Below are 72,089 nucleotides of genomic sequence, written 5' to 3'. Positions count from 1 at the left end.
AACAGTCCAGAAATCTCCCAAGTACACAGGGTGCAATGACCCTGGTGACAGGCCAGAAGGGGCTTTAAAGAAAGGTTTTAACCTAAGTCGTCTTTCTGAAAGGTGCTAGCTGATTCATTTCCCTTATTTCTGCCCACCCCATCCCCATCATCTCTGGGATGTAATGATTGAATTCAAGACCTATGAGAATTTCTCTTTTATCAAAACAAAACCACTTAATCCTTATAAGTAACGTCAATTTTGCTTAATTTGCAAACTGAAGCAAAAATAAACTTGGGTCATTTTCTGATGAATATGTATGTAAGACAAAAAACAAAACTTGGGGGGTGGGGTTCGGGTGGCAGGCAATTGTGCACAATAGGTTAAGCCCTCTGATTCAGACACCTGTATCCCATAGCAGAGCACCGTTTCAAGTCCTGCTTACCCACTTCTGATCCAGCTCCCTGCTAATGCACCTGAGAAGGCAGCAGATGACAGCCCGACTGCATGGGTCCCCACCACACATTTGGTAGACTCAGATGGAGTTCCAGGCTCCTGGCCTCAACCTTGGCTCAGCCCTAGCTGTTACTGGCTTTGAGAGAGATATTCTGTCTCTCTCTCTCTGTCTCTGTCTCTCTGTCTCTTTCTCTCCTCCCTCCTTCCTTGCTCCTCCCCTCCCTCTCCATCTCTACTCAGCCTTTCAAATAAATTTTTAAAACCATAATTTAAATTCAACCAATCATAACTGCCAACACAAGCATACTTATTTGGATAGAGACTCTCCAACAAGATAGACCAAAATCAACATTCTCATTGTATGTCTTGCCTGTAAGTGCTTGCACGGACACTTTGTCATGGGGGCTTTAAAGCTCTCTTCAGTCTGCTGCCCACAGTTCATGAATTGCTTCTTACTCAAATAAGCTTTAAAATGTTATTGGGCCTTGGTTTATATTTTAACAGAAGAAATATATTTTATATCCTAGCTCAGAACATTCATCTAGATGTGTGACACCACCCATACCTTCGCTGTGTGGGAGATATTCTGATATCCTCTCTCTTTTTCTCCTCTCTCACACCAATCATGACAACTAAGTATCATGCATATTGAAAACCCCCTGCCTGAGACATTGATCAGTGTCCTCCTGTCTGCATTTCCCCTCGTCCACTTCCAGATTCAGACTCTCATTGGCTATCATTCCTTGACCTAGGAAGTTTTTCTTTTACAGTGTGGGGTGCAGAGATGACCTGAAGTCAAAAGTTTTCCTGGACTTCTATTTTTAAAAAAAAGAAGAATCCTTTTGATGAGGTTATACTTGAAATCCTGGAGAAGTAAAGAAAGGATGACTCTGGAGGATGAGAAGAGTTAGAAACTGATTTCCATCAGTCTGGAGATAGAAGCAGTTTGCATCCCAGAGCAGGTAAGCGTCATACCTCGTTGGCTAGGATGGCCTGGGAAATACTACACACACACACACAGACACACAGGCCATCCCACTGCAAAGCATCTTCGTGGGACAATTAAATCACCTTCAAATAAAATTGAGCAAGTGTATTTCTTTCACTCCAAATAAGATCCATATTCATTAGTCATACTTCTACTTCCCTTCCTCCACACTGCCCCACTCTTACTTTACAGATAGCAAGAAAAGGCCCCGGTGGGCGAAGAAGGTGGTATGATGATCATGCAGAGAATCTTGTAGCCAAGCTAATTCCTTCAAATCCACTTCTGCAGTAATATACTGGGATGAGAGGAAAAGTAGAGACCCTGTGGAAGCAGGGACTGGTCAGTACTGCTCAAATCTCACATCAAAATAAACAAATACATAAATAGGAAACATTCCAAGCACTGCCTGGGCATGTCCTTTCTTTCACAGGCTGTACCCTGAGTATTCTGTGTCAGCGCTCTGCCACCTGAGAACCCAGTGGTGAGCTTCACTACCATTCATGCACCTTATTTTCTAATTCCATTTTTTCCACAAGATTTTTGAAATACCTTTATTTACATATGGAGCTATTGCTTTTATTTCTGCCTTTGATTCTGTGGTGAAGTTCTTCCTTACCACTGTCTCACCTATTCCAGTTCTTTTTAGTTCACTTGCTCTAGCACCTTAGTGGATCAGGGTTCTTCACCTGGTACATTAAAGCCAAGCATCGTGTACTCTGGTGTCCTTCCTTCCTGACCTGCTTATATCACCCTGTCAACTTTTATGCCCAGGCATGCATGGCAGCCTATTTTCTGTTCCAGTTCCCTTTGTGGAGCAGAATCCCTGGCTCCCCAGAAAAGCCAGCTTGAGAAACCCTACAAGGGGGCAATCTTGGATTCCAGTCTGATGGAATTTGACTGTGGCCCTTGCTGGAAGCATTTCTCCTTCAGGTGTATCCATCAGCTTTTTTTTTTTTTTTAAACTGTGATGAAATGCCTGAGAGAAGCTAACTTCACAAAGAAAAATGTTTAATTAGCTCATGGCTCTGGAGGGCCAAATCCAAGGCCACTGTCTGGTAAATCTGGTGGATAGTAATGGTGAAGAGTGAGCCAGGATCAGAGAGTATGGCTGGATCCAACTTGATTTTTATAATCAACTCTGTGGTGAGAACTGCCATCCAGGGGCACAACCCTAGGAGGCCTAAGAACCTCCTATAATGTCTGCCTCCTAAACATGAGATTGGAGGAAGCTCCCACCATCCCGGCACCGTTAACTTCTGACTTCAGATGTTAAAAATCTTAGATTGAATTTGCAAGTCAACTCATGTTCCAACTATCACAGTTACTAAATCCTATGAACAGACACCTCACACATGAGGGCACCATTTTCAGCCCTTCTTCAGTCAACTGTCCCAGGATGAAGAATACCCAGCCTAGATGCCAATCTTGTAGCAGAGGTATTTACTGGTAATTAGCAAGTTGCTTGGTTCCCAGGAGTCCCTAATGTGCCTTAAGTGGTTTGGCAGCATATCAAGAGCTAAGCCACTGGCAGAACCACCGCCCCCCCGCCCAAGGCTCCTCATCTGCCTACCCACTCCCTGTCTTCTTAGCCGTTTACCTCATTCCTTTAGCAGGTCACCTCCTTGCCCTTTCCATCCACTGAGACACACGCAGGTGGGTACTCTGCTTTCATCGCCCTTGCCTGAAGTGATCCTGCACAGTCAAGGGTGACTTCCATGGCAAATAAATCCTCAGGTGTAAATTAGCCCCAGCTTCAGGCTGAGCTGTGACCCTGGGCCTTCCCCTCTAGGGCATCTCCTGGGAAAGGCATGGGCTTTACCACACTCTCACTGTCCCGTCAAGGCTGGCCAGTTGAGGGGAGGAAGAAGCAACTCCAGGCGAGGCATAGATGAGCTTTCAGGCAGCCACCTCCTCCCAGGAGAAGCATGTTCTGCCTTCTGATTTTCACGGTCCCCACACACTCTTCAAAGCATCAGAATGCTGTGTTCCATGAAGGCACAAGAGGCAGCACCTGGTACCTCCCCAATGCCGCCCAGTATTATTAGAGTGTTGGTATAATGTTAGTATGTTAGAATGTTAGAATATTAGCATTAGGTAATGTTAGGCCCCTTTGTGCCAAGAAACCACTACTTTGCTAGGTCAGGAGGCACCTGAACTGTGGGAAAACTCCACTTAAGCGATAAATCTGTTCTTTGTTCCTCTGTAATCTTGTGAACAGTGTCACAAACCTTATCTATCAACTAACCCAGGTGCAGAAGGGCAGGGGCACAATTCTCTGGTCCCAGGAACCAGAGGACTTTAGCCACTAGGCCATGTCGCCGGGGCCCCCCAGGAACCAGAGGAACCACAAAGATAAGGATGTGAGAATGGGATGAGCCATAAAAAGATAACAAGTGTGGGAACCAAGTAAAAATGGACATATCTGAAATTTGTTACTTTTTGAGTTAATTTTGATGTATGTTACAGCCAAAAAGGGGCCAATATAATCTCTAGCCTTTTGCTAGTTTCGGGTTCGACCTGTGCTTGGCTGGCCTGTATGCCCCAAGAACAGTCTGACCCTAGCATGCTGGCACAATAAACCCTGCTTGCTTTTGCATTACCAGCAAGACTCTTCGTTGTTTTCAGGGAGTTGGCAAAACCGGACCCCAACAGTATCAGGTGTGGCAAGTGCGAACATCTTCCCAAGCACACGAAGAAAAGGCCACAGGAATGACCCTTGATTGCCTCAGCCCACTCGGGTCTGCTTCCCGACCTGGTTTAGCATCACAGTGAGGATATAGAAGGGGCTGTGCATTTTACATAGTATGAAAAGCATCATTTTACAATACATATGCAGCTCAATGGCACTGAATACGAACATTTGCAATGCTGCCCAACTATTACCTCTATTTAATCCCACAGCATTATCCCCAAGGGAAACTCTGTACCCATGAAGGATTCACTCCCCATTCTCCCTCCAGCAGGCACTACGAATCTATTTTCTGTCTCTGCGGAATTCCCACTCAGGATGTTGAATACATATGTGCGGCAAATACATATTAACACATACATGTGCTGAGCCTCCCCTCCTCACGGTTCTCATGTCACATCTGTGGACTCCGGATATATATTAATAAGAAAAGGCCACCCTATGTGACATCTTTCACTTAGCATCAGGTTTTCACGGTTCCCCCACATTGTGGCTAACTCTTATACACCAAGGTTCATAATGGTGCTGTTCATAGTAGCGTTTGGGAAACAAAACCCCAAAAGCCTAAGCCGGAATGGACAAAAATGCAAAATACGCTTCCTCTATATCATACTACTGGAAGGGAGTTTTATGCAGTCATAACAAGAAGTGAAGTCTCATAGAAACAGAAGAAAATGGGCTGGGAGGAGAGGAGGAGAATGGGGAATTAGTGTTTAATGGGGAAGATGGACAAGTTAGATGGAGATGGACAGTCGAGGAGTGGCAGAATAGTGTGCATGTCCCTGCTGCCGCTGAGTTGCACCCTGAAGAATGCTTTAGAGGGTTAATTATGTTAAATGAGTTTTATAATTAAAAGGGGGAAAAAACGCAGAGGGCAGATGTTTGGCATAACAGCTAAAATGCTGCTCTTGACTTCCTTATTGTCATGATCAAAGTGTCAAGGACCAGTTTCTTCCTCTGCTTCCTGCTAATGCACCTGGGAGGCAACAAAACACGGCCCAAACACTTGGATCCCTGCCATCCACGCAGGAGACCCTGGGGGAGTTCTCAGCTCCTGCTGTTGGTCTGGCTCAGCCCTGTCTGCAATGGGCATTTGGGGAGTAAACCAGTCAAGGAGAGCTCTTTCAACATCTGTCTCTTTACCTTTCACAATTTTAAAAATACTAAATAATAACATAATTATACACATCATAACATTGGTTGGAATGCATTGTTATGTTTAAAACATTTATGCAACATGCTAATAAAGAACATATAACCTTGAAAACATACCGCCCCATTTTTACCCTGCTCTTGGCTCATGTTCTATTAAGTACAGTGAATCTACAAAACAACTTCCTTCAAAGAAACTTCGGGATACTTGGTATGAAAAGTTCATTAGTTCCATAAACTGTATGGCAAACCAACTTAGACTTGCAACAGACATCATCTTCATCACCATTGTTGTCATCACCATAATTATAATCATCATTCAACATTCAGGGACCAGATGAAGAGTATAAATGAGATGGCTTGTGGTGATGGTTGCACAGCACTGTGAGTGGATTTAAGAATTGGACACTTGAAACTGTTAAAATGACACATTTAATATTTTTCCTAAAGATTTATCTATTTGAAAGGCAGAATGAGACAGAGAGAGAGAGAGAGAGCACTTCAGTTTGCTGGTTCACTTCCCAAATGGCTGTAACAACCAGTGATGGGCCAGATGGGGAAGCCCAGGAGCTCATGTAGGTGGAAGCAGTTCAAGCGCTTGAGCCATAATCTACTGCTTCCTAAGTGTTCCAACAGGAAGCTGGATTGGAAGCAGAGTGACTGGGATTTGAACTGGTGCTCCAGTATGGGATGCAATTGTTCCTGGCAGCAGCTTAACCTACTGTGCCACGAAGTTCACCCCCATTTTATATTTGTTTAAGTAGTCCCCCCTTTATCAAAGGATACATTCCAGGACCCCCAGTAGATGCCTGAAAATGCAGATGACAACCAAACATACAGATATCATTATATATACGTACATATGTGTATATATGTATATATATATGCACACACACGTATATATTAAAATTTCAAAGTGGGCAAGTAAGAGACTAGCAATAGGAATGAATACTGAAATGGAACAATTATAACAATATACTATTATAAAAGTTACGTGACTGGAGCTGGTGTTGTGGCACAGCATTTACACCATCCCTTGCAATCCAGCATACTATATAAGCAGGTTGGAGTTCTTCCTGCTCTGCTTGCAGTCCATCTCCCTGTTAGTGTACCAGGGAAAGCAGCAGAAGATGGCCCAAGTACCTGGGCCCCTACATCCACGTAAGAAACCTGGCTGAAGCCCCTGGCTCTAGTCAATGTGGCCTTTTAGGGAGAGAACCAGCAGGTGGAAATGCACATACTCACTCTTAAAGAAGTAAATAAAGTAAAATTTGTATGATTGTAGTCTTTCTCAGCAGAGTTAAGACAGTTACAATATTTGCAGACTGCAATTGGCCTGGGGAACTGAAACTGCAGGCAAAAGAATCCCAGATTGCAGTGCTTAAGTTCTAACGCACAAAATCTTCTGAGTGAATTACATGGCCCCCTCTCCACAGCTCTCAAGCAGGAGGCGTAGATCCTGAAACAGAACAGGGAGGGAGCAAGTTCAGGAGCCCAGGCACAGGGATGTGGTAGAGTCTTTGCATGACACTGCACAAGCTCATTGCATTCACCAGCCCTCGCAGGCTCTGCAACAAACAAAACCCTGCCTGCTCCTGAGTCCATATCTGTGGTCTGAGAGCACTGTGACCAAGGCCATGAGCTGCAAACTTGCTGGCGAGGCAGGAAGCACACCTCCACTGCTGCTGGCCTCACATCAGACAGAGCCAGGTGCCCGGAGGTGCCCCAGGCCCTGCTTGCCAGCAGTGACAATAATGGTTTATGATGCTGAACTCACTGGAAGGTGAGCCAGGTCAAAGAGACCACATCAGCATGTGTTGGAGTATCTGGCCAAGAATCTCTCACCTAGTGTTCGAAGATAATGAGTCCTGAGCCACACCAGACCTGGACGCTCCACGAGCTTGACACCAGCTGCTTTTCTGATGAGAAATCCATGCATATTCATCCCAGAAAAAGGGACAAAGAGCAGAGACCCACCAGCAAGCATTCAGCTGAAACCATTTCACCTCTCCTTGTGTGCAGGGCCCTGTTCTGAACCCGGGCGCTTACGAACAGGTCAACAGGCGAGCCAGGCCCCTGCATCCAAGGGATAAGTCTTGTCCCTGAATGAGCAGGGATCAAATTGTCAGGGAGGAAAAGAATACCAGGAAGGGCATGAAGGGTATCTGGGGTGACGCTTCAGAAAAAGCAGGGATAGGCGTTTAGCCAGGTACTTCACACATCCATGTCCCAAGTTGGAGGCCCGACTTCCTGCAAATACACACCCAGGAGGCAGCAGGTGATGGCTCAAGGACTTGGGTCCTTGTCACTCAGGTGGGAGACCTGAACTGAGTTCCTGGCTCCCGATTTTGGCCTGGGACAAACTGCTGCCAGTATTTAAGGAATGCTCTAAAAAAAATTAAGTTTGAAATTTTTAAAGTGTGATTTTATTTTAGTACATTAAAACTTTTTAAAATCCATGAGTAGATTTTTTCCCATAGCATTCATTTCCCTGCATTGTGAAAACATTTTTGTACCAACATAAACTCATATTTTTAATCCCATTTACCATGAACTTTTAGAACCACCTCATAGCTGGTATGCAATGATTGAGTAATTAGCATACTCACCACCTCATTAATCATTATTTTGATGAGAACATTCTAAATCGTCTCTTCTAGCTATTTTGAAATGTACATAGCATTACTGCTAACTCTAAGTGGATAAAGTAAATATGACACATATACGCCATGCAACATGGCCCAGCCATAAAAGGGTGGGATCCTATCAGTGGCGACAACACAGGTAATAAGAGAAAAAAAGCCAAACACAGAAAGACAATTGCCATACAGCTTTCCTCATAAGTGGAATCTAGAAACATGGTTCTTGTCGAAAGACAGAGCAGGAATGGTTTCCAGAGGGTTGGTGGGGTGAGGGATCAGGGAGCCAAGGGAAGGCCCATCAAGGGGTGCAACCCCCTGACTCCAGAGGAGGAAGGGGTTCTGACATCCTGCTCCACAGCGGAAGGTCTTTCTGGGACTGGAGATGAGGCTAGAGCCAATGGCTGGGTGCCACAGTGGTCAGCATGGGAAGAATGAGGACACTGGCCCCACCAAGCAAAATGGCCTCTGATGTAGACAATGAAAGTCTCTGGAAAATGCCCAAGGTCCTGTGCTGGGTGAGGGTAATTTGGCGGGAATAGGAAAAGAACTCTTCCCAGCACTAGGGCTTAAAGGGAACCATGGTGGGGACACTCTCTGGACACAGGCTCCAGCCATGAAGAGAAGACAGGTGCAGCACTATGCAAGGGGAAACAGCCTTATCTGGGAGGAGCTGAGCAGTGCAAGCCAGGACTCCAGATGGCTGCTGACCATTTGGTGCCCACATCCCCACTGTGTGTCAAGAGCCTCAGAGGCAAGGATGTGCAGGAGCAACTCGAGGGCCATCCTGGAGGAATAGAAGGGACCCTAAGGTGCACAGATTGGAGACCACAGCCTCTGTGAGGTTGGGTGGCCAGCACAAAGCCCTCATGGTGAGCCTGGGGCTTGCCTGTCTCTCTAACTTTATCTAACACCTGAGCACTGGGTCCCTGCCAAATAGGGATTTAGGGAGAAGATAGAGAGAGAGGGAGGAAGGGTCCTGTTCCTGTTCTGAAGGCTCTCACGGACTGTGGAGGGGACAGAGATGCACACAAATAACCACAGACAGTTGAAATATGAGCTGAGACAACAGAATCATTTTGTCAAAGGCAAAGCCAGAGAGGTGGTGTCCTAAGAACCCGTTTTGAAGGATGACTAGGAGCTCTCCAGGGAGACCTACTAAAATGGCATTTTGAGGGAGAGGTAACTCCATTTGGAAAATCCAAAAGCAGTGACATGGCATGGGTTGTTGAGCAAATCCATCTGATGCTTTTCTGGCATACGACAGTCCACTGGGGAGGCCTGACAGAGAACACTTGCCAGGAACAGCAGGCCTGCATCTGAAAGGCCTTCTATAACAAGCCTAGGAGCTCAGACTTGATGCTGTGGATGACCAGGGAGCAACCACCCAGACAGCTTTGTGCAGTGCTCCCATGGGGTCTGATGGGGGTGAACAGGGTGTGGGTGCCTGGCGGAGGGATCCTAGCCCAGTAGGGAGAGCCAAGGCAAGAAACAATTTCTTTGCTAGCGATGGTGGAGGCTTCAGAGAGGATACATGGCCCAGTGATCAAATATGGGGGACTAAGGAGAAAGAGGGTGTTGGAAAATTCCCGTTTCTGGGCCTCTCTGATCACACCCTGGCTTCACAAGCTCTGCGGGTGTGTGTCTCATCTCTCCACCCCCAGGTCCCTGGGATTGCGCCTGTTTCATAGACTTAAGGAGCATCCCAGCCCCAAGCCTAGGGCTGGGCATGGAACAAACTTTGATGAATGACCAACTGCTGACTGAGACAGCAGAAGCACCCAGGAGTCCTGGCCCTTCCTTAAATATTTAACAGGTCTTACAAATCACATGAAATTTATAAATCATCTAAATTATGCCTTGATGAAGCATGCAAATCACCTGTAAGACACACCTGTGGAGACAGGCAGCCTCCAGAGGAACCTCAGCTAATATAAAAGAGATGAATGCTCACACGCCTCACATTGCCCACGCACCTGCATATTTACTTCTCTCCAGAAAAAGACAAGATCCTCATCTTTAGTGAGGGACTGGACTTGCAGAGGACCAACATGGGGTAAAATTCCAGACCCATTCCAACCTGGCTGTATTTTGAACAAGATGTGCAAACTCTTCCAAAATGAAGCATGGGATGCCCAAGTTGGCTGGACTCTTTGAGGGGGGGGGGTTGGAAATTACTCCATCTGTCATAAAGTGCTACATAAATTTTATTATTGGGATTTCACTGATACCCAGTTCTCTGGGGAGCTCCGGACCTAGAATCTGGGTTTATGGCTTGCAGAGTTAATCTCTGATTCTGAGCAAGGCTCCTCCTTGGAGATTTAGTGAAAGGTCAAGGAACAAGCCTGGACTTTGGAGCAGACCATGTGCCAGGTAGGTGGCCTTGGGCAGCTTTTCTGATCTATCCAAGATACTGTGTGATCTATCACAAAACAACGCAGCCCACTCTTGTGTATCGAGTTCCAGCAGGAGTTCTAGTCTTCCAATGATAGACTTTCATCTCAAAAGGTGAACCGCAGAGATTGGAGAAGCTAGCCACAGAGATAGGGCTGTCACCCACAAGTGAGTTCAAATGAGGGTACAGGTGTGAGCATGACTTTTTAATCAAGTGTGCGCTCCTCACCCCGACTTGCTGTCCTGACTGTGCCAGTAGGTTATGAGGGATGACATGTGCAAAGGAAAGAAGAGATGCATGGAGACACCTGGCAGGTGCCACCTCATCCAAGATGTATCAGCTTCAGGTGCCTCTTGACAGGATGCACCAAGAAGGACAAACATCATTTCTGCAGGATTCTTGCAAGAAGGCAACCCTCCCCTTAATTACAAAGAGGCACCAGACAAGTCCAAGTGGAGAGACAGTCTGCAAAACAATTGGCCAGGATTCTTCAAAAGTGTCCAAGGCACAAAAGACAGACTGAGAAATATTTCAGATCAGAGGAGACAAAAATACTACAACTGAACACTACGTGGGTCATTAATAGATAACTGGCAAAATTTGTAGTCAGCTGTTGGTGAGTCAATCCTATTGTATCTATGCTTATTACTGATTTTCATCATGGTACCATGGGCTAGGAAGATGTTAGCATTTGCAGATACTGAATAAAGATATGAGGGAACTTACTACTATTTTTGAAACAGTCTTTTGTAAAGTTACATTTACTTCAAAAATTGTAAAGTATTTACAGTTTTTTAAAAGATAAATATTTCTCTTAAGATGTGTTTACTTATTAATTTGAAAGGCAGAGTAAAAGACAGATCTTCCATCTACTGAGTCACTCCTAAAGTGGCTGAAACAGTCTGGACTGGGCCCGGCTGATGCTAGGAGCCTGGGATTTCATCCAGGTTTTTCATATGAATATCAGGGGGTCCAGTACTTGTCCCATCCTCTGTTGCTTTCCCAAGTGTACTAGGAGAGAGGTGGATTAACTGTAGAGCAGCCAAGACTCGAATCAGCACTCAAATACAGGATGCCAGTGTTGTAAACAATTGGCTTAACCACTGTGCCTCAACTCTGCCCATGCCATAATTATATGTTTAACCTAAAGTACTGATCCTGTCTTACTCCACTCCAGGCATTCTATCAGGTATTAAGGGCACCGTGTGACCAACATGCAGAACCCCCTGACCTCAGGGGATGGCCACCCACCACTGCTGTTCCCAAATCCACCATGGTCAACACTTGGTCCCTGTTTTCTGGAGCCATTCTTCCCGGCCACCCACAAACTGAACAGATCATATTGTGTGACCCTATTTTTGATTCTGTAAGGAAGGCTTTGTGATCGCAATACTTCTACAACAGCCAGCAAATGTCCTTTTTCTTTTGGGGGATTTTCTTTGGGTAAATTCCCAGGGACATGATTGCAGCCCAAAGGATGTGAGTCTTTTAACAACTCTCGAGACTTTTCATCAAACTACTTTCCAAAGAGGCTGCACCCAATTTACATGTCGCCACTGGCAACATGCAGGTTCCATGGTTTGACCATGACTGTATCAGTTCGGAGTGTGATAATTATATTTCATAATGTGTGCTAATTTAATCACATTCTAATTTGGATAGTTATGCAAGTCGAAGGTTTTTCTCTAATTGACATAAAGAGATCCCACACTAACTTTGTACTACACACTGTTCACTTCAAAGGGCCAAATGCCCAGATCAACAGAACACAGTCCCTTCCTCCAAGCATTGTATTTCCAGTGAGGAAAGCACACAGGCAAGCCCACAACCCCAGTGCTTTTGGGTGGAGCATATGCTGGAGAGAGGGCCAAAGAGCCTACTGGGAAGAAGGAGGGTCTGCAACCCAACGTGGCCAGATTCTGTGACCTCCTGCCCATCGGCCCTGCCTGGCCAACCTTAGCTCTAACACCTGTCTACAATAAGGCAGGCAGGGCTGCCCTTGCCTCAATGGGGTAAGTTCTGTCTTCCTAGGTTGACTTAACATCTGCTCTGAGTCTTCAGGGTTTTCTCTGGTAAAAAGTACTTACCGAGCCCAGAACTTCTCCCTTTAACTAGCCCTCCCTGTAATGGAGGATCCCCAGATATGAGTGGATCAAAGAGAGCTCGTCCTTTGCCTTAATCCACTGCTCAGGGAAGGTCCTAAGATCCCCACCCACTCCTGATTACCGGTGCCCAGTAGGAGAAAAGGCATCAGTTTCCTTCTAAGGTGTGTTGCCACCCTGAATCTCTGCTTGCCTGAGAAGCAACAGCCGTTGGCTCCAAGGGAAGAGAAGGTACAAAAGTAACGTACATACTTTGCCGAAGGGTTGCATGCCCAGTATCCCCTCTGCCTGAAAGCCTCCACAGAAAGTCTAGAATCTGTCATGTTTTGTTACCTGAAATAAATCACCAAGACAAAGCAAATATTCCACACACTTCCCTCCCAGCCTAGCACATCCACCTCCTCCCCAGACAGAAGCCCTGTCAGCAGTTTTTAAGGAAACAGTTTTTTTTTTTCCAATATAGGATTCACAGGCCAGATGCTGTGCCCATTGCAGCGCACACAGTGGTTTTCAGCATATTCAGAGCTGTACAACCATCCCTGTGTCTCATGCAACAGCTATCCAGTAAAGGAACTCCATGCCCATCAGCATCGCTCTTCCTTCTGCCTTCTCCTCCAACCCTGGCCCTAAGCAACCCCATTCAAAGCTATGTTGTTATAGATCCATTTTATCTGCACATTTCATATAAACAGAGTTATGTGACATATAAGTTCTGCTGTCGCATGACCCCTGGAGAGGCATGGCCCATGCACTTGTCTCCACGTGGAAAGGAATTATAGATGAGCAGAGATGCCAAGTTTGTTCAAAGGAAGGGTGCACATTGCTTGTAGGCCAGCTCATTAGAGGGAGCTGCCAAAAGCAAGGTTTGGGGCAGATTTTTATGCGGCATGGGAGTGGTGTCTGGAGTGGGGCTCAATGGAACATTCAGAGAGGGCGGGGTTTGGGGTGGGGTTTGAGTGTAGCTCATTTCCTTGACATTTCTGGATATTTCTGAAAGTGGTATGGTGTCTGTTACACGATGGGAGTGGCAGTATCAGGCACACTACTATACAAAAACAAGTGTTTTCTTTTTTTATCATCACATTTTAATGACCTAAAATTCACCACAGGAAGGCAGCCCTGCACATGTGTCTGTGTGCATGTATGTGAGAAACATGAACTTTCTGGAAATGGAACTGCTGAGTCACAAGGATAGAACATTAGAAATTGTGGCAGATCTTGCCAGGATGAGGTTCACGGTACACATCACCAATAATAGTTGTGTAAATATGGATAGCTCCGTTGCACCACACTTTGCATTGTTGGAAAAGACTTTGTCCTGGAGTAGCGCATCCAAAGAAAAGCACTCATCTGGGGTGCTCCAAAGAATCACATTCAAGTGGGGCTGAAGGGACTGACCATGTGTAAGATTCCCACATTTAAGATCTCTCTGGGAGCTCATGAATCTGGAAAGCTCAAAGGGATTTTATAGATCAGAGTCGCAATCATTCCCGTACAACACTGGCTTATCAGTGGATTCCAAATAGAGCTGGTTCCACATGGGTCAGTCTCTATGCGGAACCAATTCAAGGAATCTGTAGTCTAACAGGAACACAGAGCTGCAAGCAATTGCAATTCATGCTCGCCCTTTTTAGAGACCTTGAAAGGGCGGAGACAGGATGCATTCTCAATGCTGAACAAGACAGCTTACACATTCTTTCCCATCTCCATATCAGGCAGCTGTTCTTCAAGATCTTTTCCTTTCCCTGACTCTCAATTCCAGTCCCAAACTTTCCACCACCTTCCTTTCCTACCATCTTTTTCTTCCCAACTCTTCAAGTTGTCCTTGGAACAATGCTCTTCTTTCTAATGCAAATCTCTTCCTCTGCTTTCTTCCCTTGGCAGCCTTTCCCCCACAAGGTCACAGGCCGCATTATAAAAACCAAAGAACTGGGCTGGCCTAGCCTGAGGTCTGCTTGGAAGGCTGAGGGAAGGTTGCTGGGAAACAGAACAGGCCAAGAAGGAATCCACTACAAAGGGAAGGGAAGGAGCATGCGAATGTTCACGCGTCAGTCACTCCACATCTGGGTCGGAGCAGGCTCAACCAAAAACACACAAACCTGTACATGTGTGCTGGGGCAGGAAGGGCTGCAATGAGCCCAAGTTCAATCAAACAGTGAGTGGCATTGAAAACACTCATTGTAGGTTACTGAAAGCGTTTGACCTTGTGTGCATACACGGACAGAGTGGCTACCGGAAAGTCCTTGGAACTTAACTCTTTTCTAAAAAAGAAAATTTTGTTGTTATCTCATTTGAAAGATAGGCAAAGTGGGTTTTCTGCTGGCTCACTCCCCAAATGCCCTCAACAGCCAGGGCTGGGCCAGGGTGAAGTCAGGATCCAAGAACACAACCCAGTTTTCCCACACAGGTTGCAGGGACCCTACTACTTAAGTTAGCACTCACTGCTTCTCGGAGTGCACATTAACAGGAAGCTAAAACTGGAAGCAGAGCTGAGACTCAAGCCCAGAATCTCTAATGTGAAATGCAGGTGTCCCAAGCACCATCTTAACCACCGGGCCCAATGCCCATCCCTGATTTTAGTCTTAAATGGAGAGGAAGAAACTCAGTCACTAGAAATGAATTTCCCAAAGATAACTGCACAGCAAGTCAGCTGTCCAGACAGAAATGGTTCTAGAACCCAGGTTCTCTTCTCCCATGTTTGCAGGGCCCAGTGTAACATGAAAACACAAGACTGGAGCCTTGTAGAAAATAATTCCAAATTTCAAGATAGCTACTACAGGGCACTAAGCAAAGCATGGAGCCTTGAGCAGCTGCCCCAGACTGCACAGCCACGAAGCTGACCCTGGTCTTCTCTCATTCCATCTGCATGGTTCACCTATGTTACAAAAAAAAAAAAAAAAAAAAAAGGAAGGAGGAAGGCTGACCAAGGATGGTGGCTTGTCCAAACTGTCTACAGTCTAAATGCAGACTCATAAATATTGCTGACAATGAATGACATAGGGAGCTTGTTCAAACCCTGAACCCAAGGCTGCTCCCAGGCAAATTAAGCCATAATATCTGCAGGTGGGATACAGCCATCAGGTTTTAAAACTAATCTCCCTGGTGACTCCTGTGTGCATCCAGGTTTGGGAACCGCTGATCCCAGAGGCATAAACTTGAAGGACAAGCAGCACTGTGGATGGGAGACCACAGGTCCTGCCAGCGGGTTCCTAATCCCATCCCTGGGGCAGGGGATCAGCCTGAGTGCAATCTAATTACTGTCTGCTCTTGTCAGTGCCGACAGAACCCACACCCCAGAGAGGACAGAATACATAAATAAATATGACTAAGCCCTTCTTAGCTGCTTCAGGTTGCCTTGATAAATATGTATTCAGGGAAATTTCTAAAAACCATAATATTGTGTCTCTTCAGGATGGTTCGGGTCTGTTGGGAAAATACATATTGAAGAGGATCAGCAAAGAGGATTCTGTCTCTTAGGCAGTCAGGAAACTACTGCCTATCTATGCCCTCTCACCTTGAAGCATATACACACCTCTGCATGGCATAGAAGAGACAGGCACATCCTGGCTGCCAATTCCAGCTGCTGTTTCCTGACCCAAGAAGGAATAGCAGGTAACCCTGAAAAATGCTTCCCCTTTTAAACCAATCTTTCTTGGCAGAGGTGGTGGTGGCTACACATCCTTCCTAGGCAGCCTCTGCTCTGTCTGGGCAGCTCTGACTTCTAGAAAATCCTACGTGACAATAGTGGACTATGTCTCACAGTTCTTTGTGTTGGCCAGGAGGGCCCCTGGCATCTGCTTCCTTCATCCAGGGAGAATCCTGGTGAGTTGCACAGATGGGGCCCTGGACATTGACTTCTGCTGATCGGAGTTCTCCAGTGCCCTCAGCTGTCCCTTCCAAGTGCTGGTTTCCAACCCTCACCGCCACCTGCTGCCTCCAAAGCATCTCTTATCAATGATCAAGGAAAGTTTAAAAGCTCACGTTTAGAGAAAATAACAAATTTAATCCATAGACTCTCTCAGACATAATTATACAAGCTGCATCTATAATCTGCATAAACATCCTAATTTTATTTTTGCCCACAGCATAATAAAATGGAAGGGCTCTTAAACAATCCAGGGAGAATGCTTCAAATAGCACTGTCTGTCCCCACCCCCTTTGAAGTGAATCCTTTGTTGCCATAACCTAATGAGGAACAAGGAGGCAGGGTCTGCTTGGAAGAGAGCTGCACTCTGACATCGCCCAGGTGGCACCATTCCAGATACCACGTGAGGCATCAGGTTGACTTTAGCCCTGGTTCAGCCAGAAAGACTGGCATCATTTATTCTGATGTCACTGAAGCTGTGAGAGAAACGTCACCAACGTAATCACACTCCTCGAGAAGGGGCCATTGTCTCATCCACAGCCCCTCAGCCTCATCCAAGAGAATCCAGAAGAGATGAGATTGGTGGGTTTCGATCTCTTCCCTAGGACCAACACTGTGGTGCAGCTAGGCTGCTGTCTACCACATCAGTGTCAGCCTTGAATCTTGGTGCTCTGCATCCAATGCAGCTTCCTGCTGATGTGCCTAGGAAAGCAGCCCAAGTACTTGGATCCTTACCACCTATGTGGGAGACCAGGCTGGAGTTCCAGGCTCCTCAGCTTTGACCTGGCCCTGATTTTCCTCTTGTGATCATTTGGGGAGTCAACTATCAGATGGAAAATCTCTCTGTGTGTATCTCTCTAGTGCTCTTTATTAAATAAACAAATACATATATTTCTTCCCCTTAAAGATGGAGAAGATGAGGTCCAAAGAGGGCGAACATGCCTATAAACCATGCAGGAGTCAGTGCCAGAAGCCTGATTTAAACTCTGACTCACTGGTTACAACCGGGTTTTCACTTTGTCCAGGCCGTGGGAAGGAGGTGCCTGCTCAGAATCCTAGTATTAGAGAATGCTGCCTACAAGCACCCATCACTCAGTGATATAAAGCAATGGCAGTGGATGCTCTCTGCCCAGTCTAATGCCGTTGGGGTAAGTTGGATCATTCTGTTTCACGTGACTTGGCAGAGGCCACTTGTGTGGCTGCACACAATTGAACGCTTGCATGGGGATGGGACATCCAACATAGTTTGTCCACCTCTCATTGTGTGGCTTCCTACCCAGTGGTCTGAGCTTCTCTACATGGGAACTGGCTTCAAGGCCATCAGACCTCAGGCAGACAGGCCCTGAATTAGCACTGCAAGGAACAGCAAGCTCAAAGACTAACTGATCCCGCCGTTCTGGACCCAGCGTCACTTTGAATTGCTGCTTACCCAGTACTACCACAAATCCCCTAGGTCTCGGTCCCGCTAAAGCCCACTCGCCCTTTAGGTTTAACTGTGCTCTCCACCAATCCACTGTACATCATGACCCTGCACCTGAGAGTCCTGCTCCACCAATCCCCTGAGACGTTTATCCATGGTGTTCACTTACAGCCTCATCTGCCAGTCCCTGACCCTGCACTCTCCATACCCACCTTGAGGCTATAAAGGCACCTCTTCCCTCTGTTTTCTCTCTGTACTTTGTTCTTCTCTTTCTGTCTGCCTCTCTCTACACTCTCTCTACTTTCCATCTCCTTTGTTCTCTCTCTCTCTCTCTCTCTCTCTCTCTCAGTTCCCCTCTCATGCACTCTCTCTCTCTCTCTGCTCCCATATTCTCTTTATCCTGCAGCTGCCCTTCCCGCTGGAATAAAGAACCTCTGGTGTGGCTCACTTACTGTGTCTGGTTCCTTCGGTTTGAGGCAAAAACAGCTAAGAAGCATAGCATCACTCCTGACACATTGTACTGGTTAAAGCAAGTCACATTGTCAAACTTAGAGTACATATGAGAGGAGAACAGACAAAAGCATGAGTACCATGAGGCAGAGGGTACTAAGAGCTAGGAAATTCCCCATTCTGAACCCAACTGCAACCCAAGAATTGCCATGGTCACATACTAACCACAAACAGCCTAGGTCCCAGTCCCAAGCTAAGCCATAGAGCTGGCCAAAGAGATCCATTCTGTCAACCCCCTGGGAGAAGGATGAGGGGACAGCCTTGGGAAGATGAGTTCACATCTGAGGAAGAAGCCTGGCTCAACTTGGAATGGAACCCTTGACTCAGAGGTGTATATTGGACATGTATGAGCAGTTGGCAGGGGATGGTGAGTTTGGGGCTGTAACAAAAAGGAAAACAGCAGGAACTGTAGAACCCTCTCAAATCCTGATCAGGCAGAGAAACCCTCTGCCATCTGCCATGGCTCTAACCCTCCTGCCATTTTTCTGAGCAACAGGCCAGGAAACAACAGGCAGGGAGCCCAGGTTTGTATAGCTGGGACCAGGACAGGACCCCTGGACCATTCCAATCTTGTCCCTGCCCCTGAGTCCCTATGACTCATTGATCTTCCATGCAGTCAGTTCCCCATAGAGCACTAATGAGTTAACAATAATCAATTCCCTTTGCCAGAGCAATCATTTCAAAATACAAATTGCTTGCTTAGATCCTTAATGGCTTCCCATCTTCCTCTGAACAAATCCCAAACCTCAGCGTTCTTCCTGGATTGATGAGACCTTGGTCTTGCTTCCCTTCCCCTGATGCTGCCCTCACTCCCTTGGGCACCGGTCAGAATTAACTGCCCTCAAATCCTACACCTGAGCTACAAGCATCTCCGCATTGCTGATTCCTAGGAGGGTCTTCCTCACTTGCGAAGTAGATGTATGCTTACTCAACCTCTGATGCTCAAGAGGAGTGGACAGAAAGAGACTGGAGCCCAAAGCAGGGGAGCCAAGCTCCCTGGGGGGGTCAAGAAAAGCAGCACAAGATAGTTAACCGTTACACTCATTCAAACTTTCACCAAACCTGCTCTAAGAACTTTACAGTGGTATTTAATGTAATCCACATAGTAACTCTCTGAGGGTGGCACTATTTTATCCCCATTTTATAGGAGGGAAAGCCAGGTCTCAATGAGCTGAAGTAACTTTCCACATATAGAACAAGAACACAGCATATATTCCATCTTTGCTTCACTCAAAGTAAAACTATGATGAACGGACTCTTTCAGTTTCTCCCTTCACACAAAATCTCTCCTCTGTTCAACCACTCACTTACCTGAGTATCTACAGTTTTCTCTCCTCCACTAAGAAAATATTCGTTTTTGGGCCTGGCGCGGTGGCGCAAGTGGTTAAGGTCCTCGCCTTGCACGCCCGGGATCCCATATGGGTGCCGGTTCTAATCCCGGCAGCCCCGCTTCCCTTCCAGCTCCCTGCCTGTGGCCCGGGAAAGCAGTCGAGGACGGCCCAAAGCTTTGGGACCCTGCACCCGTGTGGGAGACCCAGAAGAGGCTCCTGGCTTTGGACCAGCATAGCATCGGCCGTTGTGCTCACTTGGGGAGTGAATCATCGGACGGAAGATCTTCCTCTCTGTCTCTCCTCCTCTCTGTATATCTGACTTTCCAATAAAAATAAATAAATCTTAAAAAAAAGAGAAAATATTCGTTTTTATTCAAAACATTTTTGAGTACCTATTACATTATATTATACACAGGATCATCCCTCACTCCTCTCATACTTACAGCTTCAAGTGTGAAGGCAAAGTGCTAGGAAATAGCCCAACAGAAGTTTGTTGAGTGAATGGAGAGACAGCGGATGAAGGATGGATGAATGAACACTGAAGATAAATGAATGACTAAAGGGTGGACGTAGGAATGGATAGCTGGATGGGTGGAAGATAAGTGGCTTGATAGCTGGTTGAATAGTTGGATGGAGGATGGATGTTTAGTTAGAGGGTAGATAGAAGATAGGTATATGGATACATGATGAATGGGTAAATATACAACTTAGTGGCTGAAGGATGAGTAGAAGGATGGATGGATGGATGGATGGATGGGTAAAAAATAGATAAGCAGAGGGCTGATGGATGGATTGATGATGTACAATATTGGGTAGAGAATGATGAGTGGAGGTTGGATGGAAGGATGGCTCTCATGAAATCCTAATTTGCTCATGCTGATTGTAAAACTAAACTTGAATGCCCAGAGCTACCAGATGAGCCTCACCCAGCCCCTACAGCATCTTCTTCTATTTCAAGAATAGATGGGATTTTCCCTGCCCGTCACCAAGTTCCCACAGCAGCCATTTGGTTTAAGTGTCCAGGGCATCTCTGTGGTGGTACAATTAGTCCTCGTTAGCAGTCGCTGTAACTGGACTATAATTTCCAGGCTGTTGGATGGTAATTGCATAAGAACAGCTCAGTGAGGCTCTGCACCTGTAACGGCAAGCAGAACCTCTTCCAGTCTCCACGTTGCTCCAAATGCCAGCAAGCAGGTAAGCTCCTGATGCCATATTAGCACACGGTGAGTTTCATTACAAAATGACTCCAGGGTTGTCCAAATGAGGAGAGCAATTAGGCCGATCAGGGGAAGACAAAGCATCTCTTGATGAGCATAATGATGACACAGGCGGAATCGCTCTGGCCTGGGGCGAAGTATGAAATCAGAGCCCAGGGTGCTCTGTGGTGCAAATCAGCCCTGCTGAGTGCCTAGGCCCCTCTGCCTACCTCCTGGGCATCTATCGCTTCCCCTGAGCCTTAGCATTCAACAGAGAAGAAACAACCGGAGTTTCTACGTAATTAGAAGAAAATGCATAGCCGATACCCCTCACTGCGATGAGCAGTTTTGGGGTGGACCCTTTCCAAGAAAAATGTTAGTCATTGAAGAGGAATTAAATAACTGGGAATTATTTGCTTAAAAGTCCATAGTTTTTAGCACAGCGGTTAAGATCCTCCTTGATCTCGCTCCTGCCTCACACTGCAGCTTTCAAATCCTACAGTTTTTGCCAACACATAGGTACTATCATGCCTGTAGTTTGCTCATGCTGCTTCTTCTGCCTAGAATGCCCTTCCCCTCTTAGCAAAACTAGGTTCAATGTCACCTACTAACACTTGGCCCAACCCTCCAAGTCCTCCAGGACCCTTCTGGGTTACTGTTGCTCGCTTGTACTTTCTCTAAATCACTTTGCTTCTCACGCAACCCCAGAAGGGGACACATTTGCATCTCTAGCAACCAGAAATCTGAGATGCTCCTGGACAAAGGGCCATATGTTGTGGTCCACATGCAAACTCCAAGCTGCCTTCTGTTTTGGTAATAAAGTTTTGCTGAGACACAGCCACACTGCTTTGTTGTCTTCTTGTCCATGGTGGCTTCCCTGCTCTAGAGGCAAAATTGAGTTGCTGTCACAGAGACCCTGGGGCTGTCAAGCTAAACCACCTGCTGACTTGCCTGCAGACCCCTCTCCAGGCCGAGAGATGCCCAACAAGTCCTCCAGGCCCAACCTGTCACTGAATGGGAAGGGCATCTCCTTGGACACAAGTGGGAAATATCTTTCCCAAGGCCACAGAGATGAGCTGACGCAGCGTCATGGCCTCTTGTCAGTGTACCACCCTCCCAAGGCTGGGGCTTGGGCATCACTACTCCTCCACGACAAATGAAAGAACAGCTTGAAAAATCCAGAGACCAGCACAGAGGAAATTCCACAAAAAGATGTCAAGATGACCATGCTTTGGCTCTTATAGACCCAGGGAAGTTCATAATCCAAAGCTCTTGGGCACGAAACAGGCCGCCGAAAACAGTGGGAGAAGATATATAGGACTTGGGACTACGAGAGCTCAGAACAGATTCTACATTCTCTAATCCTCAATTTTCTCATGTTACACAATGGGAACAGTGGCCCTATTCATCAATCTCCCGCAGCACTTATCCCTGGCATCTGCTCACAGTCGCATCTGCCAATCCCAGGGCCCCACACAATGAATACATACTCTGTGCTACAAAGGTGCCTTCCCTTTGTTATTCTCTCTCTCTCTTTGCTTGCCACTTTCTCTTCCCCACGGCCACCCCTCCTGATGGAATAAAGACCTCCTGTGTGACTCACTGCAACTGATGTCTTGGGTTTGTGGTGAAAAAAAGCTAACAGGTCCTGTCTATTTTACTTCAGTAGTTATTCTGTCTACTGTCCTCAGGTTGGGTCGTTTGTACTGATCTGCCTTCAAATCCACTGATGGATACAGTCCTCACCTCTAGTCAGCCACTAGTGCCATCTGGTGCATTTTATATTTCATTTACTATCATTTTCAGCCCTAGATTTTTTTTTTTTAATTTCCATGTCCCTGCTGAGATTCTCTATCTGTAGCCTCACTAAGGTTGCTCTCTGTTAGGCCCTTCAACATATTTATGTTGGTGTTTTGAAGGTTTCGCCAGCCAAATACAGGAGCTACATCATGTTTGCTAAGTTTCCATTGATTGAGGGTTTTTGCTGACTCTAAGTCATGTTCTTCCATTTCTTTGTGGGTGGCTCCCTGGCCCACCAGTCTCAGTGTCCTAAGAGCTCATGGCATCAGTCCTTAAAAATCTATAGAGCAATTTTTAATTTATTTTCATATGACTTGTCTTACCTAAATGTTCTGTCTCTCTTTTCTCTCCCTCCCTCTCCGTTTCCTCCTCTCCCTCTCAAATAAATAAAGAGGTGGGGAGGGGGTTGTCTAATGGTCCAGACATCCATATGCCCCATCAGAGGACCTGGTTCTGTCTACTTCTTCCAGCTTCCTGCTAATGCAGACCCTGGATGCAGCAATGATGACTCGAGTGACTGGATCACTACCACCTCAGTGGGACCTGGTTTGAGTTCCTGGTTTCCAGATTTGGCTTCCACTAACCCCAGTGGTGGCAGGCCCTCGGCTATGGGGACATTTGCTCTCTCACTCATGTGCTCTCCCTCACTCTCTTCTGCCAAATAAACTTTTTTCAAAAGACCAAATTACCTGTATGCTGTCATGATATTTATATTTGTATCATTTTCTTGAAACTGAAAGAGAGCAGGGAGACTTCACTGGGTTCCCACTCTGAGACCAAGACTGGAAGTCAGAGCATCATTGGTGCTTCCCAAGCAATAACAGAAAAACATATAGAATGCCAACGAGCCACTCTCACTTGTGTAAGAGCTTAAGGAAAGCCTGTATGTGCTTCCACATAGAGGGAATTCCCACATGATGAAGCTGCCAGAGCAGATGAACCCCGGGAATCTGTCTAAACCTAGAACCTGGCACATGGGAGATGCAATGTGCATGCCATCATTCTCACAACCAAGAACAGTTCCTCCCAACCTGTCTATCACGGCCTCTCCTCAGAGTGACAATCACCTTTTTGTAGCACAGAGCTCCAGTCCCAGTGCCCAGGCCTGAAAATCACACCCATCGCCAGTTATGAAAATGATTCAGAGTATCTTCCCAAATTTCTGTATTGATTCCCAGCCTTCTTGTTTTATTGTACAATAACAGGCCCTGGGCTGGAGAATATATGACTGCACAAACGTGGAGGAATCTCTTCCCAGGGAATTGTTCGCATACCAAGTACTGGGGCTCACTCAGATTCCTGGTTTGAAACAAAGGCAGCAAGGGGCGAAGACACACCATCTGGGCTCTCTTCCTCTGAGCAGATGCAACTGGGGCTCAGGAAGTCCAAATGTCTCACCTGGGAGGTCTTGTTTCAAGTCTAACCCAGTCCCAGCCCTACAGGGAACAGGTCAGCCTCCAATCCTATTGAAGCCAGAGCTTGTTCTTGCCGTTGACATCCTCTGATGGGACTCTGCTGCCGTCTGCCTGCCTCGCTGTCTCAGTGGGAACACCTCACACTTCCGCTCCCAGTGTGAGTAAACGCCTGAGTAATGACTCCATAAACGGCCATCTGATTAGCCTGATCCCTCAGGAGAGGAATACACAGACAGCGTGTGTGTAGGAGCCCGTGTACAGGGCTCCGCATTCATCTCTGTCAGCCCAGGTGGCCTTGTCCATTTGTCAGGCCCCGACAGGAGCGGGAGATGGGGGCCGCAGGGGGCCTCTTTGTTCTGTTCACACATGTAGGAGCCAGCTCCCCTCCTGCACCCTGCCTTCCATGAGGGAAAAAGGTCCAAAGCAAGGTGAGGGACTGAAGTGAAGGAAGGGGCCTGGACAACCGAGAGGATGCCGTGCTGAGGGAGGGTGCCTCTGGGGTCATGGGTAAGCAGCCCCATGCTCCTCCCCCAGGCAGGTCAGGGTGATAGCTGGGAAGGAGAGAAAGCACGGACACAGCAGCTCTCTCCCTTCTTCACTTGGACCTGGCTCATGCACTGCGAGTGTCTTCTGACCTCCTCCAGTGTCCTCAGGAGCCCGCAGTTCTAGCCAGTCACATGACGAACCTGGACATCACTACCCCACAGGGTGATGATGAGGCCTTTGGTACAAAGGCTGCCTGCTCCCCAGCACTGCTTCCAAACTTCCCTATTGGAACGTGGATGGCAGAATTGGACTTTTACCCTGACAGCAGAATCCATGAACTGGGATGAGTGGTAACCCCTTCCATTCTCCCTCACACAAAGTGCCCAAAGATTCCCTGGCCACAGTGGACCCTCAGGTTGCCATCATGGACGTTCCATTTTGGATACACTTCTCTGCTGGGCTCAGCTGCCACTTATAATCCTCACCATGCCACCATGAATACTACAGAAACTTCGTCTTTCTGCCATGGAAAGTCAGCTGCCAGCTTTGTACCCAGTCTCTCCAGCATCCCACTGGCCATGGTCAACATCCTAATTACCCCTGGCAGAGCCTTGCCAACCTGAGGCTCTGCCTTGGAGCAGGTAGTCTGGGGTCCACCTAGGGGTACTGGCCCTTCTCTTTGGTCCAACTGTACCCTAGGTCAAGTGACAGTCAAGCTGAGTGCCCTTCCCAGAGACACAAGGGGTGACAAAGAACCAGGTTCAGAGACTCGAGGAGGAGAAGCTAGAATGAAACCTGAGTCCCCAAGCCAGGATGAAACCAGAACAACAAGAGTGAGAGGCCAAGGCAAGGTGGTCATGGCCACCAGCTACGCTCAGCAGAGCTGTAACAGCTCTGCTACACCAGTGACAGCCACCCCAGGGATTCCTGGGTCCCTACCCATTGCAGTGGGTGACTGTGTCAGGGATAGCTCCTAGAGTGTCAGAACCATCAGGCTCCCTCAGGACCTCCGGGCTTCACAGGTCCTTCCTTTCATCTACAGAGAAAACCGAAATCCAAACAAGGCTTTGCCCCAGACTTCTCTCAGATGGCAGATTTGTATGTGCACCTGCCCATCTCTACTCAGAACCTGAGCACCTTTCACCCCTAGCATGCTCCACACCCTTCTCCATCACCCCAATGCCAACTCCCTGGCCAAGAACCCAGAGTCATCCTTATTTCCACTCTCTCCCCTAGAGACCCCCATGTTCTATCTGCAGACCCCCATGTTCTATCTGCAGATCCCCTCAGCAACAACTTCAAAATCCTTCCGGAGTCCAACTATGTCTGCTCTCTACTCCGATCACTGGAGTCCTGGCCATCATCCATCGTTGCCTGCCTCCCCCCTGCTCTCCTCGCTTCCACCTGGGCTGTTTTGCACAACCCTTGAAAGCGAGAATCAGGCAGGTGCCAAGGCCCCTCTGAGTGTGCTGGGACAGGATGTCCAGGAGCCATGCAGGAACTGAGAGCTCAGGTGCCACCCTACCCTTGCTGCTACATTGCCAGCCCCTCCCTCATACCATTCCAGCCACACCAGCCTCGTGACCACTTGGCAAACATGTCGGGCCTCTCCTCCATCAGCCCCGTGAACAGGTTTTCCCTTCAGACTGGCTCACTCTTCCCCTCAGGTACACCCTAACCCCCAAACTCATCCCAGTTAACTAACCTTCCTTGAGACTTCATCTCCAATCATCTTTTCAAGGAAGACCTCCCTGACCATCTTACCTCCCACAGCAATACACCCCCTGGGCTTCACCCCATGGCACTCCAGATATACCTGAACACTGTTCAACTTTATTTGGCTCCAAAACACCAGTTCTTCTAGCATCCCAGGTGGTTTTTAGCTATCATGTGTAACTGCTGGTGCCCATCTCCTTCCATAGAACACAAGGTCTTAAGGACAGGAAGCTTTTTCACTGAAGTGTCCCTTGGCCTGGCTTCAGGGAGGCCACTCAACAAACCCCATACTGAATACACGAATCAGCAGAGACTCCAGCATCCGGCAAAACAGGGCTCAACTCCTGCTCTGCAGGCTGTGGTTCCATGACTTTGGTTTACTCACTTCCTGTTTCTAATTCTCTTTAGTCTCCACCTGAGTGGAAGGGGGTTGTACTATCTATCCCCACCAGACTGTGCAAAGACATGGTGAGAGAATGCATTGTAGCTGCACACACACACACACACACACACACACACACACACACACACACACAGTCACAATGACATGTGCATGCAGCTACCTGCATAACCTTCAGTCAGCATGCAGAGAAAGCCCCAAGGCTCAGCTGGTGACTCCCTACCTATGCCAAGATATGGTGCATTCAGGGCCATGGCAGGGGGGCATCTGTGGGGTGCAGGCAATGCTGCCAGGCAGGGCAGCGACATGTGAATGTCACAGTCTGCCATTTCAGTGCAGCAGGCTGGAGTTCTAGGCTGGCGTGCAGAAGCCCCATTTCCACATGAATGGGCTCTCCACGGAGAGGAAATGATTTTTAATCAGCCAGAGGAACAAGGGGGGGTGGCAATCCATCTTTCATTGTTTAAGGGAAGAGTTAATCTTGGAAGTGGGGTGGTGAAGGTGCTGAGGAGAGGAAAGCTGGAGCAGATTTAAATGATAAAGAGAGAATTCTCCATAAAGCAACTGAATAGGAGGGCACGCAGGGGCCCAGGGACCTGCTGCTCCTAATAACTGTGTGTGTCCTTCTCAGCAGGTGGAACAAGGGGTAGTGGTAGACCTTGTAACCGTGACCTTTGGAGACCACGAAAACACTTCTGTATCTATTGTCTCATGTAATTTTCATAAAATCCATTTGAGGTCAGCACGATTCACTGTGTGTGCGCAAGGGGAGGGTAGGAGTCACAGACACCCTGCTGGAGTGGCGGCCTTCAGCATGGAACAGAATCCCTCTCTGGCTTGTTTACAGGGCCACTTACACATTTATAACATCACTCTCAGCCACCTGCGCAACGATCAGCTTCAAAACTAGCCAGTTACAGCTTTACTGCACTTCAAGTCTCACCTTGCCACTGCCTTAGGGAGCCTGACCAGATGCCAATGCCATGGGCCGACTCCTCCCTGTCCCCCCACCACTCTGCCATGTAGCATATAGGCAGACAAGCACCCTAACTGGCAGTAAATCATCCTCGTGGGACATAGGACATGGTCAGCCCTTGTACCCTGGATTTCTTTCCAGTTGCGCCCTCTTTCCCAGCCTTGCATCAGGAATGAGCTCTGTGCTTCCACACTCGGCAAAGGCAATCCATAAGCACACTTACGCTTCACATGCATAACTACAATTCATGCATTGGCGTGGCTGTACACCCCATTGTCTAAACTGTAATATTAATTTCTCCTCCCCACTTGTTGATAGACATGGGAGTTCTCTGAGCAGCCTCTCCATCTGGAAATGGAACTGTGTATCTTAGTGTGTGCATTTAGACATCCTGTTCCAGCTTGGAAAGCAGCTTGGCTGACACTGGCTCTACTCCCTTACACTCACACCGGAGTTTAAGGGTTTCAGTTGTTCCACCTCCCTGACAACATGCTATATTGTTTGTCTCCTAGTTTAGCCATCCTCGGAGTGTGTGACTGGGGAGCCTGCTGTGGTTTTGGCTTTCCTGAATTTAATCAAGCTGAGTTCCTGTTTCAGCACTCACTGGCTGTGTGACTCTGTGACCAGCCTCATTAGTGAAATGGTAGTTCAAGCGTCCTATCCATTTTTTTTCATTGATTATCACTTTTCCTTAAGGATTTCTGTGAGTAAATACTCATGAGTGTAACTTACACTCTGAGAAAAAAAAAAAAAGTCCTTTTTGGAAGTACAAATGACAGAGCCAAGATGGGAAGGTGTTGTTTTGCCCAGAGGGCCAGAGAATCACCTATGAAATTCTACCTTAATCATTAAAAAAAACTTCCCTGTGCACTTGGGACTATTTCTAGATTCTCCCTTCATTGTTTCCACTTCCGTGCCTACTTCTTCTCCAGTACCAAACTGCTTTAATTGTTGAGTTCCTCAATCTTTAGGATCCAATCAACTTGGCCCTACCTAAGTAAGTTTTTTTTTTTCCTCTGAATTTTCAGTTATTTGAATATACTTTTACCCAGGAAAAAAATTTAAAGATTTTATTTATTTGAAAGACAGGCAGGCAGATAGAGAAAAATGAATTTGCTGATTCATTCCTCCAAATGACCCAAATGGCCACGGCTGGGCCAGGAACTCCATCTGGATCTCCCACATGAGTGACATGATGGACTCTGACCATCCTCCACTACCTTCCCAGCAGAGAGCTGGATCAAGAATGGAGCCACTGGAACTGGAATCAGCACTTCATAGACGCTGCTGGCCTCAAAGGTTTAATCTACGACATCACAAGGCCAACTCCAACACTGCTTTTATTTCATGAGAATTCCCCTCCAAAAATTCTGTGAAGTTTCCATGGGAATTCCATGCATTTAAATTTGAGCTTACGCTCATCTTTACGAAGTGAAATGTCACTGTCCAATGCAAGAGGGGTTTTACATTTTAAGCTGCTTCTGTGTGTCTCTCGAGAGAAGTAAAAATCTTTACCATGGCAGTAATGATCAGCTCAGGCTTAATTTACGCCCCAATATCTTGCTTTTTCCAGTATTTCCCAGATGGCTATTTTTAGCATGGAAGAAAACTGTTGGCCTTGAATATTAATGATGGCTCCATCACTGTTCTGAATTCTTTTACTTCCAACAGTCTTCCGGTTGGCTTCTTGGAATCGGCAAGTATGTCGTTGTACCCTTTGCAAGCGATGACACTTGGCCTCTTCACTATTTTCGTCTCTCATCTAATTTCATTGATTTGTTCTGTGAGGACAATGTTAACTACATGGCGAGATTGCCCAGGAGGCCAGAAAAGAAATTGTGATCATAAACTAGAGATACCTGGAGAATAAGGGCAGCGTTTCTCAGTGCCGCCTCCCCCGCACCCCAACCCCTGGTTGCTGCAAGGCTTGGCCAACTACATCCTTGCAGAGAGAATATTTGTGCACTGTAGGTTTAGCAGCAGTGCCAGCCTTGCCCCAGCCTCACCACACTGGGTGCCAATAATAACCTGCTCCCAGAGTGACAACCATAGCTGTCCCCAGATACTGTTGAGTATCTCCTAAACCGGAAAACCACTGTGCTTTGAGAACAGCAAAGTGGCTGTATCTCCTGCCCTTAGAACAAATTCTGAACAAGTCCCCTCAGGGCACCCCTGCCTTCTCTGATTTCTCATTTCTTTCTTCTTTTTTTTTTTGTTGCAATTATTATTATTTTTTTAAATTACATTTGATTTTATAACACAGTTTCATAGGCTCTGGGATTCCCCCAACCCCTCCCTGTGCCCTTCCCCCATGGTGGATTTCTAAGTCCTTAGGACTGACTGGCCCTTTCAACCTCATCCTCAGTTCTCTTCTTCCTCTCAGAGTCTAGAAGTCCAGGACTTCCTCTAGATCATCATTTGCAGGTTCTGTTCTCATTTGGAATGGCCTGACTTTAATGACCATGCTCCTAATTTTTCACCATTATTTATTTTTCTATTAATTTATCTGAAAAGGCAGAGTTACACAGAAAGAGATCTTCCATCTATTGGTTCACTTCTCAAATGGTTGCAATGGCCAGGGCTAGGCCAGGCCTAAGCCAGGCGCCTGAAACTCTATTAGGGTTTCCCACACAGGTGCCAGGGGTCCGAGCACCTAGGCCATGTTCTATTGCTTTCCTAAGTGCATTCGTAGGAGCTGGATCAGAACTGGAGCAAGGAGGGACTTGAACCAGCACTCAGATGGGATGTCATTGTTACCCACTGCATCACACACCAACCTTTTCACCAATATATCAATTTGAATAAAGCTTTTTAAATGACACTAAGAAAAAGCATGAGGCATAATATTTTGAGTTAATAGAAAACCACTCAAACTGGCTCCCAGAATAACTAGAATTTAATATCCTGCATAAAATAGCCCAATGGTACCTAAGCTTTAAGTGCAGCTTGATCAAAGCCCCAGTTTCATGTTTTCCTGACTCTCTAAGCTCACCCCTCTTTTACCTGCTGGCCAATTTTTCCAGTTGGTATTCCTCATGGAAGCAAGCAACGGCTGCCCTGTGTTAGACCTAGATACCCAGGTTACAAGTGCACTTTGAGGGAACAAATCATGGTGTTCGATTAGAATTTCCTGGGACTCTTTATGCATATGTGAGCCATTCCTTGTGGTCAAGAGAGTGACTTGCTGAGCTCCTCTCCTCCCTGAACTATTAACTGTGACAGCAGAATTGTGTTAAGTGACTTGGAGCTATCAGGAATCTGGCTTAGAGCAAGCATAAGGGTCAGTTCAACCAGACCCTTGGTTACCCACAACAGGGAAAGAAGGAACAGATGTAAGAAATCACACCATCTATTCACATTTTTAGTTTCTTTAACTTTCCAATAAATATTGAATTTTGTTAAAATTCCTTTCTGGCATCTGTTGAGCTGACCCTTTGCTGTTTTCCTCCTTGATGTATTAAAATGCAGGTTCTTCAAAAAGTTCAAGGGAAAAAAAATGAGTATTCTGGAAAAACCATGTATGTATTTCTAATTTTTCTGCACCAAAATAAGATTATATCTTAATTCCATTTTCAAGAAACTTTTGAAAGTTTCATCCTATGTCTGTATTAACTTACAGGGTTTCTGGATTGGGAAAAGAATCCCACTTGAATGCAGGGTTTTATTCTTGTGATTTGTCATGGAAATTTCGGCCACTATTTTATTTAAATTTTTCTACATGGTGGTTATAAGTGAGGTTGATCTAATGTTTTCTATTTCTGTGCTAACTTTGTTAACTTTTGGCATTCATGCATTCCTGGTTTTATAAAAAGAATCTGGAAGCCACTCTCTCTCTCTAGACTCCACAAGGGTTTAAATAGTTCCAGGATCATCTGTTACTCGAACACTGGGAAGAATTCACCTTGGAAGCCATCTGGAACTGGCACCCTTGAGAAGAAGTTGCTTTTTTAAAAATATAACTTTTTTTCATTTCTTTCATTGTTTTTAATCTATTTAGGTTTTGCTACCGCATATGGAGTCAACCTGATCATTTAGAATTCTAAGAAAATATCTTTCACTGATATATTTGAATTGAATTCCACTAAAGTTTTGCTAAATATTTTCCTTCTCAAAAATTTATTTTGAGTGGTGGCGTTTGCTCTGGTTTCTAATGAGCTCTGTCACCATGATTTCCAATTTTACTGTGTTTTCACCACATAAATTTTCATCTCACATTTATTAGCCAGCTCTACTACTTTTATGTTTTAATTTAGTAATGCCTTCTTCACCTCCTCCTTAATTTCCTGGGACTGATTCAGTTGGTCTTCTCTAACATTTTGAAGTTGGTCTTTCATTTGTATATTTTAATTCTCATGTGACATGCTCTTGAGTTGCAGGGTTTGCCTGAGTAAATACCAACATAGAAAATGGGGCACTAACATGTGGGGAGAGAGAACAGTCAAGGGAAACAGTCAAGAACTGCATAGATGAGTGAGCACCATATACCAGGGTGAGCAAGGGACTTAGGATCCATTTGGAAGCACACTTATTTGGGAAGAGCCATTGCTTTGCATCAGAACAGCATGGTGAATGGGATGGTCAGAAGAGGAGACCTTGAGAGTTCTATCTGGGAGAAAGTCAAATCAACAAAGAAATAGGTTTCCCCTTAAAGACTCCCAGCCTTCTCACCTGGGGAAGCTGAGAGGGGTCACAGGAGGCCCAGTGAAGGAGAAGCCAGGCCCAGGAAACAAGCTTATGGGTCCTCGAACTCTAGCGGAGAACATCTTCAGAAAGCAGAAAAGTGTGGACCAGAAAGACCTCACTGTGCTCCCTTTGCAGGTGCAAAAGTGATGAAGCCATTTTAAGACAGTTCTAATCAAGAAGTTTTCTTGACGACAGGATAGGGGGCCATCGAAACACTCTTAGGTCCTTCATACTATATTTGAGTTCTAATATGAAATATGTTCACTGCCTGAGTGTGACCATAAAACAATCTGTTATGCCCACATACTCACTGATGAACAGCATGGTCAAAGATGAAGCCATCTTCTAAGCTAATGGGTCAAGCGCAAGTATCTGATATTCTAGTTACACTGTTGGAATATATAAGCACTCTCAGAGCAAAATTTTGCTCTAAGCTGTATTTATTATTATTATTATTATTATTATTATTATTGGAAAGGCAGATATACAGAGAGGAGAGACAGAGAGGAAGCTCTTCTGTCTGATGGTTCACTCCCCCTGCAGCCACAATGGCTGGAGCTGAGCCAATCTGAAGCCAGGAGCCAGGAGCTCTTCTGTGTCTTCCATGCCGGTGCAGGGTCCCAAAGCTTTGGGCTGTCCTTGATTGCTATGCCAGGCCACAAGCAGGGAGTTGGATGGGTAGCGGGGCCTCTGGGTTTAGAACCGGTGCCCACATGGGATCCCAGCGCGTGTAAGGCAAGGACTTTAACCACTAAACTATCGCGCTGGGTCCTCTAAGCTATATTTCTAAGCAGCCATAGCTGATCTTCTCATTCTGGTATATTCTTATCCCTCACACAGTTTTTGATTCCAGGTTTCATTTGTCTTTCTTTGACTCATGAGTTATTTGTAAGAGTCTTTAGTTTCCTGGGTGGTTGATTTGTAAGGGGTGCTATTGTTGAATTTGCTTTTAAGCTTCATGCCATCAAAGTCAGATAATGGGAATCAGACAATGGAGTCATAAACTCCGTGGAGGTTCTGGACTCAGAAAAGCATGCGGGTTAAAATCTGCAATTTGGTTCTCTGGTGGCTCAGCTTGCCTATGCTTTTGTGCTCTTTCTCTGGGAAATTTCATTGTCTTCTCTCTACCTCTTATGACTTGAAATGTCACAATAGTTGGGATTGCTGTGAAACTCTTGCCATTTGTCATATGCCTTGTTTCTGGGGGCCTTTTCTTACATTGTTTTCTTCATAAGCCTTTGCTGTTCATTTTTTTCCATTCATCCTGTAACTTATATTAGAAATTATAGGCTCCCTAGGTGAGTCTTTTTGAAAATTTGTTCTTATTTAGCTTCAAATACTTCTACTAGCTTGAAAATCAGAAACCAACAGTAGAAAACATTTTTCTAAGGGAAAAAGGGAATGCACAAAAGGTCACACGTTATATGACCCCATCTCATATGACAGAAGGCAGATGAGCAGTCCTCACCAAGGCTGGGAGTGAGGAAGTAAAACATACAGGATCTCCTTGGGAGTGCTGAAATGTTTGGAACCTTGAAATGTTTTGGAACTTGTGCGTATTTATTGGTTTGAGACGGTTTAGCCCACCACATCATAACATCACTGGCTTAATCACTTTATGTTTAATTCACCTCTCATTTGTAACTTACACTTCCATTTGTTTTTTAACTACATGAGTTTTTATGTTAATAATTGATCTTTTCTCCCTTCATTTGAACTAAATAATGGGTATATCTGATCCCCTAAGCCCTCATTTGGGTTGCTTTAAGCACTTTTTGATGCCCCTCAGTTTCCTCTGTGGTTGTCAATTCTGTTCAACTGGAGTGCATGTTTTCATTCACATGAATTGGAAAGTTCACAGAGACAATTCTGGTCTTTTGACAGCTGTCTTTATAATTTACGAATGATAGTTAATCCTTGCTTTCCAGTGTTTTTGGTCTCTTGCTCTAAAACAAGTGTCACCAAACGTTCTCTGTAAAAGGCCCTACAATAACTCTCTTAGGCTTTGGAGCCCATATGGTCTATGTCAGAACTACTTAGCTCTGCAGTAGAGGCACAAAGGCAGCCACAGACAACGCGAACATGGCTGAGTATGACTGTGTTCCAATGGAAAATGCACTTACTGAAACAGGTGGTTACATAAAGGAACAGGTGGCAAGTTGAATCCAGCCCATGCCATGCATCTGCTTACTTCTGCTCTAAAAGACACACAGCATGGTGACACACTTCCTGGTGGTGTTGATGTCATACTAATGTTATGCAAGAACTAACACTGGGGAAGGAGTGAAGGGTATGTAGGTCCTGTATGCTGCCTGTGTACTTCCTATGAGTCTACAGTTATTTCAGAATAAAAGCTCTTAAAGTTCCAGATATCGAAATCAAGAATAAGTAACTAAACAAGTACAACCTTGAAGGAGTGTGGGATTTTGCCACAGTGATGAAAGGCCAAGGCTTCCCCAGGACCCAGGCCCATCAGCCGCCATGACTTTATTGTGAAAGGAGCAGTAGCTTCCAAGGAGCCTGGTTCTCTGTGCCCTATAGCCAAGCCAGGCTCATCTGGCCATAGGTTGCCATGGGGAAATCTCAGCCTTTCCTGAGATTTTGAAATCAGTAGCTTCAGGAAACCAGCTAATGCACATAGGCAAAAGAGTTGGGCCTTTAGGAAGATCTAGATAATTTCCTTCTCATTTAGATGGGAAATCAGACTCGCCATATATCAAGCAAATTGGAGGCTATGCTGGAGTCTGGAATCCAGTCCCGGGTTTTGCAACTGAAACCTTAATCCTGTACCATCTGAACAGGACACTGCTTTTTCCTATTCACTGCTCTCCTTACAGTCCTTGAGAGTGCCCAGAAACTGTTCAAGAAAGGAATAACTGTCCAGGTTTTGGATGTGTCTTGCAGAGGACAAAGCATACTAGAACCCAAGGAGCTGAGAACTGTGGAGGTGACCCTGTGCAGGTCTAGGGTTCCCAGCATCCCTGGGAGCTTTCTCTTTTGTGTCAGGCTGCCCACCATTAAATCAAAAATATATGTACACTGAGCAGGCATGCTGGACCGTGCTCTGGGATGTGAGCGAGGCGGAGAGGCCCCTGACCCTGTGGTGCTTGCTGTCTGCAGGGGTATTTCCCCTCATATTTATTGCACCAATACACCTAATCTTAAAAAGGCTTTATTTTGGATGTGCCCTAGAGGATTTTTTCCAAGCAAGATTAGCAGATGAGTCTCAGTGAACTGCATGGGAAGACCTGGCTTCCATGTGGGGATCCGGAGAGAGTTAACACGAAAGGCAGACTGATCTCACACTGTGAGACCTGGAACATCCTGCACTCCTTGTCTTTGAAGACTGGGGGGTTCCAGTATGAGTATCACCCATGCATAATACGGTCTCAATAGCTCCATGTCTAAAGAAAGGTTGTTTGTGGATAGGAAGTTAATATCCCTCTGCTTCTCCTTTTCCAAAATGAAGAGCATTACAGCGCTCAGAGGAGGAAGCAACAGGCGTCTGCAGAACACTATGTGCTGCAAAAGGAAGGGATGTAGAATCCAGATTCAAGAAGGGCTGCAAGAGGCAGGGTAGAAGGCGGATCCTCTCAAAGAGCCAACAATGGGAAATACAAAGCCGCTTGCTAGGGCTGAGCCTCAACAGTATAGGAACAGAAAGCCAGTGGGATAAGACTGAGAAGGAGTTGGGGGCTGGGAGTGGGAGAAGAGGAGATGGCAGATTATTTTCAATGCGACATGTCTTCCCAAGGACTTGAGGTCATGTAATATACAGTGAAAATGCTGGTGATGACTGACATATCGTGAATTCTGGTTCATTCCTGGATCATGTACCAAGAACTTGACATGCATATCTCATTTTATCCTGCCAGAATCCCCATTCATTCACTCATTCACTCACTCGTTCAACAGATATTTATGAAGAGCCCACATCCTTTACAAACAATGATTACGAAGATTGAGAAAAACAAGCAAATTTTGAAATGCTGTTCAGTGGAAAATGAGGCAAACTTCAGGCTTATAGTTGAATAATGAGCAAAGTAGGCCAAGCTTTTTCCTCCTCGAGCTGATAGGCTAGAGACAACAGGCAAACAGGGAATGAAATAAATGGGAAAATGGATGACAGTAGTGGTGGTGAGTGTAATGGAAAAAAAAATACTCAGAGAAGGTGGTTAGGAAATACAGGGGTAGGTGGGGCAGGAAGACATACAGATATAGCAACTTAGAGGATGTGGCCAGATAGAAGGGCAGCAGTGCTGGAATCCATGGTGCTGCCTTATTTGCGAAAGGGGTCTTTGCACGTACAATTAAGAATTTGGAGGTAGACCTTGGGTTAGCCGATGACAAGTGTCCTTATTAGAGATAAGTAGGAGCTTTGACAGATGAGGAGGAGTAAGGCAAGGGACCATGAAGGCAGTCATTGTGCTGATGCAGCCTCAAGGCAAGATAACGCTGTCAGCCACTAGAGGCTGGAAAAGGCCAGCAGCAGATTCTGTCCAATGAGTGTACAGCCTTGTTGATTCTGAATTTCAGGTACCGACTTTGGACTTCTGGTCCCCAGGATCATGACAGAATAAATGTCTTCTGTTATTGTAAGCCACTTCGGTGGTGGTGATTTCTTACCGGAGTAATAGGAAACTAATACAAGACCATTTGTGACCATGATGAGAGCAGATAATATAGGCACATCTGTCCCCATTTCACAGATGAGACTATCTGGTCTCCATCAGCTACGGAGGGTCATTCAGTGGGACTAAGGGGCTCCTCCAGGTCTGTCAGGTTCTGAAGCTCACGCTCTGACCGCTTCTCTTACATCAGCACCATCTGTGGACACCAAGCATGCAGACTCAGAAAGCTGAGGTCCTCCCCTGCCCAGCACTGCTTAATCCCCTGGCTGGGAACCTTTCACCACAGCTTAGCCCAAGCACTGCCTGCTGGCCACTGAGCCATGAGATGGGATCTCTTCTATAACATCCACCCAGGAAGCAACAGGCCAGGGGCTGCAAATCAAAGATAGTCAATCCTTCTCACTCAATAAGCTCACCTTCTTTTTTTTCCGAAGAAGTCACAACCAAAAATGTCCATTACGCCATTGGTGAGAACAACATGAAAGCAAAAACTATCTAGACACCTGATAGTATAAGATTGGTTATACAAACTTAATACATTATAGCTGAAAGACCAGACATTCTTGAAAAAAATTTTAAGGATGGAAAGATGGAAACACGTGAAAAACACTTCTGACACAACCTTCAGGGGATAAAAAGCTAAAAAGTATTTGAATTCATAGTTGAATAATGTAAATAATATATACAGGGAAAGGAAACAAACACACCAAATATGAATACTAATTGGATTAAAAGCTAAAATTTTAGGCGAAATTCAATACTCATCGTCTACCTTATGATCAATTTTTACATGCATGAGAAGGGACATTTTTAGCTTTGTAACTTAGTTTTAAGACCTAAGCCATAGGCCCTCACAGCTCCATCCCATAAATGATTCAGGATCTGGGAATCCTTAATCTGGAAATGAGAACTAAGAAGGTCTTGAATCTTCATCCTTCAGCACTCGAGCAATTGTCACTGGTGAGAAGAAACAGCCTTCTTCCCCGTAACACCAGAGTGCTGAAGGAAGACTAACATGAATTCCTTTCTCTGCTCAGTCTAGGAAAAGATTTTCTCAGAGTAAAACTTCCAACAATGGATGGGGATACCCCTAAGGCAGTAAAAGCATTGGAGCGGATGTCAGAGCTCTGGTTCTCTAACACCTTTGATGGTAGAGAAGTGAAAGGAAACCAAGAGGAAGCAGAAATGGGAGGAAACGGTGGCGGGGCCAGGGATCAGGCAGCTCTGTGGACTGGAGGACTCTCTTGGGGGCCACCCTCATCCACAGTGTGTCTCATCCAAGGACACTGCGAGTGGGGAAACTGCCGCCGCAGGTGCAGCAAATGCCCCAGAACACAGGAGCCAGGAGGATCCTTGAGAACTTGAGGATTCAGGAATGGCCACGGGTGGCCTGGTTAGTGCTGCGTGCCCAGCACAAGCAGGTCAATAGCAGAGCCACCCACCCATTGCTGCAGCGCCTCCCAGGATGGTGAAACTCCATGAGTGTTCTTTATTTCCCTCCAGAAATGGAGATAAACTCAGAAAGACTCTACCAGGAGAAGGACTACAGAAACATGGGGAGACAGCCTAAAACGAGTCTGCCTAGGCCAGCCTGACTTCCTCTCACTTGGCTATCTCCCTTTAAATTTTTTTTTTTTCATTTTATTTGAGAAGCAGACAGACAGAAGTTTTCAATCACTAGTCCACTCACCAAATGCCCACAACAGCCAGGAATGGACCAGGCTAAAGTCGGCAACTCCATCAGGTCTCCTAGGTGGGTGGCAGGAATCCAGCTGTGGGAGCATCACCTGTGGCCTCCCAGGGTCTGCATGAGCAGGAAGCTGGAGATAGCACTCAACCCTGGATACTCTAGTGCAGTCAACCTCCATCTCCACTGCTAGGCTCAACATGCCAACCCCTCACAGTACATGTTCTCTTTCTTTCTCTTCCTGTTTCTGACATATACATGCTTTTCTGAGAAGAAACACATGACCCCTGGGCAGCTCATTGTTGCTTCACTCTCATGGCAAAAAGCATGAGTGGCCATCTCGGTTTCACATGAAATCAATATTTAAACAGTGCTTGTGGTGTGTGTGTGGGGGTGGGAATCGTAAAAGGTCTGCTGGAGCCCAGGCACAGTGTACCACCCCGAGGGAAGCAGAACACACTCCTCTGTCCCTTTCATGCCAAGGCAATGCCTTCCTGTAGGGAAAGCAGCCGTGGTTGTGTGGCTAAAGCTCAGGGAAGCGCCGATCAGTTAAAACCATCAGACTAACTGTGTTCACGAGCCACCTTCTGTATTCATTTAACCTGGGATGATTAGGAGGAGTGCATCAGGATCCTGATTCCTAGGACTTTGAGAAAATAGAGAAAATAAAACAACTTTCCATCCCAAGCCTCTCTGATGCAGACCTTTGGTTTCTTCCAGTGTGTGTTTGCTGTTTGTGTCAGCCTCAGACAGCCTCACAACCATTCAGGGCAAGATTCACCACAGGCAACAAGTCTCAGGGTGGCTGCAGTGACTCCTCATTAGAGGAGCTCTCCCCGGCCCACTTCCAGCCAAAGGAAGCACAGGGAGGAATGCTGTGGTGCTTCTGAGAGCCAAGGTCAAGAGCTGACTTCCTGTTAATACATCTAGGAAAGCAGCAGATGACCCAAGTGTTTGGGTCTCTGCACCAACAGGGGAGACATGATGAAACTGCAGGCTCTCTGATTTGGCCTGATCCAACCCTAGTCATTACAGCCACTTAGAAAGTGAATCAGCAAATAGAAGATCTTGGGGCCAGTGTGGTAATGTATCAAGTTAATCCTTCACCTGCAAGCACCAGCATCTCATATGTGTACTAGTTGGTGTCCTGGCTGTTTCACTTTGTATCCAGCTTCCTGCTTGTCAACTGGTAGAACTGTGAAGGATGACCCAGGTCCTTGGGATCCTGCACCCACACCAGAGACCTGGAAAAGGCTATTGGTTACTGGCTTCAGATTGGCTCAGCTCCAGCCATTGCAGCCACTTAGGGAATATATCAACAGATGGAAGATTCTTCAAAATAAAAAAAAAAAAAAAAAAAGAAACAGAAGTTGCATGAGCAAGGGTGCCAGGTTGGAAGACAGGATCTGGGCAGGGTACCTCCATGAGAACAACAGATTAGAGGCAGGCTGAGGCCTTTGTGGATAGAGAGAGCCACCTGAATACATGCGCAGGCAGCATACAAACACATGCATACACACACACACACACACACACACACACACACACACACACACACAGACCCACTCACATATGGGCCATGTGCTTCACACCCAGGTACCTGAGGCAGTAGAATGCTGCAAGGCTTGGCTACGTCTCTCTTCCTGCTTTCTTATTTCCTTCCTTATCGAGTAGGAAGCCAACTCTAGACATAGGCCATCAGACAGGTGTGTGTTGGGGCATGAGGCAGAGAGGAACTGTTTCTGCTTTTCTGACTTGAGCTTTCTGAGCCTGAGGGAAACTTTGAGGGCTCATAGATGAGCAGATGGAGGTAGAAGATGGGATTTGCTGGTAAAGACGGAGTTTTGGAGAAAGAGGAACTAGCAGGGATTAGAAAGAATGCTCTCCTGGAATTAAAGGAGAGAATGTGAAACCCTGGAATAGCATCTTCTGGGCTCAGCCCCCTGACAGATCCTGGCACAGGGGTTGGTTTGACGGGGGTGGGGTGAGGGGTAGGGGATCCTAGATTCCAGGGATGAGCAATGGTGAGCATGTGGAACCCTTCATCTGGCCTCCCAAACTGGGAAATGATGGCTGCCCCCAGGGTGGGGCCTGGCAGGGGAAAAACATTTTCCAAGGCCCATAGGTCACTGTGTTCCAATAGGAGGGAGTCCACCTGGCCAGGCCTACAGGAGAGCACATCCTAACAGAAACCCTCAGAAAGGAAGGGCCACCTCAGCCAGCAGCACAGCCACCCAGAGCATCCTCAGCCTGGAGAGTGGGGCATGGGGACCCAGCCATGGCCCCACCCTCAAGAAAGGACATCAGTAAAATGATGTCTGAGAAGTGCCAAGTGTGGCAGCTGGGACCATTTAAACAGATGCACAATTTGAGAAGAATTGGGAGTTCTATTCAAGTTTTCAGGAACAACCTTCCCCATGAGGAAGTGGACCACGCTCTCGGTCAGCTCAGGCTAGCAAAACCTGATAAACTGCTGAGTGGCTCAAACAGCAGGTGTGGAGACTGAAATCAGCGTGTCAGTGTGGCTGGGTTTCAGTGTAACTTCTCTCCCTGGTCTGTGGATGGTGATCAAACCTGCCAGTGATTATACATGACCTCTGTTCGGGGGTACAGTGGAGCTCTGTGGGGTTCCTTTCTCTAAGGGCATAAATCCTTCCACATCATGGCCTCATTCCACCAGAGTCATTTCTCTAGAGGTCCCATCCCAGCTACAATCACAAGGCAAGGGGGTAGCGCTTCCATCTATGCACAGATCTGGGGAGGGGACGAGTGTTCTGCCTGCAACACCCACTTGCTCTGAGGGTTACCTGCCTGCCCACACTCATTCCCCTGTGATCATTCTGAAAAACAAGTCCTGTCTCCTTACTGTACAGAGACAAGCAATATTGAAATTGCTCCCCTAATCTTTATGCGATTGCCTTCTCCTTGATAGAAATACTGCCTCTAACTGAGTATTTATTGTCCACTTCCCTCCAAAGTATTGACTTTATGTAACAGTTTGATATACATCAAATCCTTTACGGATTTAATAAACTCCTCTGGTCAACCTTCTGTTGTGAACACAATGAGATTTATGGGCGTCTTGGTGTAAAACCCTTTTTCCTTGAAATTTTCTGCTTTCAGATATCAAAAGATAAGAGGGGGAGCATTTATCATCTTGGAAATCGTACCCCATGTCTGCCTGCTGGGTGTTAGTCAGAAATGACTTAGTGGTTAAAGGACTAAAATATGACAAATGCTTGACTGCTGAACAGCTGAGGCTGGAGAAAAGCAGGATCTTTTATATATATATATATATATATATATATATATATATATAAAACTTCCTCTTCCCTTCATACAGAATTTTTCTTTGCAATTAATCATGAGAGTATGTGGGAGGCAACAGCAGCCTGATTTGAGTTGGATGCATAACCAGGGGAGACTGAGTGAAAAGTGAGTAGGTTGAGTTCATTTGGGCCTCCTTTAGGAAACATGTGCTTCACCCCCAGCAAGAGTCACATAACTGCAACTGGAAGTGACAGTGCTGGACAGAGTGAGTGAGAGGAGGCAAGTGGGTACATGACTGGGAACTTTGTCCTTGGTTACTTCCTTGCTCCTCTGTCTCACCCTAGCATTGATACAAGAAGCCCCTTTTATCTGAAATGTTGCTTTCCATGGTTTCAGTTACCCACAGTCAGCAAGGGTCCAAAAAACACAAAGTCCTGATCCACTCTGAGTAGCAAGACAGAGTCCTGCCTCTGTCCCCCAAGATGTGATCATCCCTGTGTCCAGTGTGTCCACAGTGCATAGGCTACCTGCCCATTAGTCACTTTGTAGCTAGCTTGGTTATCAGAATGATTGTTGGGGTGCTACTGTCTCTGTGTGTGAGTAACCCTCATTCTGTCCCAGTATCTGCATCCTCACTTCAGCGTACATCTCAGCATGGAAACATCTTGTCATTTCACATTCGCATGAGACGGAAATGCACTCACCCCACTTTTATTGCAGCCCATTTTATGACTGTTCTAGTTTGTTACTTAATTGTTGTCATGCTCTTACTGTGCCCAATTTATAAATTAAATTTTATAGGTGTAGGGAAAAAAAATATGGCCTATAAAAGGTTTGGCACTGCGTAGGGGGTTTCCCGCATTCACCGGAACCTTGGAATATATTCCCTTGGAATAAGAGGGGACAGTTATATATTCTGCTTCTGTCTGTCTTAGACTGAATAAGGGCAAAGTCAGATCAACTGACCCCCTTTAGTGCCCAGGGACGGAGAGGTGATCAGTGTGTCGATCAAGTGAATAAATGAGTGAAGCGATGAATGAATTACATATAGATGGAAAACATCAAGGCAGGAACAAGAAGACCATAGAGGAGGTGGAGAACCTGTTTTCTGCCAAGGACCATCTGGATATTCATATCATTCACAAGCCAAACAAAATGAGCAATTATTTTAATAATTAGTCTGCTGTGGGGCTGGCACCATGGCTCAATAGGTTACTTCTTTACCTGTAGGTGCCAGCATCCCATATGGATACCAATTCCAGTTCCAGCTGCTCCACTTCCTATACTTGTGGCCTAGGAAAGCAGTAGAGGATGAGGATGGCCCAAGTGGTTGGGCCCCGGCACCCACCTGGGAGACCCAAAGGAAGCTTCTGGCTCCTGGCTTTAAATCAGCTCGGTTCCAACTCTTGTGGCCATTTGCAGGAGTAAACCAGTAAATGGAAGAGCTCTCTCTCTCTCTCTCTATGTCTGTCTCCCTCACTCTTTCCCTTTCTTTCTATTCTTTCTCTGTTAATCTACCTTTCCAATAAAAATAAATAAATATATTTTTAATGAGTCTGTTATAGATTTATTGCATTTCAAGTCCCACCTGTGGGCACCATGATATCACAGGCTTTAGATATGGCCTGTGGGTCAAATGTCCCCATGCCCAGGTTCCAAAAAGTTACCAAAAGGCAAGAAAACTTCACATCATTCATGGAAGATGCTTATTGTGGGAAAAAATTCACGGTATTCAAGACTTATTGCATCCACATAAACTGGTCTTTCAATTCTTTTTCCTCCATTTTTTGAAGCACCCTCACACATTCATTGTCTTTCATCTCAAAAGGAACTTTGCAAAAGGAAACAAAACCCTAGTGGGCAGTTAGAGAGATCAAAAGGGAGGGACCCCTCAAGCGCCCTCCTAGTCACTTCTCCCAGGAATGGGCAGGAAAGCGGGGAAAGAACCAGGAGAGAGATTTATGGAGCCTCAGAGCTTCCCATTAAAATTCAAGGCAGAGAGAAAAGTGGGTTTCCACATTTAATTGTCTTTCGCACAGGAACTGAATGTCAGTCTTTTCTAAGAGCCTATTAATTCTGTAATTTAGTGAGGCACGCACTGGGAGACGGATAGAGCCAGCATGTGGTTTTCTGCCCTCCTCAGTGACTAGCTGTCACTGGGCATGAGTGTCCGGGTGGCTTTCTCCTCAAACACTCTAAATACCCCCAAATTAAAAAGTTTTTACAGTCATTTTAAGAAAATTATATTTTAAAAATATAAAACTCTGCACATCAGCTGGCAAAACTGGGGTCCGTGACACTGCGCATAACGATTTTAATACCAGCTAAAAATAACTAGACTCCGTAGAAGGGCCCTGTGAAACTCCAGTTCTGGGGAGAGAGATGTCTCAGTGGCTCCACTGGGAGGTTGGAGCTGGTTTCATAGACATGGGTGATTTATTGCCATGGCCTCCAAACTGGCTGGGCGCTACAGTATGTATGTGTGTGTGACCAATGGCCAGGAGTTGTCTTATTCCAGAACTCTCCCGCACCAAAGGCACTGCTATGGACATGCTCTAGCGCCATGCTTCTTAAGGATCGCCTATAGGACAGATCATGTTAGCAGGCCAGGGCCTTCTTAGCTGCCAGCTGCTGGCAGGTGGAGCTTTTGTAATACACGTAGAGTCGGTCAGCAGGTAGACTCCATCTTCCCATGAGCATCTTTTCTCTCCTTGACCTCTTCCATGCTCTCCCCACACTGACTCTGGATGAGTGGGTATGTGATCCGAAGGAAGCAGCACCCATCCTACCCCAACCACTTTGTCCCTGGACATGAAAGATATATTTTTACACAAGGTGTGCGATAAGGATCCAGCTTCATTTTCTTCCAAAGAGATCACAAATTGCCCAATACCATGCCCTTTCTTGTTGAGAAAATTTCCTTATAAATTTGGATCTCTTCCTAAATTCTCTAGCCTGCTGCCCCGATGTGTCACTTTACTAATGTGTTTTCATTATTTCTGTAGCTTCATATTTGCTTTTGCAAATTCATAGCATCATTCTAAACAGCTAATGTTATGGCACTTCCTGTATTAAAAAAAATGTGGAAGATAATGAAGGAGCAGAGCAAGAGATGGAAGAACAGGAAGGACCCAAGAATGATTTACTTGGGAGGCAGATGGGGTTGGTTCCTCTTGTTGCTTGGAAGGGTCACAGATGTATGCGTTATTATCTTGTATTATTTGTTTTATGACCAATATTCTACAAAGTATGTGTAGATTACACACACACACATTCTTTTGTATCTAGCCTTCCCCCTTTACACATGGTTTCACATTCTTCACTTCCAGTTAGACATGGTCAACTAGGATTTAAAAACATGAAATGGAAAATTCCAGGAAAAAATGTGAGTCAGAAGTTTTCAATTGTGCACTCTTCTGAATGGCTATGAGATATCCTGCTCCATTGTCCCTAAGACATAAATCATCCCGTTGTCCAGCACATTGTGTGCGCTACCTGCCCACTGATCACGTTTGTAGTCAATTCCGTTATCACCTGCACCGTCACAGCACCGCAGCATCTGAAGGTGACTTCAGACCTCCACTAAAGGTCTTGGACTGCCTCCCCCTAGAATATGGATGCAGAATGCTAGACTAGCTTTTTCATTTTAACAAAGATAAAAATGAAGGAGTTTTTCTGGTTCAAGAAGGCCTTTACATTCTGCTCTGGACTTTTCTAGTCCCTAAGAAACACACACATTTATTCTCTGTGGTGTTAAAGGCAAGACCCCCAAAAGGAACAGGAATGCATATTATCAAAGCAATGTATTTTCTCTCTAGGCTGCAGCAGCGTCCCCCAATGAAGTCAACAGCGGGAAATCACTTCCTGTCCACCCAAGACAACGCTAAGGTAACCTTTGTAACCTGGGCACTGAGGAGGAAGCAGGATGGGGTAGAGACTGCCAAGAAACCTTTCCATCAAAAGCCAGCCCACTCAGGACCCAGCAGATGAAACCACATCGAGGAAACGCAAAACAACAGGGGAAACAGTCACCATGAAGGGGCAACAGCAGCATCCCCAGTGGAATCCTGCGCATACGAGAGGAAAGAGCTCACACACAACATTCTGGGAAGGACTTCCGAAGAAACATTGTGGAACACTTGAAAGGGTTGAGGAGGGAATCCCAACCACGCAAGTGGCTATGTAAAGAGCTAATTAGAAACCCTGGCAATGAAACAGGGAGTTCCTGCAATTCTCAGACTCAGCGAAGCAACAGATTAGTGTGCCGGATACAACTGAAGAGCAGAATCACAAGCAGCAAGATCAAATGGAACGCAGCCACAAGGAGATAGGAGATTTAAAGGAAACATGAAAGAAACGTGGAGAGACAAGAAAGGGGACTCCAGAGGCTCCCATCTATCCCGATGAGAGTTCTCCAAGGATGAATGAAGGCCACAGCAAGAGTCTGTGCTTGAGGAAAGAACAGCAGAGAATTTCCGGGAACTTCAGAAGCGAGTCAATGGACTCAAAAATGTGCCAAGGGCTGAGCAAGATGAGTAACAACTCCACACCTAGACCCACGGTGGTGAAACTCCACAACACGAAGATGAAGGAGGGAATCCGCAAGCATGCTAAGGAGAGACGACTAGGAGAGCAGCCCTCGTTCCACAACCAATCACGTCCCTGAGCAGCTGAGTCAATGAGTGCAGCAGTCTTTAGAGCGTGTCCTTCACACAGTTGCCCTAAAGCCCTTTAGAACCATCCCAGCTATGAAGTAAGAAATCGAGAAGGATTAGCAGTAGTGAGACAGGGTCCCTGAGTACAGCTCCCATGCTGATGGGGTGATCCTCTTGGTGGACTGCCAGGAGCGAAGGACAGGATGCGCACACTTACAGGATGCATCATTTCAGCTTTGCAATACCAAGCGATGAGTCATAGCACCATCATCACTCAGAAGAGAAATCAGAAATGCTGAGAAGCTAAGGGGTCTGTCCGTTGGCTGGAAAACAGGGGAGCCAGTGAGCTCACAGCTCTCTGATCCCTAAAATTGATGCTTGGAAGATAGACACAGGGTTCCCAGAATCCTGGTCTGGGAGCTTCTGCCTTGAGAAGTTCCTCTTCCACGTTCAGAAAGTACAGTGCCACTATGGAGCAGGGAGAAAAGAAATGTTCCCGATTCTGTGCGACAGCTTCAATAACCAGTGTGACATTGTGAAGGACATGCCGATATTTGTAATCTCCCCCTGACAAGTTGTTAAGTATTTATAGAAACATTTTCTCCTGGTCCTGCTTAAGAAAAGGACTGTATCTAATTTCCTCTGGAGACATGCGCTGGGGAAAATCAGAAAGATAATCTGTCATCATAAACGGCAATAAACAGTCACCCTGAAAGAGTTGCTTGTTTAGGAAAGTTGCTTGAATATTAACAGATTGTCTTTTAATCTCACCTTTGTATGGGGATAAATTCATGACCTGGGAAAGGTGTTAGGTTGCACAGACTGGGGGAGGGGAAAAAAGTTGGGAGTTGGAGCAGGAACTCCGGGGTTTGGGGTATAGAGTCAGGATCAGTGTGGAGGAAATTACAAAGAAAATGACAAAAGGAAGAAGGTGGCTCTCCAAATTGCAGGCCTCAAGCACTCTGGACCTGGGACACAGAGGGGTATTGGGCCTTTCTCTTTCAGAGGAAATGTGATCACATGGAACTCAGTCTTCTTCATCTGTAAAATGGGATAAGAAGCTAGAGTAGGCTATCTAGAAGAGCTACTTTTGCTCAGATGTGCTTCTAAGAGGGCAATAGCAAGTGGCATATTGATTCTGGCCCAGAGGTTCAAAACCAGACCAAGTCACCAATCCTGCTTGGTCTGAGTGTGACTCCAAGCTGGATTGGCCTGCACAGAACCCAGGTGGTAGAGATGCACACTGTCCCTCCTCGGCAAATACCTATGTCCACATGCCCTTTTAACGGCATTGCAGAATCAGGGAGATGCTCACGTAAGAGGAGGAAGAACGTGGCAGTCCACGGGCTCCAAGGGAGTTCAAGAGCTTCAAGGGCAGTGGTTGACTCTGGATGCAAGAAGATGCCAACAAGTGAATCCCCGTTTGTGAATCCTTGCAAGATTAGATCTCCACTAATAAAAGATTCATCTCCAGATAAGCAGCAGCTGAGCGCAGGGTCGGGTTAGGGGGGCAGACCTCAGCTCTGTAGATGGAACAAATGGAAACCAGTGAAGATGTACATTTACGGAACTGCACTGGTTGGGCTGTATAAGCAACAGTTCATTGGCTGCTTGCGGATGACAGGGTAGAGATCGCTAACCTAGAAGGAGGCCCTACAGTCCTTTCCAATGATAGGATTCTGATTGTGTTTCCAGCTCTTCCAGTGAATCATCTAGCTATTTTAGGATATGCAACAATAACAACAACAAAAATTGCTTGGAACCTGAAGATACTGACAAGTTGGGATGGTCTTTCTCACAAGTAGGGCTAGCAGTAGGTCCCAGAGGAATTTGCCGTCTAGATCCCATTTCCTTTCTCCATGTGACCAGGTTGCAACTTCTGTTCCAGTTAACATCACTCGAAGGTTAAAGGTCAAAGCAGAGAACCCATGATCAGCAAAGCAGCTGGGATCGGTGACTGAAGAAGGAGATCCTGCAACAGGAATGTGCAGGGCCTACTCCAGGGGGCGGCTTGAAAAGGCCAAGGGCAGGAACATGAAGCAGACAAAAATTCAGGGTCACAGATGCAACTATGTAGGAGTCCTATGTGTCTAGAACCATGGAAAGTTCTCACTAACTAGTCCTGCTGTACTCCACACTCTACTCTCACTGCTGAACTGCATCAAATCTCATTCAGCTTCCCATTTCTCTCCCTTGGGAAGATTTTTCCCGAAGGAGATAGGACAAGAAGCTTCCCTCCTCAACATTTCACCAGCCATAAAGGAAACAGGTGACCTGCTGGACTCACTAATAGGTTAGCACCTCAGCCTGTTTTTCAGAACCCATCATCAAATCATGATCTCACTTCCTCACTTTTTTTTTTTCGCCCCCTAAAACATGGGCTGCCTAACAATCAAGATTTCCTCAAATTGAATGCTCATTTTAAAATAGTCTATAGTTGTCCTTTTCTTCACCCACAACTAGAGCCAAAGAGGCTGAAGCAAGCCAGAAGTGAACCAAAATCTGTGAGTGAACCCTGTAATGTATACCTATCACAGACAGAGCACCTGGAGGTTCTGTCTAGCTCTTTGACTTTGGGTCCATGTACCCTATGGTTGTCCCCGAGAATGCCTGGCCTGGACTATCTGCAGCAGCAGCATCCATGCACAGAACAGAGCTGTACAAGCAAGTCCAGAAAAGGGTATCAAGCATCACAGAGGTCCTCCTTACCGAATACCCCAAAAGAGCTCCCCACAACACAGATCTACAGAGAATAGCTGGGAGTGGGGAGCCACTACCTACCTGCCCAGTGTTTTGGGGAGAAACCTCTCAGACCGCATAGCTCGCTCTCCTTTTAGATTCCCAGCCCTGCCACCTCCTCCTGTTCCCCAGGTTGGCCCCTATTCCTTGAGTTGATCACTGGGTTGTTCCATTATCCTCCAATGAAAACCCCCTCCCAAGCTTCAGCGCAGCATCAGGAAACTACTGGGGCTGTGGCCTCTTCCCTCTCCCACATTGTAGGACTCTTCAGCTCCCTGCATGCTGTGGCTCCTACAAGAGGGAAACAGGACTTGGGAAAACTCAGAGAACATGCTTCCTGCCTGGTTGTGGGTGCAAGACCTGGTGCCCAGCCACAAGGAAGCTCCACATGCCCAGAGCAGCTCCTCTGGTCAGCTCTTAGTGATGCTGCTGGGAACAAATCACAACTAACAGTTCCTCTAGACCCCTGGCTTCCTCCAAGGCCTGCTGCTTAGGAAGCATTTCATATATCCACCAACACTCTTAGTGGACAAGGAGACCAAAAAAAAAAAGCACCAAATTTTCCCCAGAGAAATAAAACTCTAAGAAACACTAGAAATTGTCAGGGGAAATAAGACTGCTACCCCAGGACAACAAATCTCAACCAAATGATTCAGACTGGATACTTTCCATCGAACCTTGCGTCCTGCCTAGTATGGCCTGGTTCTGGGCCTCAGAGCAGAAATGCCAAGTAAAAGCCTCCACTGAAAATCTCATCCCTCAGGTTCATGGACACTCGGTCCCAGGGCTGGACAGCCGTGTTGGACAGAGGGAGCCAGCAACGGGCAGGTTTGTGAGTGACTTGACCTTTGCACTTTCAGTGTTTAACTGAGTGCTTAGTGCGTGACGGATGCTTCATAAATGTCAAAGTAGCTCCCAAGATTTTTTTTCTAAATCTACATCCAAGTTGTTCTCAGCAAAATGCCAGCATCTCCCCAAGATAAAACGCACACAGGGGACGGAGACACCTACGGAGTAAGTGAGCCAGCAGCTCACCGTAGGGAGGCCCAGGCATTGCTTCTAAACCAGCCCTTTCTGTGAAGGGACACATCATAACTAGTTTAAATATGGTGGAACTGTAAGGCCTGTCACAACTGCTCAGTCCTGCTGTTGTAGCTCAAAATTCAAAGACAATACACAAAAGAAACTTCAAAATGTTCCCAGAAAATTGAATTAAAAGATACATTTACTTGGTGTATTTTTCGTGACACCCATTTTAATGAACTTTCCAAAGACTCCTTGTCCACATAGATTTCAGCAACTTTTGAGGAAGACAGGTGATATCTAAGAGGTAAGCTGCAGGGTTTCATGACCATGGACAATGGAAATAGTGATCTCCATTCTTTACCTCTTCTCCTACATATACTCTCTGCCTGGGCTGCTCCTCCCAATGCCTGGGTCGAGTGTGGATTCAGCCATGTAAGTTATAGAGTAAGACAGGAGTAACTTCTCTGTGCTTCTCTAAGCCAGGGCCTTAAGGGGGAATTCAACTATCTCTAGCAACCAGGGGTGGGCGGTGGGGGAGAGATATGTGGGACTAAACTGTCCAAGCCAAGCTCAGCTTTGAACATCCAACCCCGTGAGACATAATAATGCTTGCTATCTTAAGCTGCTGGCTTTCAGGGGAGTTTTGTTACCCAGAAATAGTCACTACAGTGGCCAAGGCTACAGACATGAGAGCAGAGGGATGAGCAAGAAGCAGATCCCGGTAGCTTTGCTCATGGAAGAGATGGAAATGCCATTAGTCAGAAAATAAAACAGCAAGAGAAGGAACGTGTTTGAAATGGTTAGGGGAGATACAAAATTCAGTCTTCCATATAATGAGTGTGAGATGGCTATGGGGGAACCATAGGGAGAGAGTCAATGGTTAGAGGATATATGGGTCTTATGCATGGGAGGGGATTTGGGTTAGAAGTGTTCCAAGAGGCATCAGTTTACAGGGGAACCTAAAGACGTGGGAACTACGGCAAGAAGGGGAGAGAAGTTGGCTAAATGTGAGTCAAAGGAGCCTCCACATTGTATGCTCTGTGTAAGCATTTGACCATCAGAAAAATGCACTCCTCTCTCCTGTCCCATGACACTGTCTAGGCCACCACAACAAGAAGTCATGAAAGAACTCAAGCATCCAGTGGAGCAGCTGAAGTACAGCCACCAATGAGAACTCTTACCTGTCAACTTCCTAGGAAACCCAGGGCAGCCCTACATGTCGCTGGCTTGTGAGTGGGAAACAGAGAAGTTAAAAAAAACTTGGGGTGTTTTTATTCAGTGCCGTACTATTTGTTCATCACTTCCATTCAGAAAAGAAGCTTAAGCATTTTGCAGACAGAGAGGAGAGAGTTAATCCCATACGGCTGAGACTACTATCCTCAGAAAGGCTGCTCTGCACATTTGGCCCCTGGCTGGCATCCAGGAAGCCCAATGATAAACAGTTCCTTACATCAGCGCTCAATATTCCCTAAGGGATAGGACTGCCTTCCTGTGCTGAAATGCCATGCATAAAGCATATAGTTTATGTACATAGAGCGCCTCTTCCATATTGAAGGCTGGCACTTCAATATCTGCTGGACCCAAGGGACCTAGTGACCAGATCTCAAACCCTGCATACCAAGTGTCTCCTGAGCTGCCCCAGCAGATCGCATCTCGCACAAGTTGCCCCACTCATTGCTGGGGGCACTAAGTGCATCCTGTGTGACCCACGGAGATGACCCTTGGCGGCTTGCACCCGCTTCCCTTCAGATTTCACCCCCAGCACCCTTTCCCTGTGCTGGGTTTTTCTGTGCATTCTTCCGCTGTGATGAACTACAGCTAGGAGGACAATTACATGCTGAGTCCTGGGAGCCACCCTAGCAAATACAACATGAAGATGTTCAGCATTCATTAGGCAGACAGGCTACCAACCACCAAATCCAAAACTAGAAGACATATTTGTCCTGCTCCTAATCAATATTCACCATCACTCTACTACCACCTAGACAGAAATCTAGACAATCCACAGTCATATGCAAAAGTTCATGTTTAAATGAACAAATCTCAGAAGAGACAATTACAGTGACAAATAAGTTGCATTCATTTTCATGTGTACTTGCTTTACTGGCCACATAAATTTTTTCCCTTATTTATGCATTCTTTTTGAGAGAGACAAAACCAGACCTCCCCAAATGTGTGCAATGGTGGTGTCAAAATGGAAAAACTATCCAGGTGTCCCACATGGGTGATAGGGACCCAAGAATCTGAGCTATTGGCTGGTGCCTCCCAGGGTGCACATGAGCAGAAAGCTGAATTCAGATATAGAGAACTCAAGCCTGGGCATCTAGCATGGAATTCTGGTGTTCCAAGCAGCATCTTAACAGCTAGGTCAGACGCCTGTCCTGGCCACACCATCAGATTTGGCCATCTAGTTCATTCTTCTCAATAGAGACCACTGTGGAGCTTTGAATTCACAGGGGTACTAAGTATTCTCTGTATATTAAAAAGCTCTTATCTGTCTTATGTATATTTCTTAAAGCCCTTATCTCATATACAACCACTTTTCAAATGCATAGGGGTGCTTTAGGTTAATAAAACATGAATTTCTTTAAAAGTGGAATTGCATTTGTGGTGGTGAAGATGGCTATATGTAATCCTATGAAAGGACATAAAATGTTCTTTACACTCTATAATAACCCAGGAAAGCAATATTAATGAGACTGGTATTCCAGATACGGTAAAGACATTTTGAAGAATGTAGACAGGATTCACTCTGAAAACAAACAAAACTAGAGAAAAGCTATTGCAGGAAAAGACCCCTTGAAATGGATAAATGGTTCCAGGAAACTCAGAAACAGAGTGTAGACCCTGCTTATTCAGATAGCGGTTAACTCAGGAGCAGCCCTCTTTCTCCTCTAAGCAGAGGGTGACAAGTAAAAGGGAGAATTTGAAGCTGTGGCCAATGGGAGCAGTGAAGTCCTGGACACCACTGCCAATCTGGAACAGTGGGACCAACACACCCAGAAAAACAAGCACCAATCAATCTCTCCCTCATGCACCCTTCCATGCCTCCTTCACATCACCACAGCCAGCCCCAGGAAAAACAGCAGTTAGGTGTTCCTGCAAGTGGGGACACAGCAAAAACATTGTGGGTTTTGCCAGAAAAGCAAACCCACAATGAGCAACAGAAGAGTCCAGCTCCACACACTTCTGAATTCAGTCTGATGGCACTCTGAATGGGTTTTCCAAGAGGACTAAAGGATCACTTTGGAATTAACTAAATGTCTTGAAAATTAGATTTCAGAAAACCCTCAAAAACAATACACTAAAATAATTGCATGCTATATGAAATCAAAATAAAGCAGAACAGAAGATCAGATTTGAGTAAAGTCAAAACAGCATTGTTAAAAGTATAAGCAGAGGGTGCTGTGATGCAGTGAGTTAAGTTGCTATTTGGGGTAGCTGCATCCCATACCAGAGTACCGAGGGTCGAGTTCCATCTCTGCTTCCGAGTCAAATTCTTGCTGAAGTGCCTGGGAGGCTGCAGTTAGGGGCCTAACTACTTGTCCCTGTACCCACATGGAAGACCTATGTGGAGTTCCTGGCTCCTGGGTTTGGTCTGTCCCAGCCCTGGCTGTTACAGTAACTTAGAGAACGAACCAACAGATAGTTCACCATTGGTTTTCTTTCAAATAAATTAATAAACTTAAAAAGTCCATAATGAAGCAGATATCTCCAGTAAATACAATGATGAAATAAGAGAAAAGGTAAAATAAATAACATTCAAAATGAAAAAGTATACCTAATTACAGATATGAAAACAAAACTTTTACAAGTATATAAAAAAAAAACCAGTAACTTTATTCAATGGATTCTGGTATCTAGAGAAAATGAATAATTTTCTTGGATGTGTACCCAAATGTGTTCACCCAAAAGGCAGAAGGTTCTAAACAGACCAATTGTGGCAGAAACTAAAATAATGACTCCACATAAGCTCAACTTCCTACAGAGTTGGGGGCCAGTTTTACCAAATCTTGAAGAAAACAGCAACCACTTTATTGCACAAAAGATGCTCCAGTACACACAAATCGCTCCAGTTAATTTCATAAGGCATATGTAACCATGATATCAAAACAGAGTCAGTATGACACCAAAAAAATCTTCCAAGTCAATCTCATTTAACTTCTTAAATATGAACAATTTTAACAAAACATTAACAGAGCAAATGTGTAAGTGTGTATATAAAACAGATATTATCACCATGAAGAATTTTCCCCAAATATATATGAACAATGTAATAACAAGGAAATCAGTAATCATAAGTTATCAAATGAGCACACCAATAAACAAAAGATTCTCTCAAACGATGGTGGGAAAGTATTTGATAGAAATGAACACTTCTACTAGCCCAGGCAATCAAAGCATAGAAGGAAATTTTCATTTACAAAGTCTATCCACCTGTTAACCTATAGCAATCATCATAGCTAATGGTGAAGACATTTTAAATATTTCCTCCAAGGAAAAAAAACAGAAATTAAAATATGAAGATGATGACGATCATCATAATCATACCACCTGGTACTAGAGGTTCTAGCTAATGCAACAAAGCAAGAAAATTAGATATAACATTAACTCACCAGAAAGAAGAGATGAATTGGTCAGCATTTGCCACGCTTTCACCCTCCTGGAAAAATCCAGTAAACTCAAATGAGAGAGCATTGCAACTAATTAGAGAGCTGCTAAGTTTACTGACTCTAAGATGAGCATTTTTAAGTCAATAGCTTTACAATACATACAAGGGTTAGGTGTTGGGCCTAGCAGAAAAAGCACTCCCATATCACATCAGAGTGACTAAGTTTAATACCTTCCTCCAGCTCCCAAATCTAGTTACCGGCTAATGCAGGCTCTGGGAGGCAGTGGGGATAGTTAGGTAACGTGGCTCGTGTACTCCCAGCTGCACTCCCAGCTCCTGACCTCGGCGTGGCTCAGACCTTGGAGTTGTGGAATATTTGTGGGATGAATCAGCAGATGGATGTCAGTCAGTCATATTCATTCTCTCTCTTTCAAGTGGTTTTAAACAAACAAAATGGATGCAAAGAAACAGCAGTTGAAAATGTAATGGGATGGCCCAGGCACAGCTGCTCCACTTTCCTTCCAGCTCCCTGCTTGTGGCCTGGAAAAGCAGTTGAGAATGGCTCAAAGCTTTGGAACCCTGCACCAGCTGGGAGACCTGGAAGAAGCTCCTGGCTCCTGGTTTCAGATCAGCTCAGCTCTGGCCATTGCGGTCACTAGGGGAGTGAACCAGCAGATGGAAGATCTTTCTCTTTTGTTTCTCCTTCTCTCTGTAAATCTGACTTTTCAATAAAAATAAATAAATATTTTTAAAATAGAGAGATAGAGAGAATAGATGGAATAAAAGCTTCTGAAATCTTTACATTGTATAAGGGGAAAACACAGGGGCTGGGATCAATGAAGCATCCTGCTGTCTAGAAAGTGCACTAGAAAAATGGTGGAAAACTACATAACGTCCAACCAGCAGAGTCCACCCAAGGATATTCTGGAAAAGCATTGAAAATGAAGGGATATTTGTCCAAAAAGATGATAGAACAATTAACATTATATTTACTTAAATGGCTAATGCAGGCATAGGGATAATGTAATGGCCTGCAGGTACTTGGCCCTCCAAATTACACATACTGAACAACCTTACCCCCAAATGTGACAGACTGGAGATGGGAATGTTGGCAGGTAACAAGGTGAGGATGGACCCTCTGGATGGGTTGGGTGCCTGATAAGGAGTGATAGGAACATGCCAGATGGCCACCTTGCGAGCCAGGAAAACAACGCTCTCTCACTCAGCTCTTACCATGCTGGCAGCTTCCAGAACTGAGAGAAATCCAGCCACCAAGGCTATAATGTTCTGTTAGAGCAGCCCAAATTGTGACAAATAGAAAACTAGAACCCAGGAATGAATTAGAATCTACCAACAATTTTGTTGCTCTATGGCAATTTCATCTACAGTGGTAATAATGACATAATAAAGCAGTAGGAAGTTTTTTGAGAGTTCTATCTTAAATAATTTAATACATGCATTTATAATTAGTAATAAAAAATTATTTGTTATCAAGATAGTACTTCCAATTCCTAGGAAGGAAAAGACTATTCAATAAATAATTTAAAGAAAACCACAAATCGACTACAAAAAAATGAATATGACTTGTACCATTCAAAAAACAAATTCCTGTTAAATAAAAATGTTAAATGCTTAAAAAAGAAAGAAACCATAAAAGACTTGGAATAAAACTACAAAGTAAATTCTTATAATCTTGGTATCGGAAAGATTTCCCTAAAATAAGACATATAACTCAGAAGATGCATAACGGAATATTAACATCTTTAATCTCATAAAATGTTTAAGAACTTTTGTTGAAAAAGGCATCTTTAATACAAATTGTAAGCAGCAAATATATGACGTTAGGTGAACACACTTAACATATAGAATTTATATCCAGAGGATATCAAAACCTTAGAGAAATGAAAAAACTATGCAACACAATAAAAAAAACACATAAATGGCATGAATAGACAATTCATAGAAGAAATGTACAAATGCCAATAACCAGCAGAACAACACACCATTCCCACTAGTAACGAGACATACCACTTGCAAAGAAGATGAATGGCAGACATGTGTCACACAGTTAAGACGCTGCTCAGGATGACCCCTAACCCACATCAGAGTACCTGGGTTTAAGTTCCCATTCTGCTTGGAACATCCAAGGAATAACCTCCAATCTACTGGTTATTCTTTATGTCCCAGATGTATGGCTTGGAGTGTTTAATGAATGAGTCACATCTGATGGTGGTTCCAAATGACCCATGCCACAAATTTGGGGATGTAATTTGTTTATGACTGTGTGAAGTCAGATGGCAAAGATATGTCTTATTAGGCGACTGCAAGAAATGAAAGAGAAATCTGTGTGCAGCTTAGAGAGGTAAATCTCTACCCCAGGACACTTGAATAGCTCACCCCCTTTGCTGTCTGCACTAAATCCTTCACTAATAGGTAGTAAACCTTGACTCACGTCTGACCATTTTAATTGTGGTTTTTCTCTGCTCTATTTAAATCTTATGATATAAGAATGTATTAGTGAAATCCATAGTTACATAAATATCCTCCAAAGGATAGCTTTCTGTTGGATATTTTCACAAACCAACGAATATTAAATGACTCTTTCCTCTGGAACTTAAGAAGGTAATTTTATGCTAAAAATAGGTTTTCATACTCAGAAAGGTATTCTGGGCTAGTTCATGTATTTTTCACTAATACTCTAATAGATGAAAGGGAGTGAGGTGGAGAGAGGGTAATGTGAAAATAAGTGAATTTTCAGTCATGGAGCACAAATTTAAAAATGGGCCATCACCAAAGTCAAGTTCACCCTGCCGCACCCACCCATCAAATACCCTGCACACACTGACACATTACCAAGGATTTCCTGCCACCACCCTGAACTCCACAGGCCAAAAGACTCTGCCTCTTTCTAGGAGACCCCTAGCACTCTCTCCCCTCTTCTGGGACTCTGATTTCCAGGTAAAACCCCAACCTGGTTAATTCCAAGGATCCCACTCCTGCACCCAAAGAGCGACATGTTATCACAGCAGACCACTCTATGTGACTGGGTCCGTTGTAGTCCACATTCATGACCTCAACGTTCAAACAGGAACTCGCTCTTTGGGGCCAGCCTCCTAGTAACCAGAGATTTCTCTGGTGTATTTATTTCTCTCAGGTTTAGTTTCTGACTGTGGTGGTTGGAGTGTGTCCCCTCAAAGATCGTGCATTGGAGCCTGAATTTCCAATGCAGCAGTATTGGGAGGTGAGATCTCAGGAGCTGTTTAGGTTGGAGGGTTCCACCTGTGTGGATGAGTTAATGTCATTCCTGCAGGAGCAATAAGGAAGGGGTTTGTTTTAAAATCAAATTTGTATTCCTTGGCTCTCTTGTCTTCTGCCACATCATGATGCCAGTAACTGGCTCATGGCACCTCAAGACCAAGAACCATATGAGCTTCACTGAGTCTCCTCAGTGGCTTAGATGGAACAATAAACAACATATCCAGGTGCACACGGAGGATATGGCAGTCCATTGGAGCCTGCAGAGGATGCCTGGCACCACAACAGAGGACAAAGGACAGAACAAATTGATCAACTACTCCAGCCAAGTGTTGACAGTGAAAATCTGGGCAAACAGAGACTCTAAGGTGGACTATGTCAGCCAGTGGATTCTAGAGAGATTTCATCGTGCTTGGAATGGCAAGACTGGCAGCAATTCAGAACTGTTAAACTATCGAAACCACTTGAGCAGTGCCCTCGGAGCATACCTCACATTGGGGACCTGGGATGGGTGGGAGGCTGGGTGGGGCTTCTCCCTTTATCTCTCCCCTTATCCCAGATACAGGAAAAAAAAATATTAATGTGGAAACAATGGTCTTACCCACTTTCCTGTAGCCCTTGACCCTTTGTGCCCTAATCAACTATGTAAAGATTATCAAAATAAAAGAATTTTTTTAAAAAGTTGTGTGTTCTATGCCTAGTTTTCTCATAATACATATTTCCTATGAACCCTTTGAAGACCTATATCTCCACCTACATACTGTACTACTTTTGGAGAGCCCTGGCTACTACAGAGCCGAGCCGGGGAAAGGGGACTTGCTCCTGCACAGAAAGTGAACCCAACTTTAATGTTTTGTGGAAATGAGTGCCATTGTGAGAACGTTCCCAGAGAAATTGACACTGCTTCTCACCCTTCCATCTCTTCCTGTTTGATGAGCCTTAATATGTTTGGCTTCCATTCTAGCTCTATTCCCTATCTAGGCCTATTCTTAATCCCAAAGGTGCCATCTCTCACTCGTCTTCAAGGGTAGATTGATGAGTGATCCTCTTCTACTGGGACACCTTCAGTGTAGGAATAGGTTCTGCCTCAAGACTCTACTCATAAAGCCTATAAAACCACTACACAGGACCCTACAACAACCCCACATTTTTCAAGACTGAAATCACTGCTGGAATAACTCATAGTACTAAGATGTTTCATTTTCTTTCCCCAGAAATGCTTTTCTCACCCCTGAAGGAGCTGAGTGCATCAGTGGACAAGGGAGCGATTCACAAGCCAGGAACACCTGGGTTTGCGTCTAACCTTGGAGCACCAAGTGGCAAACGGACATCCACAGTGCTATCTCCTTTGTGCCTCCCTCTGGTTAAAAATAACAGAAGAGAGCGTCCCTGGCCTCGATACTACCTCTTCTGCTTTCCTTGAGTTGTAAATAACATACCAAAGCATACCAAGACATTGTATTAATGTCTTATCTCTTACTTTTTTATTTTTACTAACATAAGAATAATCATTCTAAGAATTGCTAGCTTCACATAAGATAAGAATTAATGAAAGCCTTTGTGTGACATTTGCACACTTTGGGGGAATGAAAGTCTGCATTCTCAAATGAAGTGCGTCATTCTCAAAGTGTGGATGATGGCCACAGTATAGAATAATAAAATCATTTCTCTGTTAAGCTTGATCTTGTTGTCTGTTTGATTACTCCTGACACACCCCAAACTCTTCTATGCTCTTCTTTGAAAATACTTAATTCAATGATATCTAGTGTTCTTAAATTATTTCTCTGCCTGGGACTCAGGATCCTCATAGTCTTAGGGTAAATTTGATCTTGTTGAACAAGAGTTAACGTCAGACCAACCCAGCAACTCCCACTGCTCTGCCAAAGAAAATTACAGCAGTAACTGATGCTCACGGCACCCAACGGTGCCTGATATACAACAGGAGCCCAATAAATTTCATTGAATAAACAGATTCGCTCCTTTGTAGTAAAAACCCTTCTGGTTGGCATACTGATTTTAGCTCTGGCGTAGTTTTCTTGGTATTTATACCACTTTGCCCTTACTGAGATTAATGAACCTAGAAACATATGTCCTAATCTCTAACTTTTGGAAGGTTTGTGCCCTTCTATTTTCTAATGCATTTTGTCACATTTGCTCCTTTCCTCCACTTCTGAGACTCCAACATGTCAGAGGTGTTTACTTTGCCCCCATGAAACCCTGAAGCTCTCATTACTTTTTTTCAATCTTATCTCTTCTATCCCTCCAGTTTAACAGTGTCTCTTTGAAAAGATTTGTTTGTTTAGTTATCCATTTGAAAGGCAAGTTTACAGAGAGATGGAGAGATCTTCTATCCACTGGTTCACTCTCTAAATAGCCACAACAGATGGGGCGGGACTGGCCTAAAGCCAGGAGCTTCATCTATGTTCTCCCATATGGGTGGAAGAGCCCCAAGCTCTCGGACCATCTTCTGCTGCCTTCCTAGGCACATTAATAAGGAACTGGGTGGGAGGTCAGGAAGCCCAGACAAGAACCAGTGTGCATATAGGATGTCTGTGATAGGCAGCAGCTTCACCCACTGCACTACGGTGTCAGCCTAGCCATATCTACTGATCCAACTTTACATTCTCAGATTCCTCTGTCACTTCTCTTCTCTTAAAACCACACAGTGAATTATTGAGAATTTAGTTTAGGAATCTGAATTTGGTTTTTTTTTTTTTTTACATAAGCTTCTTTTTCACATAAGATATTTTTAATATCTCTGCTGAAATTTCTCTTTTGTTATTCACTATAAGCATATATCCCATTCTTGTAATAGTTGCCTAAACACCTTTGGTCATTCTGCTTGCTCAGTTATCATGAAGATGGCTTCCACGTACTGGCTCCCTTTTGCTTTGAGAACTGGTTCATTTTCCCGGTTCTCCATAGGTCAAGTTGCACCTACATTCTGTGGTGGGGATTCTGGATTCTGTCATCTTATCCTGAAGAGTGTTAAGGTTTTTGAGTAACAGACATTTCGCTTGCTTAGACTCCAGTCACAAGATCAGGCCCATCTGACATGGGTAGCAGATCAAATTTCATTTCTATTCTTTTGGCCTCAGCTACAAGCTGCCTTGAGTCTCAGCCATGCATACCTGGCTTAGGGACCAACCAGAGATTTGTTCAGAGTTTATTCACAGAATTTAGAGCTCTCTTTTTTCCATTTTGTTCCTCTCCAGAATCTCTCCTTTAGTTTCCAGAAGCTGTCCAAGGGCTCTGTCTTCTAGTTGTTCAAGTCAGAACGATGGTGGGTTTGTCAAGGTGAAGGTGGTAATGGTAGTGGTAGTGGTGGTGGTGAATGGGGTGATGGATGCTGAAAATGCTGATATACGGTGGTGATGATGGTTGGAGAAGGGAAGGTAAACATTTGTCTCATCTTTGGGGAAAAGCAACCACTTTTACCTATGTGAAGTTAGTACAGTGCATCAGTGGTTTCCAAGCAAGAGTGTCACTGACATGACCTGGCTTCAGTGTGCAACTGCCTCTAAAGAACAACAAAACCATCATCTGGAATGCAGAGTCACTTTCTTTCTGGTTGTGTTCTTGGCGTTGGCCTCTCATGCATCAGAACAAGCCTGAGAAAGGTCTGGGGAGCTAGAACTGAGAACAGCCTCTGGGATCCTCTATCCAATCTCTGCCTAAGTGCCGGGCGCTTTGTTCTGACGAATTAATCAGAGAGGCGATGATCTGGAGAAGGTGCTTAGGGAATGGAGGAAGCATGGTGCACATTAATCAGCCTTGTGTGGAAAGCTGGGGCAGCCTTTCCGTCACAGTCCTTGGGTTTTCAAGCCCTCCTCTACCCCATCCAAAGGCCACTGTTGGGGGGTGTGGGCTCTCTTCTGTGTCCCCACCCTACACAGAGCATCCCCACCCCGCTCTATTGCTCTCTCTGCATGAGATTCTGCTGCCTGAGCATTACTTGGGATGAGTCAAAAGCAAAGGTTAGTCTGTGTTTATGATCAGGGTTTAACCTATGACTACAGCCAAGATTTTGGCAGAGGTCATAGAGAGAGATAAATATTTATATAGATTAGATAAAATACTGCCATGCCCCAATATCCATGGTGGATTTATTCCAGGAAGCCCCCACAGATATCAAAATGCACAGGTTCTCAAATCTCTGTGTGAAATATGTTCTTCACCTAGAACCTACACACATCATCCTACAAATTTTCAATCATCTCTAGAATACTTAACAACATATTCTGAAACCATGTAAATGCTATGTAAAGAATTATTCAGGGGATAATGAGGAGAAAAAAAGTCCATATTTGTTCAATTCAGACCACAATTTCTTTCCCTTGTCTGTTTTTGATCTACAATTGATGGAGTCCGAGGATGCAGAACCAGTTTATGGACACGGAGAGCTCACTGCATCCAGCAATGACCAAGGTTCTCTCTGTGGCCAGTGCTCATCTTGCCACCAAAAATAACAACTCAGCTGTGTTCCCCATTAGAGCTCAGCCAAGATCAAAGCTGGGATACCAGAGATGCTGACTAGACACCAGGCACCAGTGCAGTTCCCTTAGCCAAAGAAGATGTGTCAGCACACACGAGAGGGTTCAGTGCACAGCTCTCTGAAGTTGCCTGTGCCTTACTGCCCAGGTCACTGGGGTCCCAAGACAATTGCATCAGCTTATTCAGGGGTGTTCGTCTCAAAGGCAGGTGCGGCAAACTCTAGCTGATGACTTATGAACCTGGGAAGATGCAGGTCATGACTTCTCCAGGGTATTCTGTTGTACATTAAACCTTGCCACCCTCTGTTCTGGGTCCCTCGAGGCTTCCCTTCCAGAAACTCACCAAAGGTGCATTCCTCACAGCCTCAGAGCACCTGTATGCATTCCTGACCCTCTCCCGCCTTTGAACTTAGGGCAGTGGCAGGTACAGTGGTCACTTCCTGTCACCTGCCAGAACCTGAGATGTACCTCTCCTATCAACTATAACTCCCTTCTCGAGCAACAGGGAATGGTGCCTTAGGATGTGACTGCACCACTGCTCAGCTTGCCCCAACTACACAATACAGATCCTACACCTTAGTAACAATGTGAATAAATCGCAGTGGCTCACCATTATGGAACCTGTGCCATTTGCAAGACTCAGAGTCACACATGAGCTGCTAGGATAGCTCACTGGATTCTCACAACCCTTGAGGAGGAAACTGTCATCATTCCTAATTCAGAGATGGGGAAGCTGAGGTCCAGAGATGTCCAGACACCAAAGCAGGACCATGAAACCGAAGAACTGCAGAGCCAAAGGTCCCATGGAATACACCGGCTTGAGGTGCTACTTGCAATGCTGGCATCCCATGTTGGAGAGACAGTTGAGGTTGCAGCTGCTCCACTTCTGATCCAGATTCCTGCGAATGTGTCTGAAGACAGCCTCAAAAATTAGGTACTTGGTCTCCTGCCACCTATATGGGAGGCTAGGATGGTGTCCCTGACTCATACTTGGCTGTTAGTGACTTTCTGTCACTTGCTCTGAGGGAGGGAGAGAAAAGAAGAGGAGGAGGGGGAGAGAAAGAGGGAAGGAAGGACTAACAGTAAAAGAGAAGGGGGAGGAGGAAGAGAGAGAGGAAAAGGAAAAGGAAGGTTAAAAAAAAAAAAGGAAAGAGGAAGAGAGGCAGGGAGAGATGGAAAAACAAAGTAAGGCTGATAGAGCCAGGACTGACCCTGAATGTAGTCATTGACCTTTGAGGCCACCAGCCACAGCCATCCATAAATCCATTCCCTGAAAATGTGACTACGTATTGAAATGGACACTGTCCTAAGAAACACTGTCCCAAATAACTCCAGCTGCTCTCCCTACTGCTTGGTCAAGCTCTAAATTTATCTTGCCTTTGTAGAAGAGAACCTGTCTGTGCCTTTTTCTCACCTGAGTTTTCTCAGAGGTGTGGGACAACACTAGGCTTTTGCTCCCAATTTTAGCAGTGTACTTTCTCTTCTCACCTCTCCTCCCGCTGACCCAGCCCTGTCTCAAGGACCCTGCTCTCTGCACATCCTTTTCATTCCCCAGCCGCCAGCTTTCCTTGTTCTCCTCAAAGGCAGGCCCCTTTCCGGGCTCCTTTCTGACCTGACATTTTATACCCGTCACGAGTCTCTCCCAGAAATGACACCCTAAACAAAGGCTGCCTTTTTTTTTTTTCTCCGAGTCGCTGAAGACATTTGAACACCACTGGGAGATCCAGGTGCTTTCTCTCCCAATTGAGGCCAGCCGACTCATCCTTCCAAGTCTCCTGCTTAGTCTGGCTGTTTGCTCTTGGTTTGGTGATCTCAGTGGAAGGGGAAAGAAAATGCCAGCTGTTTCCTTTGTTCAGGGTTCATTTTAAAGTTGGAGTAACAGAGGAGCCTAATTGCATAATTCAAATGATTCCAGAAGAGCTTGTGGAGAGGGACCCCACTTGCTCCTCAGTCCTAGGGTGGGGACATGGAGTGAGGATTCAGGATTTATTTGCTGATTAACACATTAACCTTTCTGTGGTTCTCCAGAGTCCACTGGGGCAGAGAAGGGAGCTGCTCCTCACTCATTTGCTCAGCATCCACTTAGGAAATGTGGTGGTTGTTGCTGGCTTGGGATAAGGCACAGAGACAAGTTCAATACGGGGTTCTGTTTCAAAGCTGAGAGATTAAACATTAAAACAGAGAGTCACACAAAGGAGGAACTAACTGGCAGGATCGAAGTCCGCGTGAGCACCAAGGGAGCCCAGAAAAAGCCATGGCCAAGGACTCTGGACAGGAGCCTCTGGGGTGGGAGGCAGGCCTCTGAGAGCTAGCATTTCATCCTTACCATGAAGAGTAGCCAGGGAGAATGAGCAAGCTCTTCCAGGGTGGAGAAGTCCTTGGATGCTGAGCCAGAGGGTGTTGGAGTCAAGGGCAAGAAGAGCTCTGTAGCCTTCCACCTACAGGCCCTGAGAAGTGATGTCAAGGGGCCTCAATCTTATGAATGGGTAAACAGTAATGATTATAATTACATGAAATAATAGATGGAGAGTGTTGGCCTCAGTGCCTGGAAAGTAATGAGATCCATAGATGCTAGCTAATAGCATGCCATCTGCCTTCCCAATCCACTGCCCCAGAAATGCCCCGTGGCGCTCTTTTTCCCTCCGAGTTTTTAAGACATCAGCTTATGGCACCAAGATTCTTATCCAAATCGAATGAGATGTTGGGATCTCATTTGCTGGCTAGCATCTGAGAACAACCAGCCTCTTGGCTCCATGGAGTGCTATTTCAAGGTGTGCCTGGTGCTAACCCTCACCTGCTGGACAACTGCCTCCAAGTGACCATCAGTTTGGGGCATCCAAGGTACACATGCGTACCCTGCTAGAAGCTCTGGGGGAACAGTAGATGAAGTCTGTATGGTGGAAGCCCATTAGAAGGGTTCTCTCTGATAGCATGTAAAGCTACCACCTCCAGTGCTGGCATCCCATATGGGCACCGATTTCTGTCCCAGCTACTCCACTTCTAATCCAGTTCCCTGCCAATGCAGTAGAGGATGGCCCAAGTGCTTGCACCCACATAGAAGACCCAGAAGAAGCTCCTGGCTCCTGGCTTTGGCCTGGCATGATCTCAGCCATTGTAGCCATTAAGAGAATAAACCAGTGGATGGACGATTGAACTAACCCTGTGTGCGTGTATGTATGTGTGTGTCTCTCTCGCCTCCTTGAATCCTAGTAACTGTTCCATTTTAAAAGAAGAAGAGTGCTTTCTGGGGCCAACGTCATGGCACAGTAAGGTAAGTCGCCGTCTATGGATCTCATATTGGAGCATCTCTGAATGGAGCTCTAGGTTCCAAGCTCCAGCTGTTTTATTTCTGATCCAACTCCCTACTAGCAAGCAGCAGAACATGGCTTGAGTGCTTGGGCTCCTGCCACTCACATGGGAGACCCAGTTTCAGGCTCCTGGCTTCAGTGTGGTCCAGCCCCGGGTGTTGCAACCATTCAAGGAAGTGAACCATCTTTCCCTCTCTCTGTGTCTCTCTGCCTTTCAAATAAGCACTGGTGTTGGCTCCACGTCCTTGCTGTCTTTAACTTACTATCAGAAATTATGAAGCCCAGGTCTGTGTTTCTGTGAATCAGGCTGAGGCTTCCCTGCCCCTCCCCAGCATGGCATGGGGAGAAGGAGCATGAAGCCTTGCAGTGCAACCCCCTAAAGGTGGTTAATATCATCAGCCAGGTGATGACTGCCTTGCAGCTCTGACGTCCCTCTAGAGAGCCTGTCTGGCATCTGCTAGCACACCTCCAGCAATGGATTCTCACCTCCACACTACACACTACATCCTGTGAGTAAACAGGACTGAAATGAGTCCTTGACACTGAGCCAAAATCCATCTGTCTCTGGAAGGGTTAAGGAGACCACGCCCAGGCCCTGCTTGCCAGCGCTTTGCTGTCCCTCATTCTGCCTGCAAGCATTAATTCCATTATCAAATGGTCAGCCCTGGGGAAGGAACTTTTAAAAGCTTAAAGCAAGGTAGGTTAATTAAAATGTGTGATCAAAGCCCCATAAACAGCATAAAACTTCTCTCTTAATTATCCGGGATGGTCGTACAAGCATTAAAGCCAAAGGAGAGGAGATGAAGAGGCTGGCAGGTGGGGTGGGCAGTGAGGAGCAGGAAAGAGAATATCCCAGGCAGCAGGAGTCATCAGGCCAGAAGCCTCCACGTTGGTGCTGCCATCCGCGCCCAACATCAACCAAGCACCACGGGGCAGCCAAGAGACTCACTCTTGCTCAGCCAACAAGAACTCACAAGCCCTTCATGGCCGGGTGCTCTGCTAGGCAGCAAGGACACAGGAAGACAGACCCAGAAACTACCATTGAGGAGGCAGGCAGAGGAGTGCCATTTGTGATAGTGGGAGATAAACACCACCAAGCAGCTCAGGCAGGAAGGAGTTGCCACACCACAGGGTGGCAGCTCCCAGCCCAGCTGAGGAAGGTCAAGAGATTCTTCCTGCAGAGTGACCTTGAGCTGGGACATGATGGCGGCATCAAGGTGAAGGGCAAATGCTTTGCAGAGGGGGAGGACTTGGGTGAGGATGTTGTGGCTTTGATGGAGATAAGAAGCAGAGTCATGGTGGACAGGACCAAAAGTTGGGCAAGGGCAGACCTGGAAGGTCACTGAGTTAAGCACCGTGTCAGAGGGAAGTCATTGGGGATTTGGATAAACTAGAAAGACCAGGGAGAATGGGAGGAGAAAGCAGCAAAGGTAGGAAACCCAGGTTGCAGGTATTGTTCTGTCTTAGGAAACAGCCAAGAGAGGTGATGGAGAGAAGACGATGGATTCAGGAGATGTTTGGGACAAGACAGAAGTGTCCAAGTGGTGGCCAGGCTATCTGAGTAGGCAGCTGGGTGAGTGGTGGCCCTTACAGAGTCAATGCCACTAGAGGGCAGGTTGAAGACCAGAGGAGGGCATGAGTTTGTTCTGGATGTTTTGAGTGTGATCAAGCCACACCCCCCACTCATACCCAACTAAAACCCTCAATAATTTCACACAGCTTTAAAGTACAAAGTGCTCAGGATGGTCTCCTGGGCCCTGCTGGACTCAGCCCAGAGATCTCCCTGCAGGCTCACCTGTTCCTCCTTCTTCACCAACTGTTCTCAAGTCCCAAAGATTTCTCTAACTGATCCTCAAGTTTCCCAGGTCCTTCCTGCCCCCAGGGCTCATGAACATTCTGTTCCCTGTTCTGGAATTCTCTATCCCTTATGCTTGTTCCAGAGTTCACAGGCAACACGTCATTCACAGGGTGGATTTCCTGGCCACACTCCACCGAGGACTAGAGAGTAGCTGAAATGTGCACCTCCTAGGTCTTCCTCTATCCCATACCTAGATTGTGATTGATTCCTGCTGGAGGCATCTAAGAACTTGTGTTTCTAGCCAGTTTCCCAGGTGACTGTAAAACACACAGTCTATGCACCACAAACTCAGAAACCTGCACTACAGGGTCCTGTTCCTCCTGTCTGCACATCTCAACCACTGAGCAATATGTGGAGGCCCTCTGAGGGTGACTTGGGGACCCTGGCTGCACCACATGTATCAGTGACTAACACAATAGTGCATGCTTATAACTGTTTGGGTAAGTAGAAAACCAGTGTGGGTCTTATTGAAAATGCAAACAAGTGCTATCCTTAGAAAACACTGCTGCTTTATTGATCTTTGTTAACATGCAATCCAAGTAAAAACAATGCACTTTCTAGGGAACTACAACTGCCAAGGGATATCCTGGTCCTTGATCATTCCAATCAGATGGTTTTCCTTAGGCCTCTGTGCGGAGAGATACTAGGATGGTGGTGGGAACTTTTCTAAGCTCAATCAAGGCCCCAGGAAAGCAGTGACAATTAATGGCTCAAGAGATACCCTCATGCTTCCTGTGCTTGGGGTAACAGCCAAGAACCACCCTTCCTCAGATGACTTCAATAAGACTCCCAAATGACCCCCTTTGTCTACAAGACCAAAAACAGCCTCTTGCCATTTCCATCCTTGTCTAATGAATGATCAGTTGAATTGTTTTGCCACAGAAACTAAGCTGGATAAACATTTCCTGTTCAGAGATAAACATTTCCTATTCAGCTGACTGAGGCAGACTCTTGACAAAAAAAATAATCCCAACCCCAACATCGTCCCACCCTTCCTCCACATAAACCTATAAAGCCCTGGGGACGTAGGATCTCAGGTACCATCTCCGGTGCATAAATAAAGCCCATTTGTTCAAGTGTTGGTTGCATCTTTGACAGGCAACAGCATGGCTTGTATTTCTCATGACTGACCGCCAAGGTCAGAACAGGAATAGGCACAGGGTTGCCCTATGGTTGCTAACTGACCCCTGCTTAGACCAGCCGGCAGGCGAGTTTCTGTGTCCAGGGTACCCTTCTCTGAGCATGGCAGTTAAGCAGGAGAGACAGGAAAGGGGTCCCGAGAGCCAGAAAGGCAGGGACCAAAGGTCCAGAGACTCTCCAGGCCAGTCCAATCCTCAAACAAATGGGAAATCATACATGACCACAGCCACCAAATGAAGCTCGTGGGTAACAGATACGCTCTTATTCCCTTGTTTTTTCTCATGCTGCCTCCCCTACCTCAAACAGGTTTATTCCATCTCTGTTGGTCATGATCGTTCTAGAACTGACTCAAATACCCTCTTTTCCAAGCCCTCCTGTTTCTCCTCTGAAACCTAGGGAGCACCCCTTCTCAGGCCTCAGCTTTCCAGCAGACTCAAGTGTTTGCCAGCACCACTTGAATCCACTGGGAAACAAGTATATCTTAGCGCTATGATGTGGGCTCTACTTGCAGCCTAAAACAAGTCTTCCAATCCCCAAAGAGCCTTGCCTTCCTGTGTCATGGGGAATAACGGTGTGGGGAAGAGACTCATGGGATTCTTATCAAGAAACAAATGAGGGGCCCAGTGGCTAAATCCTCACTTTGTCTATGCTAGTTCGTATCCCTGCTGCTCCACATTCCTTACAGCAGCTCCCTGTTTGTGGCCTGGGAAAACAGTCGAGGATGGCCCAAAGCCTTGGGACCTTGTACCCACGTGGAACACCCAGAAGAAGCTCCTGGCTCTGGACTTCGGATCAGCTCAGCTCCAGCCACTGCGGCCACTTGGAGAGCAAACCAGCGGACAGAAGATCTTTCTGTCTCTCCTTCTCTTTGTAAGTCTGACTTTCCAATAAAAATAAATAAATCTTAAAAAAAAAATAAATAAAGATACAGATGAGACGCAGCACGTCTGGGATGAGGTTGATACTCTGGTTTTGTAACAAGGTCTCAGGCAGTGCAGTGGCTCCTTGCCCTGAACACACTGCCAGTGGCAAGACGTGACACACTCAGCCCCTGGGAGGAATGCCAAGTGCAATCTGAAAGAGCCAGGCTTACATTAGGAGCTTAAGTAAGTGGGAGGCTTTATTAATACCACAATTATCCCTATCACCAGTGCCTGGTACACAGTTGGTAGTGGAAATAATAGTAGCTCCTTATCGCCCCAGCTACCTGGCAGGTGTCCTGAGGGCAGGATGTGTGTTCACTCCTCCGTTCAAACTGTCTTGCCAGAGAAAGCTAAACTGTGCAGCTCCAAAGGAAAGAAAAAGGCCATTCCTGTTGGGGTTTGGACAAGGATCCACCCTGAAAAGGCCCTTTTCCCTCTCTCTCTTTCTCTCTCTCTCTCTCTCTCTCTCGTATCCTAAGGCAGGAAATCATGGCCAAAGCAAAACCCTGTGTCCTCCTGCATGCCCAGCCGTGGCTGAAGGCAGCCTCTGAGAAGCCTGTCTTGGATACAAACACACCTCCTGCCTCAGCTCATCTGCACACACAGAGGCGAACAGTTGGCTCCATCACCTTGGGCAGAAAAAGACAAATAGAGGAGTCTCCAGAGGTTTATCAGAGACCCCCAGGAAACTGTAAAACATACGTTGCAGCATGCTGATCCTTGACAAACTGCTGTGGTGGAGGAAGCCAGCCCTGTCCCTCCCATACTGGCTGATGGGGATAGTATCCACTCCTCTCTCCCGGGGCATGATCGCATCTACAGAGTCCCCCTGGGCGAGCCTACAAAGCCAGCTAGCTGCATCATGGTCTCTGAGATGCAGGTGTGAAGCCCAGGTGTTAGCAGCCCTTCCTTTCCTCAAGGGCACCACTCCGCTTGTCCCCCAGCTGCCTGGAGCCTTTTCACCTGCCTCTAGGTGCTCCAAGGCTGGTTCTCTGGTCCCACCCATGGGTAGGGCACTAGCCCTGGGACAAGACATTTCTACCTGGAAACGGGTTTTCGGGGGAAGGAAAGTTTTCAAAATAGATGCCTGGGACTTATCCTCAGGAATTCTGAATTGTAGGGTGCTGCCTGGGCATCAGGATTTTTGCAAGGTCTCCCCAACTGAGACTAACGGGCACCCAAGGGTACAAGACCCCTAGTCTCAGAAAGAGAAGTTTCAGCTCTGATTTCACTTCTAAAAGAGATCTTTTTTAAAGCGCTCCGGGTAACTGGAGTCAAAGCATTTCTGATAAGCCAAAGAAAATTTTTGTTGTTGTTTTATGAAATGCCATAAAAAAGAATCAGAGCCTAGAGGGCCAACATTTCAGAATTGGGAAGATGGTGTGTGTGTATTGTGTGTGTGTTTCTAGTCAAAAGGAAATTAAATTTTCTGGGGAGAGAAGAGAGCAAATAGAGAGGAGATCAAGGGAGGCGGCCTCTGGTGGATTTCTCCTGCCCCAAACCAGGATGTTTTCGATCCGGGACCTCAGTGGCCATGGGGAAGACTAGAGGGGTGGCATCTGAGAGAACCACACCGACAGGGAGTCTCACAGGGCCTCCGGCTGTGGGTTCTTCCAAAAGTTCAAAGAAAATTTATATTTTATGAAAAGGCTATGCATGAATTTTTTAAATGCTCCAAAATAAACTCATCTTTTTATCTTTTAATTGCATTTTCCATGAACTTTCTGAAATGCCATGGTATGCTTTTGATGCAGCAATTCTAACAACATCTCCTAAGGAAAGCTTTGGGAATAGGGCTGTTCATTAGAATTTTTATTATAATATTGAAAAATCATAAGTGAAACCCAAATAGATACTAATGCAGAAATGGAAAACATAGGGGAGGGGTGGGGGGAATCTCAGTGCCTATAAAACTGTGTCACATAATGCAATGTAATCAATAATAAAAGAATATATAAAAATAAATAAATAAATAAAATAATGAGGAAAAAAAGAAATGGAAAAAATAGACATATTACATTTTGAAATATTTTATGAAATAAAATGACCCAGAGAATCAAGATGGCAGAATAGGGTGAGTACATGTTTAAACCGACAGAAAAACATTTAATCAGGATGAAGCAGAGAGAACATATTCCAGGAAATAGGAAAGGACAGAACAACAGCAAAGGGCTACCTGGAGACTGACAGACACAGGAAAGCAGCAGACATAACAGTATGGTGTTGTAGTCACTGATACTCCAGCGGCATTCAGCTAACGGCAATCTGAACTCCACCAGCAGACAGAACTCCAC

The sequence above is a fragment of the Ochotona curzoniae genome, unplaced genomic scaffold, assembly GCF_017591425.1.
Source record: "Ochotona curzoniae isolate NIBS_2020 unplaced genomic scaffold, NIBS_Ocur_1.0 scaffold_2453, whole genome shotgun sequence".
Taxonomy (NCBI): domain Eukaryota; kingdom Metazoa; phylum Chordata; class Mammalia; order Lagomorpha; family Ochotonidae; genus Ochotona; species Ochotona curzoniae.
The sequence above is the reverse complement of the archived record's forward strand: the minus strand, read 5'-3'. Positions refer to the sequence as shown.